At 33.9% G+C, this 52,997-nt stretch overlaps 2 protein-coding genes, 1 non-coding gene and 4 pseudogenes across 3 annotated transcripts; 4 read left to right on the top strand and 3 right to left on the bottom strand.

The window, feature by feature from the left end:
• Positions 1-3,415: 3,415 nt before the first annotated feature.
• On the bottom strand, positions 3,416-5,599 carry LOC120211461 (elongation factor 1-beta 2-like). The gene is made up of 6 exons (XM_039209997.1): positions 5,462-5,599; positions 5,239-5,355; positions 5,019-5,088; positions 4,354-4,462; positions 4,127-4,240; positions 3,416-3,901 (listed from the first exon to the last, which is right to left on the bottom strand). The coding sequence occupies exons 1-6, from the start codon at positions 5,545-5,547 to the stop codon at positions 3,738-3,740; spliced, it is 660 nt and encodes a 219-aa protein (XP_039065928.1). The 5' UTR covers positions 5,548-5,599; the 3' UTR covers positions 3,416-3,737.
• A 3,069-nt stretch (positions 5,600-8,668) lies between these two features.
• Positions 8,669-13,067, top strand: LOC120211471 (annotated as a pseudogene).
• A 3,832-nt stretch (positions 13,068-16,899) lies between these two features.
• Positions 16,900-21,490, top strand: LOC120211451 (annotated as a pseudogene).
• A 150-nt stretch (positions 21,491-21,640) lies between these two features.
• Positions 21,641-23,749, bottom strand: LOC120211442 (blue copper protein 1b-like). The gene is made up of 2 exons (XM_039209975.1): positions 23,475-23,749; positions 21,641-22,288 (listed from the first exon to the last, which is right to left on the bottom strand). Exons 1-2 carry the CDS (start codon positions 23,686-23,688, stop codon positions 21,798-21,800), a joined length of 705 nt encoding a protein of 234 aa, XP_039065906.1. The 5' UTR covers positions 23,689-23,749; the 3' UTR covers positions 21,641-21,797.
• Positions 23,750-26,464: 2,715 nt separating this feature from the next.
• TRNAW-CCA lies at positions 26,465-26,536 on the top strand. Its single transcript has one exon. It is a non-coding gene; the product is annotated as a tRNA-Trp (tRNA).
• A 220-nt stretch (positions 26,537-26,756) lies between these two features.
• Positions 26,757-29,843, top strand: LOC120211431 (annotated as a pseudogene).
• Positions 29,844-30,473: 630 nt separating this feature from the next.
• LOC120211422 lies at positions 30,474-33,473 on the bottom strand (annotated as a pseudogene).
• Between the last annotated feature and the right edge of the window lie 19,524 nt (positions 33,474-52,997).

The raw sequence follows: 52,997 nt of genomic DNA, 5'->3' as shown, positions 1-52,997 counted from the left end.
CATGAGATGATGTATATCATGTGATGAATCCATGTTTGAATATATTTCAAAACAATGTGTGTATTGATATATGTCAAAGTAGATCACTTATGATGGTGTCAGATACATAATCCTAATGTAACAAAGCATGTTAAATGATAAAGAATGTCAATAGTGTGATATTTAATAATTTATATTAAGAGGTACAAAAATGAAAACTTATTAAATTATTAAAATGAAATTTAACTTTAGTGTTTAGGTGTTAAGTGAATTGTATGATCTTGGAATGAAGTGATAACTTTAACTTATTGTATGTAATTTATATTTTGGGATATTGATGCATGATGAATGTACTTTTAGGTTGAAATATGTTTAGATGTATTGCTTAATAAAGAATTTAACTTATTGTATCAATAACGTGATTTCGATACGAGGAATCCAATAGGTTTTCGAGTTTTACAACTACACATTGAGTTTCTACACTCAAATGGTAAGTTTCGAAATTGGTAAATTCTAATTCATAAATTTTGCTATTTAAACCCCTTTTTGATTATTTTAAATATTTGTACTTGACATGATTAATAATTTAGTCCCTAGATCGGTGTTTGATAATTGTTTGAGAGTTTGATCATTCGGTTTAATAATTTGACATCATTTAAATTCTTATAATTAATATAACATTTTCAGTTTAATTTTCGACTAAACAATATTGGAGTACTATATTATAATCTAATGTGAACCATTTTTATCCTCATCTCTACTGTTTATTTGAATTGCCAAAATTAAGCTTAGAATAAAACCAAGAGTGGCGTTCAATACATTAACTAGTAAATTACCAAAACTAAGCTATTTATCTGAATTACTTGCTAATCCATCTTTCTTTAAATTTTACTTAGAATAAAATTATACTTTTATTAATATTTTGCACATATTTATTATTAAATTTAAATATGACCTAATTATTCAATAGTAAATTATTGATTTAGGCATAACACTTTTTAAAAAAAAATAGTAGCGTTTATATATATTTACTCGACTATAAGTTACTTGCTAATCAAGTTATCTTTAAATTTCAGTCGAGATAATTGGTCCTGCAAGACAAGGTGGTTTATCTTCTTGTGCCACTATATATATTTATGGAGAAAGCGAAAGAGTAAACACGTCGCCCACAAAACACAATTGGTTTTTTCTTTCTATCGTCAGTTGTGTTGGTTTGATATTTCATCCTCATTTTAAACTTTTATTATTTTGTTATTTGTGATCCTAAAGAAGTTCACATGTCTGATGGTGATCATGTCGTTGATTCCTTAGCTGTCTCCGCCCCTGACTACTTGAAATCCCTCAAAACTTGTGATCATGATTCAACAATTATATTCTGTAAATATTGCAACAAAGGGTTCAAGTCCAGAAACGCCATTCATTGCCATATTCAGATCCATAGTCAGTATCAGGCTAGGTCGAAACCTGGAAGAAAACGTTCTCCCCAAGAATATGAAGAAGATGGTTTTGGTTGTTTAGTTAGCAATGAAACTTTCTCATCGATGCAGTTGTTGTGCCTGCATGTGAGAATCCACCAGGGCATCGGTGTTCACCACCCTCCTGCTTCAACGTCTCAAGAAGCCGAGACCACTCTGAAACTAGGGATTGGGAGTATAGTCTCTCCACGTAATGACCAAAACCTAAATTTGTTGAAAGACATGCCTAGGTGCTCTAAAACTGAAAAAAGAGGTTTGAAGAGAACGGCTAGTGACGGTGATATAATCTACGATGCAGTGTCGTTGAGATTCTGTCACGGACCTGACCATCCTCAGATGCAAAGGAGGAAGATGAAGACTGAAGAGAGCACTAGCTATCAAAATATGGATGGAGCTGCTGATAGTGAGAGCATGTTGCTTGCCAGTCCATAGAGCTTGATACCCTATTGCGATACGATGAAGTTGGAAACCCAAAATTCTAACAAGTCCAACCAATCCAGGCACTGCCAGAAAGAAGATCAATGAAGAAGGCTAAATAGAGAAAAATTGTGCTCCAATGTGAGATATGTGGCAAGACTTTTGCAACAGGTCAAGCACTCGGTGGCCACAAAACAGCCCATCGGATATAGGATCCATTAATTGAAGGTGCAGTTAGCACAGGCAAAAAACAAACAAGGAGGGTGTGGTGAAGCGAAAGAGTGTCACCAGCAACTATTGCATGAGGAAGTTCATCCTAAGAAAATGTTGGAATTGATCTCAATATCCCTTATCAGGAGTAATTGTTTCTGTCTTAATTTCTTCTACATCTGAACTTGGGGTTGAATAAATCTTCTTTGTCTAAGTTATAACTTCTTGTTACGAATAAAAATAAATATCATTTTAAAATTTATCTGTCAAGCGAAATCAAAAGTATTGCATAATAATCCATTGCATAGTTATCACTTAAACTAAACTAACGATTTTATTTCATCGTTACAATTGTATTTTACTAATGATTATAACGATAACGTTTTATTCAAGAGGTGCTTTAATTGAATATTAGCATAGGAACATATATTCTTTCAAGACTAAAAATAAAGGGTTGGATTTCTTTCAAAACAAATCACTATCAAACCAAATTTAATTGGTTGATGCAATGATAATAAAAGTGACATTTAAGAAATTAAAAAAAACTTGAATTCTCATACTAATTTTATACAAGAAAAAATCCCATCAAACTTAAAATTTTAAAATTAAAGGAAAAAAAAAACCATGGCCATGTCCTAACTGTCATGGTATCCTCCCCAATTTTCCCTTGGTATTGAACAGAAAGTAACAAGAATTTATATTAATTTTTCTCGTTCTTCTTCGATATAAATGGATAATTCGCGCCGTTTCTTAGTGTGTGCTAAATCATCAATTAGCAGAGGCAAAAGACAAGCAAGGAGGGTGTGGTGATGCTAGAGAGTGCTACCAAGTTCATCCTAAGAAGATGCACGATTTAGATCTTAATATCCTTTGTTTGGAGTCTCTCTTCTCTGTTTCAATTTCAACTTCTTCCTTTAAACTTGTGGTTAAACTACACTTTTCTTTGCATGAATTTCAACGTCTTGATATGAGTAAAAATTGATGTGTATGTATGCAGTTCAACATGTTTCTACTCATCTGTCAATTTCATGTTGCTTTTTGATTAAGTAGGACATTTCCACAGCAATTTTAACCCTTTTAAATCATTATATTAACATCTATCACATACCATGAATTATTTCAAGTGTTTGAATTCTCATTATTTTATTTAAATAAAATTGGCTTAGAATAAGAAGCAAGAGTTGATTTCAATACATTCACAACGAAAAACCCTAATTTAAAAGTTAATTGTTCATCAATCTTTCTAAAAGTTTCACTTAAAACTAAACAATACTGAATAAACTAAATTAAATATTTAATTATCATTATTGCAACAACAATAAAAGCGTAATCAATTGACGAAATATAACGACCAAGCAAAATCCTTTTCAGTTAAGATCCAAAACAGAGATGAATGACTTCCATTTCCATCTGTAAAGTTTAAACAGCGCGTGCAATCTGCAATGTCATTAAACCTGTTTTGGACAAAAATTAAATCAAAGCATACAACATCGTTAAAAATTCAAAATCTTTTTCATCTATGCTCAATCTAGAGCAGAAGCAGTATCTAGCACAGCTCAAGCAAAAAATATATATTATGGCGGGGAAAGCAGGCAAAAAGGTTTATAACATTTCCATGACAGGCTCTTTAACAGCTGTGGGACAAAACAGTGTTGTCTAAATTTTGTTGAATGCAACGATGTCACAGCTCTGAATGTATTCGTTGCGTGGCTCCACTGTGAGGTGCTCCTCTATAAGGGTATCAACCGAAACAAGATCGTCCACAATAGTAAGCATGATCTGTAGTTTCTTAATGCCGTAACCAACAGCAACCAGCTTAGCTGCAAGAAAAGCAAAAAAATATGATCATTAGGATAGGCACTGAATATGATAAATCCAAATTACGATGACTCTTCATGTCATCTAGAATACCCAAGTCTAGAATATTTGAACATGAATATGAAGATACAAATATACTTGTATCAGACATAAACACGTCTGACAGTCACCTTAGAGTCACAGTAACAGATGCAACGGATTAATAGAAATTATAAACCAAACCATACATGCTCCCCACAAAAGCCCAGGCATCTCAACAGATCGAACAGCTTCTTCCAACTTCTTCATGTCAGTCTCATCATCCCATGGTTTCACATCCAAAAGTACAGAAGATTTTCCGCCTTCAAGAATCAACCAATGTCAAAAGATTACTATAATCAAACGGCGAAAATGAATCCTTCATATGAAATAAAAATGGAAGGATCAAATTCCTTTCATTACCACAAATACTTACTTTCTTTCTTCTTAGCTGACTTCTTAGAGGCTTCCCTCTCCTCTGCAGCCTTCTTTTCCTCCTCTGTCTCATCACCAAATAGATCCAAGTCGTCATCATCATCTGCAGCCTGTCAGCATATAACAGGCAAAAACAATTAACTACTAAGCCATTAAAATAATAAAGCTGATAATGAGAGTAAGAATGCTTGAGCATTTTGAAATCAAAAGGCTTCGAAGTTACTAGGACTGTGTTAAAGGCAATTGCTTTTCCTTTCCTTAAGATACATTTGAGGAAGCCAAGGGGAAAAAACAGAGAATTTAAACTATAACAACTTAAAATATTGAGTCGAGAGAAAACCTACATAGGGTTATCCAGATAACTATAAAAAGTTCACAATTCATAGAAATCAAATCATAACTAAAACTGATAGAGCTTGTTGAATAGATTACATAAATAGAATAATTTTCTCAAACGAAATTCATTGTTTAACTGAATATTAGGAAAAATCCCACTGCTCTTTAACTAATTATTCAATCATCCCATAGATACTCCTCTGTTCAACAAAATATTTGCATGTCATTGATACACTATCAATTAAATATTCAGCGGATGGATTCACTCTACCAAACTAGATCTCAAAACAGAACTATGAATTGGGTCCAATAAATCAACTTGAAACACACCTCAGCTTTGGCAGATTCAGCTGGAGCAGCAATGCCGCCAAATCCAACCCCAACAGCTTTCCCAGGGAAGCTAAAAACCATTGAAAACAAAATGGATTTTTCTGAGACATAATCTTCAGATTCAATAAAATTCCCAGAGACACATCTTAACAAGTAAAGAAAAAAATCGTCATCCTTAAAAGGGTATCATGAACACAACAAAATAAATAAGAAACATTACCTGGTGGCAAGTTGCGATGAAACAAAATTATACCACTTGCTAACATTGGGAAACGCATCACCAGGATTCTTCAAAACAGCAGCATAAACTTTTATGTCATCCTTGCTCAGCTTATTCCTGGAAAATAAAATTAAAAAAAGCATAAAGATCTCATTGTTAGTGCTTTAAAATTTGAGAAACAACTATTGAGCTCTGGGAAAATAGTAAGATAATAGGGGTTTACCCAGAGATGTAAGATTTGCCAGAGAGGAAGTCATTAAGGGATTGAAGGCCAGACTCAGCGTGGAAGTTAGAGAAAGTGACGGCCATTTTTTGTGAATTTGAAAGGGGAAAAAGACGTACAAAAGAAGAAAAAGATCTGAGTAAAAATGAATCAAAGCCGGAAAAACGAGCATACAATGAAATGAGTGGTATATATATGGCGGATTCGCATTGTGAGGGTACTAAAACCCTAGATATTATGCAATGTCATATTCCCATTTTAATTAAGAGAAAATAACTTTAGTAGCAAAAAATGTTTTATAATATGTTATTTTAACTAATTTTTTTTGAATTTGTCAAAATGATCAACTAAATCGCAATGCGATCGATAATTCACAACGCGGTTTCCGGTATCGCAAATCAGTTTCCAAATTCGCAACGCGAACATCGACTATCGCAATGCGATTTTCCAAATTCGTTGCGATAGTCCAAGTTCGCGTTGCGATTTATTCCAAATTCGTTGCGATAGTCCAAGTTCGTTGTGATAGTCGAAGTTCGCGTTGCAATTTATTCCAAGTTCGTTGCGATAGTCGAAGTTCGCGTTGCGATTTATTCCAAGTTCGTTGCGATTTATTCCAAATTCATTGCGATAGTCCAAAATCGTAAAGACCGGTGGTATTGCATTTGTTTCTTAAGAATTTTCTCTAAAAGGATAGTATTCGCGCGTACGTGTCGAAGACACGTATTACCACGACCACGACCACGAGACGGACGGCGGCAGCGGCGGCGCGCGAGAGTTCCCCTTGTTCTCTATCACTCAACAAGGAAGTGGGAAAGCCAAGCCTTAAATACCATTTCCAATAGTATTTCCAATACTATGTGGGATTAAGCATTACCAACACTTGTTCCCAATACTATGTGGGATTGAGCCTTAAATAGTGATATTATTTGTGAATTATAGTTAATGACTTTAGTATTTGTATGAAAGTATTTGTGGTTCCTTTAGTTTTCATGCAATTCTAATTTATTTTCAATTGATTGTAATTGCACAATAACAATTTTTTTTATTCTCGCGAGTGATGCAATTTTTTTGAATGTTTTGCTTAAAATTGCAATAATCGCGATTGATTGTAGATTGACTTTTAATTATGACATATTTAGTCGTATAATACTAATGCAATTGGTTGCTGATTCAGTTGTTTTAAGGTGCATAATTGTTAATTGTTTCCTGAATAATCACATAGTATTGAAAACAAGTGTTGGTAATGCTCAATCCCACATAGTATTGGAAACACTATTGAGAATTGTATTTAAGGCTTGGCTTTCCCACTTCCTTGTTGAGTGATAGAGAACAAGGGGGACTCTCGCGCGCCGCCTCCGCCGCCGTCCGTCTCATCTCGTCTCGTGGTCGTGGTCGTGGTAATACGTGTCTTCGACACGTCCGCGCGAATACTATATTTTTAGAAAAAATTCTTAAGAAACAAATGCAATACCACCAGTCGTTGCGAATTTGGAATAAATCGCAACGCGAACTTCGACTATCGCAACGAATTTGGAATAAATCGCAACGCGAACTTGGACTATTGCAACGAATTTAGAAAATCGCAACGTAAACTTGGACTATCGCAACGCGAACTTGGATTATCGCAATGTGAATATGTAAATCGCAATGCGATAGTCGAAGTTCGAGTTGCGAATCTGGAAACTGATTTGCGATACCGGAGATCGCGTTGCGAATTATCGATCGCATTGCGATTTAGTTGGTCATTTTGGCAAATCCAAAAAAAGTTGGTTAAAATTGTATATTATAAGGTATTTTTTGTCATTGATGTTATTTTCTCTTTAATTAAAGCCTTAATACCTCTTTTGGTCCCTTTATTATAGTTAAACAATTAGTTTAACACTTGTATAATTTTTTTATTTCAATTTAAACTTTATATTATTATTTCTTCTATCAATTTAACTCTTGTACTATCAGTTTATTTTTTTCTCTTCTTTTTCTTTTGCATTCTAAACTGCTAATATAATTGCATTTACGGATTTAAAAAATATAAATGTTCAAAGGTTTATCATTCTAAACTTCTTGATATTTGAAGAAACAACGACTAATTGTCCTTTTTTCCTTTTTTGCAAATGCCAGCGGCCACCGCCCAGAAAGTGGCTTCGTTTACTCACCTTGTTATATGCGGATGATAAAGGAGCAGCAACTGTTTGTGCTCCTTTCTTAGAGTACTGTTCCCCCACCTTTGTTTCCGGCGATGAACCGAACCAACTTTGTGTCCAGAGATGAACCGAATGAGGATGACAGACATGTATTTTAGATTTTTTTTTTATTTTTTATTGATAATTGGTTTGTCTTTAAAATTTTATAAATTTATCTCCTATCATTTTAGAAGCTTGTCTCCTAAAATAAAATCTTTCGTGATCATTCTTGGAGATTTAAATTACGGTTGTGATTGTGTTTACGGTTATGTTACTTTTATTGCATTAACGAATCTAACAGGTACTATTGCTATCATTGTAAGTTTTGCGATTATTTGATAACAATTTTGGACAACATTGCTTTTGCTATACAACGGTCGCTATTTCAACAGCGGACCGATATTCCCTGCCCGTGTGAATTATCCTTAGCATTTTTCTATTGTCGCTTAGGGAAGGGTTTTGCCCACTCCACCAGTGTTTCTTCCGAAAAACCAGCTACCTCATCATCCAGTACCCCGTCGTCCCAATAGTAACTCTAATTGTAAGACACTGGAGCTATACATATTACTCTTTGGACTCAGGTGACCTGTGAGGTTTAGCTAGTTCGTTAGTAGAATTGATACCCCTCGTACGAAAACCAAACAGAAAACAAGTATCATATCAATGTACAAAGATGGTGTTTATTCCCAAAATTTTATCTCTTTCATGAACACTAAATGCTTACAGTCCACAGAATTCTGAGAATATCAGAAAACTAAATTTAAAACAATATTTTAAAACTCAACAGTTTTGGACTATATTTGCACCATTGCGATTTTGAGGCCAGTAGGGCCTGAAGCAAGGACTAGTTAGGTTTGGGCTGATCCAGCAAACTTCATTGGCCGAAGAAGATCGATCAGCATGAAGGTCTTGACTTGAAAATAAAGAAAACTGAGAACACGGGAGAGAGAAATTAGTCATTTGCAGAATTTAACCAAGGCCGAGCAACAAAGAAGAAAGACCGAAGTGTTGGAAGTAGGAGAAAGCAGTGCCGAGAGGAAAGATGAGCTCCATTACAACTTTCTCTCCCGACGGCCGAGTTTTTCAGATCGAGTACGCCGCCAAGGCCGTCGATAACAGCGGGTTCGTTATACTTATTTTTCACCAATGACTATAAATACGTCTTTTATGTCAATTAGATTCCAATTTTTTTTTCTTTTTCCCAGAACTGTAATTGGAATAAAATGCAAAGATGGGATTGTTATGGTATGCTTCTTTTTCTTTGATTGCTTATTTTGAAAATAAGTTGAAGTTTCGATAAAATGGATATTATTTTTTTCAGGGAGTGGAGAAGCTGATAGCGTCAAAGATGATGTTGCCTGGGTCTAATCGTAGAATCCATTCCGCTCATCGTTTTTTCCGGAATGGTATGCTCTAATTTCCCCCTTTTTCCCGTTCTTTAGCCTTAATTAATTGCATCTTCAGACACATCGATATTTGTCAACACTAGATTTGAATTCTTAGTCTCTCGCTTTCTCTTCCATATTATATGTAATACTATATTTTAGGCAGTGGCTGGATTAGCAGCTGACGGCAGACAAATTGTGGCCCGAGCCAAGTCTGAAGCTACTAATTATCAAAGGTTTCTTTTTTCTTTTTCTGTACTATCAACTCCCAAAATCAGCTTTATATGTTCATCTAATTGTAAGTTTATTTTTTTGGTGGTGGTGTAGCGTGTACGGAGAACCCATTCCTGAAAGAGAACTTGCTGAGCGCGTTGCAAGTTATGTCCATTTATGTCATCTTTACTGGTGGCTTAAGCCTTTTGGTTGTGGGGTAATTCTCGGAGGTTATGATAGAGATGGACCCCACTTGTACATGGTTGAACCGTCTGGCATCTCCTATGTAAGTTAATTTCTTGCAAATTGACCTTCAAAATTTTTTTTCTCCAGTTTTGTTGCTAGTTTCATTGGTATATGTATCCTTTTTTTCTAGTCAGCTTTTTTCTAGTCAGCAATGTACAGGGTATCGAATAGTATTCCGAAAACGTGATAGTGTAGTCGCGTCACTGTCCGAAACTGGTTTTTATGATTTTTACGGTGGGTTAGGGATTCACGTCGATCTCGGTCGATTGCGCCCGCAATTTAACGGAAAACGGACGATTGCGCCGATAACATGACTCAACAACCGTAATTCAACTGTGAATTGTCATATCTTCAGAAAAACCCACTGTTGATCTCAACGGAGATTTGCCTCTCCAAGTTCTACTTGAAGAACCATCCTTTTCACGTCTTTCTGCAAAACTCAATTGCCGATTCCGCAACAAAGATATTTCGTTGTCCGGTAAATCGATCGGCACCAAGATGACGGTCACGTCGCGAGGTAACTGCAAGCCTGCAAGACGACTAGCTTCACTGTTGACGAGCTTTGACGTGATTGATGACGTGGTTATGGAAGAAGATAAGCAACACACAAAGCTTAAAGGAAGAAAAAAAGGGAAATAGATGAAACATGCAACCGCTCGATTGAAAGCAAGGAAAGGAAAAAAAAAAGAGTGAAACAACATCCACTCTTGAAGAAATAGGTTTAGAATTCTTGATATAATAAAAAATGGGTAATTCACATAATAAGTCCATGTATTCTCTAGGATTTTTTTAAAATGGCCAACACTTTTGCTTCTTTTACAAAATAGTCGCCAAAATTTATGGAAGTTTCAATCTAGTGACTCAACATGCAGCTTTGCTTTACCTCGATTCCCTGCACTATCGGCCGTGAGATCGACGCCCGCAGAAGTCGAGACAGATAACCCCAACTGCGTGAAAATATTCTGGAGTTGCCGATTCTAGTGTTTTTGTTATACTTATATTTAGGATTCTGCCTTTATATTTTAATTTAATACAATTTAATTCATATATATTTTATAATAAGTAAGTTCAAATAATTAATATAATTCATTATTCAAATTCAAATGTTTACTTAATTTTTTGGATTAGAAAACATTTTAAAGTCTATTTGGTTAAACTATATATATATATATGTCAATTTTGCTTAGAAAACATTTTAAAAATCATTAAAAATGATTCCTTATAATTATAATTATTTTTATTATGTTTTAAGATAAGTTTGCAAAATTTAAAAAAAAAATCACGATTGCGATACCTGCAGTGACCGCGATGACATTCGTTATGTCTGCAACCACGATAAACGCAACGCGATTGAAAACGTGAATGCGAATGCTATTTAAAACCCTGGCAATGTATTACTTCCCCTTTATCTCGTCTCGTGTCAAAATTGATCTAGTGGTACTTTGAAGCTGCAATCGGGAAGGGAAAACAAGCTGCCAAAACGTAAGTTCTCAAAATGTGGAGTGGATGCAGCCTGGTGGATTAAGGAAAATGAAGTACGAGTCATGCACCATCTGTTGTTCCTCACCTACCATTCACCTTTGATTATTCAACTCAAGCCAATGTAGCCATTACATGAAACTAGTTGGGTCTAGCTACATGAATGATTTTCTAAATTCTGTTTGGTTAGGGGTTATGTACATTGAAGGATATAAAGAAGTTCAAACCTTTTTTATAATCACTCCCGCTGTCATCTTTGATTACTTTCCTCTCTCTGCAATTATCTTCTTAACATTCTCATAATCCAATGGCTGAATGGACGACAGAGAAATTGAAGTTGAAGCTGTCTGAAATGACGTGCAGAGAAGGGGTTATTGAAGTTGCCAAAATGTGAGTTTTGCCTATCTTAATTCTTTTTCCTGTTTTTGTTCTGACATATTTATTTGGATTCCATCCCGTTTATTAGTTGTTCTATAATTTTTTGTGCACCCCCCCCTCCCTTGAATTTTCACTCTTTCCCACCTTGCGAAGATTATTGCTTGCGTCATCATTTTAGTCATAAATCCTGTTTTGATAATGGATTGTGGTGTGTGCGTGAGTGGATCCTACTCTATGATCCTACATATTACGACGAACAGAAATCTTGTTTCTCACTTATCCGAAAATTGATAAAAGAAACCTTACTTCTCTGGAAGTAGTAAGGGTATGTTAAATTGTTTGGATTGTGTGTTTGTTGTGTGAGTGCGTTCACTATATGATCCTGCATATTACAACATACTGAAATTTCACTTCTCGAAAACATTTAGGGAATAGTTTAATTAACCTCTCACTGAATTAGCAATGTATACTGCCATTTTATTGCAGTCTGTAAAATTCAAAACAATTAGAAGTGAGCAAGAGGCCTTGAATTTTTAAGATGAAGGAGGTGCACATGGTGTACCTTTTTTATGTTAAATTTCACATTCATCACGCATTGCTACCTGTCGTATTTTATTTGCTTTTCCCTCGGTATGGAAGTATTTATGAACTAGATGTAACCATGTGAGTTATTCTTAAACAGCATCTACAAGGTACATGATGAAGCAAAGGATAAAGCCTTTGAACTTGAGATGAGTTGGGTCTGTGATGAGTCGAAGCAACAACATCAAAAGGTAATTCTTTTGGCCTCTTGTATATGCATCTATTTCAACTTTGCAATCTAGTGAAACGACAACATCGAATGATAATTCATTAGACCCTCTTCTATATATGTATTTGTTTCAACTCTCTAACTAGCTACAACAACAGAATGGAAACGACCCTTCTTGTCCTAGACAAGGTTTGGTTGCATGCGTTAGAACTTGCCAATTTGCTCATTTAAGACCACATACTAAGATTTGAAAACGTTAAGGTGTTTTTTATGCTGTTCCCCATATGTCTCTTAGGCCTCTTCTGACACAGGAATCTTCCATTGAATGACTGATGCAAGTGATACAGGATATCTTAGGGGCTAAGGTTCAAAGTTCAATAACCAGGAAAGCAATGAGCTGGAATTTTAATGCATAATTTTTATAGACCCTTAACTGGAGTCTAAGCCTATGTTTTTTCTTGAAGTACCCAAATCCATCACTCATTTCAGATGCGTAGCTGGATATGAGTATTGATTATGTGCAAATACCATATCCATGGAAAGACCTAGAAATACTTGAACATATCTATGGCGGACGCATTTTCTTAACACTTCTACCTGGCATTAGTAACAAAGCCTTAAGCTAACAAGCTTCTGAAACTTGAGGAGACTGAAACAAACTTGACTAGAAAACAAAAACCTAATAGTTTATAATTTTCCGTGTTCTGTGGCATGAATGTTTGATGATTCTTTGTTTCCATGTGATTTAAATTCCTTTCAGAAATAATATGTTGATGCTACACCTATATATACATTTATTTGTTTGCATTTGTGGAAATGTACTTATGAACAGCTCCTCATGTTGGTCGGATTACAGGTTCCAGATGACCTTTTGGAGGAAGCGAAGGCTGCGGCTATGGCTGCACTTGAAGAGATGGATGCTGATTAAACATTAGAGGAGCCAGAATAGGCTTGTTATGATAGCTTCATATTCACTAATTTTCCATTTGTTATAAACCCGATTGTTTTATGTATGATCCAAGTCATAGGCTGTTTAAACAATGATTTCCCTTAAATTATTTCATATAAGATCTGCTGGTTTTTTTTTTTACTAGGACATTTGATTTCGAACAACTATGAACTTCATGCATGCCTTTGTTTAGACATCAACAATGCTAGGACGTACTATACTTCATTCATATACGTATAATTGGTCAAATTCGATCATTAATTTTAGTATTATACATAATTATGGATTTATTAGATGTATTCTAATTTGATCAGTTATAGTCCTTGTACTTATCAAGTTTTAAAAATATAATCTTGATCTAAATAATACATTGACATTATAATTAAACTGTAAGGATTTAAAGGTCATCAAATCTGAAAATTTGAATTAAATTTGTAATTTATAATTCAAATAATTTCTGAAATCACATTTTAGCCATTGCACTTTTATTTTTCTGTAATTTAATCTTAAAATTACCAAAAGATGTAACATAATCATCTATAACTACCAAAGACTTTATTGTATGTATAATATCCATCATATTTCTTTAAATAATTTTTGTTTGATTAGTCTGGGGTGATTACAATGTCTCAAAATACTCTCAACTATTTAACAATGAAAATTTAAACATTCTTACAAATAATGTGCTTACTCATTCAACTACTAAGATTGCGTAATTCGTGTTATTTCTTTAAATAATTTTATATAAACTATATTTTCGTAAAAAAAATCATTGACGACATACACGTAATCTAGGCAGGCCAATTAATTGCTAACCGGATGGGACGGAAAAGGAATAACCACCACTCACTCGGTCACATGGGGTTACCCCACTGTATTTATTCAGACGAGCTTGATGTACGGACAATCATACACCTTAAAAAATATTTGAAGTCTGTTCCATATATGTATGTCTCGAACAAAACAACAATAGTTTCATATACTATGGATTTTGTTGTAGGCGAAAGAAACAAATATTTTGTGCACATATTGAATTCACATCCAAATCAGTGTTAAAATATTTTAATTTAACCATTTATATATACTATCTTAGTATCTTTGGTCTCTAAGTTATTATAATTTAAATTGTAAATCGAATTCAATTCAATTAATATTAATTTTATTATAATATATAAGAAAACGTAGATAAATTTAATTTACAAATACTTAGATTGCATGTGATTTTTAGTTAGTTTGTCTAATTTTTTCCGTCAAAGTATGTCTTTAACATTTCATTTCATTTTTATGTAAATTTATTATTTCTGTTAAAAAAATTTAACATATCATTTCATTAAGAGACATAGATTAAAATCGAAATATTTGAGACTAATTTTACTTAACTAAAATTTACATAAATGTTTAAAATAATTGTTTTCTTTTCTTTTTCTTTCAGTTTTATAATTTTCATTTCTCTTTGTTTCCGTATCAAACAGAAAGAAGAAAGAAACAGTGAGAAATGAGATAATGAGATAATACGAACGTATGTTACATGTCATGTATTTATAGGATTTTTTTATAAATGTAACAAAAAATAAATATTAAAAATAAAAATATAATTTAAGAAATTATTTATTAATTAAGCTTATGGTTAATATGAACTAATTTATCAACTTTATTTGAAGGGACATTCAACAAGTGATAGCTACCATATGCATGTGTGAAGGAAATTGTTCCAACCAACCGAATATTTCATGAAACCAAGTTTTTTTTATAAAAAAAAAATGAACAAACTTCAATTAAAGGCTCAGTTTAATGCTTGTTGAACTATTTTGTTTACATTCAACTTTCCGTCTCTATTCTTCAACTGCTCCGTTATATTTTCTCTTAAATTTTATTTTCAAAAACAATTTAATTCCACACTTGAAATCAAGTGATTAATTGTAATGATAACAACAGCTATGACTTTACAATAACCTAGTATAATAATAAAAAGGAAATTAATCAATAATTCTATATTTGGGTAAACTATATGTTTAGCATCTCAACTATCATTTTTGTCCCGTTTTAGTCATTTAACCATTATTTTTTTTAAATCATACTTAACGTTATATTTTAGTTTCATTTTGGTCACCCGTATTTAAAAAAGTAACAAAACTAATGATGTGATATTTAAAAAATATAACGAAAATCTGATATTATCTTATGGCGACTCGTCAGCAGTGACCGAAATGAAATCAAAATGTAACGTTATATATGATTTTGAAATAAAAAATAGTTAGATGACTAAAATGGAATACAAATGATAGTTGGGGCACTAAATGTATAGTTTACCTTTCAATTTTTTTGGGTGATATTTGTGGGGTCTCTTTCAGACAGATATACGTTGATTCAGACAGGAGGGTAATCATGTTGTGGACCACAACAATTCCTCTTTCACTTACAATCATTTATGTTTTAACAGTTACCTTTTCAGTTTTCACCACCACCAATAATGTTTCTACGTTTTACTCTCCAGTTTTTACAGTCACTATGATTTGTTAGCCCCACCGGAAGAATCGCCGCCGTACATTAGCTCGTGAAGGTTAGGTGGCAAACACCCGTTCAGGTTTGTATATGTGATATGTTCACTTGATTATACATCAAATATAATATATATACGAATATGCTTCAAGTCACTGTTTACTGTTCATTTTGTTGGGTTTTTTTTCTAAGAGTTTCAGAGTCGTTGAATTATTAATTATCCGAACTTAAAAAAAACAGTAGCAGGTGGCAAAGTTTGTCTGCTTATATAGTCTTGCTTATTCTTCTTCCCTATGATGTTCATCAGAATTTTTTATTTCGGCTGTTTTGCCTTTATATCCGCCTCTTGAACAAACTCAAAAGCCAGTTTTTTTCCATAATTCTTCTCTGCCCTTTCTCTTATATAATCTTTCAAGTATATCCCTTTTCTTTCTCTTCCAATTATTTTATTTCTTTCAATCATATACTTAATTGCTTTGGGAATTGGCAGTATATATATATATTTAGGAAGTCTGTGATTTCTACTTTGTAGTGCCGTCATAGAATTTGCTTTGAAGCATGTACGTTTTTCGTACAAAAAGAGATTAAATATTGACTGCAAGTTGATGATTCTAGACCCTTGTAGCCCTTAGCTCAGCCTTTTTGAAATCAATTCAAGCTCCAATTTTTAATTTACTTTTCTGGGTAATTCTTGAGTTTCTTAAATCAGCAAAAGCTTTAGATTTCGATCTGTCTTCATTGATTTTGTCTCTCGTGTTGGTGATTAGTTTAAAAGTTCATGGCTTTGGGGGCGTAATGCATGCTCTTATCAGCTAAAAAGCTTTAATTGTTTTATATTTTTTTAAATACGGCCAAGAAAATTTGTGGTTTTGAGCTTGGGGAAAAAGATCCGGGGGGGCAATATTTTATGCACCGACTCATTTGTTTATTTCAATTTGCTAGTTGTTGGCTATTTTATTTTATTATCTAAGGTTGAATCAAATGTGTTGTTCGTTTCCCACTTATTTTTGCCGACTTTCCCTGACCTGCTGCCAGGGAATCTGCCATTGAAAGGAATTAAAGGAGATGTATCTGTATTTTTGAGGTTCTTTGCCAAAAACAAATCACTTGAGTTTAATAGTGGGTAGTTCACTACATTTGGTTGTTTTACTTTGCTGGGATTTTACCCTTTTTTTCTGGTTTTCATCATATGTTTTTCTGTATGTCTGATGGCATTTCAATGACAATTGCTTTTCTTCTTTGGATATCAGATTGAATTTCCACCAAGTTTTCAATTCGAATATTCACTTTTCAACGTTCTTTTTCATTCATGTTGGTGTGGGATTTATTATGTCTTGACATTTTTGACAGGAGCAGGCTTTCAAATCTTGCAAGAAGTGAGTGTAAGAGGAATGAATCAAACTAAAATTAAGCGTCGTGTGGGTAAATACGAGATGGGAAGGACTCTTGGGGAAGGGACATTTGCTAAAGTGAAGTTTGCAAGAAATTCTGAGACTGGGGAACCTGTGGCAATTAAGATCCTTGATAAAGAGAAGGTTCTCAAGCACAAGATGGCTGAACAGGTTTCTTTTGAACCCTTCTTTTTCCTCTGCTTGCTTCCTCATCTCTACTATGTTGCTTTTGCGATCTGCTAAGGAACTTTCATTGGCTGTGCTATAACCACGTTTTTAAGAAGGTAAAATCTATGTTTCATGTATTGTACTTGATTTCTTAGGTGTCCTCCTGCTTGCTTTTGCAGATCAAGAGAGAAATAGCAACAATGAAGTTGATAAAGCATCCTAATGTCGTCCGTTTATATGAGGTTTCTCTCTCTCTCTCTCTCTCTCTGCGTGTGTCTTCGTGTTGGCCAGTTGTGTTTGTGGTGGGGTGGGGTTGATTTATGCACCATCTACTCATTCTTCTTCTTCACCTTGGTTCCATTACAGGATTATGTTTTATGCAATAAAATCCATATTCCTCAATAATGGATTGGAGTTTTGGAATCATTTCCAAGAAAAACAAAGCCTCCCTTCTTCATTTTTATCTTTAGCTTTAACAGTAAAATCGGTGGCATCATGATATTTCAATATTGAGATATCAGGCTCTTTTCAATTTTGGCTTTTAGTAGCTTGCATATTTTCATCTCTGAACTGTGTGCACACGTATGCTCTCCCTTTACATGTGCTTCACATATGATTAAGATTAAAAAAAACATAAGAACTCATTTTTTTGTTATTGTTACATGGTTTTATCTTGCCTTCTGTTCTTATACTTTGAGGCTTCAAAGTATAGAATCCTCTTGAATCAGTTAATAATTGTTGGTCAACAACATTAATAAATCTAGAAAAGTATACTTTATAGTTTTCACTCATGCATCTTTAGAAAAATTAATAGATCTCTCGGTGTTTGTCTCAAATTATTTTGTACGCTTCTACTCAGGTGATGGGAAGCAAGACAAAGATATTCATTGTTTTGGAGTTCGTCACCGGGGGAGAGCTCTTCGACAAAATTGTGAGTTGCTGAATCTTGGACATTTGTTTTTTCTTATTTAACTACAAGTTCTGCATATTATGTTAGATTCTCATTTTTGCTCATGGTCTCTTTAATCCTAGAGCTCCACTATTATATTTCCTAGTTTCGGTATTGGTTATATATTTTACTTTGTTTAACAAGTACCTAACTTTACATCTTTGTCATTAACCATTTCTTAATTCTGAAGGTAAACAATGGACGGATGAGAGAAGATGAGGCACGGAGATATTTCCACCAACTCATCAATGCTGTTGATTATTGCCATAGCAGGGGAGTCTACCATAGGGATCTGAAGGTATTTTAACTCGGCATTGTTTAAGGACAATATGTTTATACGTGATATATATATGTCTCCATGCATGCATATTATGCTGTCAGGAAATGATGCTCACTTATACGTTCTCTTCATTTTCTTGCAGCCTGAAAATTTGCTGTTGGATGCTTATGGTAACCTCAAAATTTCAGACTTCGGATTGAGTGCACTATCTAAGCAAGTCAGGGTAATTACGACATCTTTTTCCTTCTACACGATATGCGATGATTAAACTTTGATATCTGAAATCTCGAGCTTCCTTAGTCTTTAACTTTTTTGTCTACTTATTTAAACATTCATTTAAGTTTTTAAATCTCCCAAGTCCTGATGTAACTGATTCTGTAAATGTGTAAGACCAATTCTGTCTCTGTTTGTCTTTGATGGCTTTAGAACATTCCAAAATATGTCTAACCCAAAGTTGAATTTATAGGATGATGGTCTCCTTCACACTACATGTGGAACACCGAATTACGTTGCTCCTGAGGTGCGGACAATCATTTAAGCACACTAATTTTCTTTTCACCATTTGTTTAACCCCTTATAAACCGCAGCTATTAACAATATTTTTCTCTTCTAAACATAGGTCCTCGATGATGGAGGCTATGATGGGGCAACTGCTGACTTGTGGTCGTGCGGAGTGATACTCTTTGTGTTGCTTGCAGGTTACTTACCTTTTGATGATTCTAATCTTATGAACCTGTACAAAAAGGTGTGCATTTCTTTATTGCATGTTGCATTTATCCATTGTTATTTGTGTTGCCTGTTTTGCACTCTGATTTTCGGGATGTACAGATTTCAGCAGCAGAATTCACTTGCCCCCCTTGGCTATCTTTTAGTGCAATGAAGTTGATAACTCGAATCCTGGATCCAAACCCGATGACTGTAAGTTATTATGCATGAATGTTTTTCAGGCTTCGCTACCAAGTTAAAATAAAGCTATACTCATGATAGAAAAGAAATGTTCTACACAAAAGTTGCCTAGTTAAATTCTTGCTGAATGTATAATAATTCTGCTAAATACGGATTTTCCTGAACATTGTTCCTTATGACATAACTATGAGGTTTGAAAATCTATGTTTTTTTTCTTTGGTCTTTTGCCCCTCCATCTTCGATACTATAGTCTAACATGTTTCCTTTGTTAGTGGACATAACCGTGGGAGATGGAGTCCGAGAAATCTGCAGAATGGATATTAAAAATGTATAATCCTATCTGCTCTTTCTCTTTTTGCTCTTTCCCCCTCTGAAAGGTTTCTAATTCTTGGCCTGCATATAATTTATAAGGAGAGATAACTACACTATACCTCTTTGATGTTCTTCTATATCGATCATCTATTCCGAATTTTGAAGTTGGTGTCTTACTGTTTATCACTGTATGACATTGTCAATTACAAGTATTTACAAGAAAACAACTAGTTTCTTTAATTATGACAATGGACAAATAAATAACAAAGCCTTTCCGGCAGGAGGGTTCGGCTTTAAGGTTCATCTCTGCTTGCATGTAATCATGCTTCATGCATATATATTGTTGGCCTTTAATTTTAGGAAATCATCTCCTTCACAAACTTTTGTTTTGATTTTCTGTAATCATTTCCGCTTGGTGTGATGTTATTGCAGCGCATTACGGTTCCTGAAATTTTGAAGGATGAATGGTTTAAAAGGGATTACAAGCCTCCTGTGTTCGAGGAGAAAGACGATACGAATTTAGATGATGTTGAAGCTGCTTTTAAGGATTACGAAGTAAGTTGATGTGGTCTTTCTCTTAAGTTATGGCACAATTGACATCTAATACTGTAGAAGGGGCTGTTATATTTGGTGCTTCTTTAAGTTTGTCTTAATAAATTCGGCGTGTTGGTTATGTAACAGGAGCACCATGTGACGGAAAGGAGAGAAGAACAACCAACAGCCATGAACGCGTTCGAGTTAATTTCTATGTCGAAAGGGTTAAACCTCGGGAATCTGTTTGATGCAGAAGAGGTTTGTATCCATGTCAAAAGAGTTAACCTTGATTTAGATGTTTATAAAGTTGTTTTATGAAAGTATCAAGTGTTTCTAATATCGGGTCAATAGGTTTTTCGAGGTTTCCTATGATGTACTAAAATGAGATAGGTTATCGAAAAATCACAACGAAATCGGAAAATCGAGTTTTGCATTAAAAGTAACCGGTGGTGGTTCTGTTTTCTGCAGGGATTTAAGAAAGAAACAAGGTTTACATCTAAATGTCCTGCTAATGAGATTATCCATAAAATCGAAGAAGCTGCAAAGCCTCTGGGATTTGATGTCCACAAGAAAAACTACAAGGTGAACAAATCTTACGCACGATATAATGAAGGCATTTATCAGAATTTATATATATATTTTTGTAATTACTTATTTTGTATTGTTCCATGTAGATGAGACTAGAGAATCTGAAAGCGGGACGGAAAGGGAACCTTAACGTCGCCACCGAGGTAACTTAGAGTTAAAGCAACATCTCATTTAAAGCTTGGCTTGTATTTTCTACTGATCGATCTGTTTATTTGGTCAATCAGATATTTCAAGTGGCACCTTGTTTACACATGGTTGAGGTTCGAAAAGCAAAGGGGGACACATTGGAGTTCAACAAGGTACCCTGTCGTTCTTTCCATTACAGTTTCTGAATATACCATATCATGTCTTCCGATTTGGACAAACTACCAATGAGAGTTATGTAATGGCATACCGTTGGTTCCTGTTATAATTTTTCGATTAGTCCTTAGATCGTCTCTATGATATTATCCAAGTTGAAGCGTTCTCGAGCACATATGCTCTTTCGTGTTTCTAAATTCGCTCGGTCATCACCGAGATTACATTTTCCGGCGATTAAAGGTTCGAGTTTTTCGTTTTTGTCTCTCTGCAGTTCTACAAAAGCCTCTCAACCTGTCTGGAAGATGTGTTGTGTGGAAAAGTGAAGAGGACATGAAAGAAGTGAAATGAACATGGGAGTCCAAGTTTAACTGTATTTGATGTGTTTTTATTTCATGCTTTGTTTTGAATGTTCCTGTTTTGGTCCAATATCTTCATTCTTTTGTAGGAGGATTAAACAATAAACCGCTATGGTTTCTCCAATTGTTTTCCATGCTCGGAAAGCGTTGATAATTTTCATGGAATGCAGTGCCTTGGTTTACCCTTTAACACGTTAAATTATGATTTTTATTTTATAATACAGATATAATTTAATTGACACCATATGATTCATACAACATTAAGAGAATCGTGACTGTAAAAAAGGGGAAAATAGAAATTTGAGGAGTTGTGGATGATTCTAAAAAAATTATTAAGAGCTAAAATTATATATGATATAAATTATTGTATTGTATTTCATCTTACAAAAACCAAATATACCAATCCTAAACGCTCATATCGCTACTAAAATCGTATAAGGGATAAAAGAAGAAAATAAAAAAAAAAAAAACATCAAAATTTCAAGAATATGCAAACAATTTGTAACAACATTAAGAACCCATTGAATTTGCCGCCAAAAGAAATCGATCCAGAACCAGAAGCTTCATCCTTATCACTGTCCTCTTCAATGGGGTGATTGAAGTTCGCGGGCACGATGGTTTCAGGGGCGGAATCATCGCTCCCAAAATCTGGACTGTTGGGTGCCGGAGCATCATCCGGCGGATCTTGTAAGCTCTTGGGCAACCCTTGGCCGTGGGTCACGTTTACCTTGAAGCGCTGACCATTGTTACATTGCTCGCCGTCGTAATCACCGGAGAAGAAATAGGTCATCCCTTCTTTCAGTAGAGGGACCGCTACTGAGATGGGATGAGGCGCCGTGGACGACGGATCCGCCGCCGACCATTGGATCGTGTCGTTTTGAAGAGCGTCATTGTAATCGCAGAGCTTGTACGTGGTTAAATTGTATGTTTGGATTATTGAATGGTTGTTATCCGTATTGAAGACTGTTAAATGAAAACAAAACTTGTCAGGTTCACACTGTTCTATATACCCAAATATTGCATTAAAAGAATCAAACTCGATTAATATGTTCTTATTATTGTAAGAAAATTTTAAATTATGATTCTATTTTGAATTAAATTTTAAAGATTTTAAGAAAATCTTAAAAAGCAAGTATGTTTTAATTAATAGAATTAGCATCATCTTAACAAAAAATAAATAAAAAAAAAACTGATATTAATATTGTTTTTCAACAATTTCAGGAAAAAAAAGTAACTCTTAATAAGTATTGAATTTACAATTTATGAAAGAAAAAAATGTGTCAATTGAGAATTTTTAACCATCTACTTAAAAAATCATTGACAATGATACTGATGTTTTAAAAACTAGTAAATGTATTAAATTTTATACCTTTCGAGTTCCTTTTTTAATAATTTAAAAATGTATTAAATTTTAACCAACAGAAATCAACATATTAAAGATATGATTAAAATAAAATAATATGTATATTAAAAATAATTTAAAATAAAATTATAATTTAAAAATAAACATAAAATATTATAAATTTAAAGATTAATTTAGAATAAAAGACATGAAGTCAAGTAGTTTGAGAATCTAATGCCCTTTCAGTATGTCAGTGAGCAAACATATTCTAACACCAGAATTTGCAAAGTGCACATGGGAGACTTTCTTGCAATGCAATCTATCATTTTTCTTTTTACACTTCCAATTATTGAATTCTCTTAAAACCATGGGAGATGGGGAAGAAAACAGCTGTCAGTCTGTATTTGATAACTAAATTCATTTTTCTAAAAAAAATATATATAATTTTTGTATATATAAAAACATCATTTTTCATATCTGTATTTTCTATCTTTTAAAAAAATCTAAAAGCATGACTGTTGAAAAATTAAGAAAATGAAATCTATAGTGGAGATGAGGCATGTAGGTATGAGTGTTACACCTTTTACAAAAGGAAAATCTGTAGTTTGCAGCTAAACTAAAAAAAAAAATCCCAGATGTTCGTGCTAATTCATATTGTTAAGAACGGCATAACAGATGAATCCCTCCACTTTTCAAAACATTTCCTTATTTGGGTTGTAATGATTTTGTTCTATTGACGGATATATACTAAAAATCCATAGATTTGCATCATATGATCCAAAGAGGAAATATATAAAAAGGACTTACTAAGGAAATCTCCCAAGCTGAAGTTCTTGGAATCGGCCCATTTCTGGTAATCGACATCAGGCTTTTCAAGGGCGTCGAACCAGCCAAGGGAACCACCGACCGTGTAGTTCTTGTACGCAGTGGCGGATCCCGAAAAGGATAGAACCAGAAGACAAGAAACAATGGCGAAGAATTGCAGAACTGAAGTTGTGTAATAACCAGAGCTCGGTCCCATGTTTCTTGGTTTTCAGTGATGGTTTTTGTGGACTACAGAGGAACTCTTGGACTTTAAAAGCTGTGGAATAAGTTAAAGTTGTGGTTTATATATGGGGCCTTGCCTTTTGCATGGAATTACTATAATGGCTTCTCTTATCGTTTATCTTTTTTTGATGGCCCCAGTTCATTAAATTGTCAGATTCAACTTCTTTTTTCTTTTAACAGCCGAGTGAATGATAAGAAACGAATAATACTGATCAAGCTGTTAATTTTTGAATTATCAGTTCTGTAATAATTTCTTCTTGCACTTATTTTATGTAAAAAAAACTAGACTTTTTTTTTGAAAACAATACGTGGAACACAAATTCATATAAAATTAATTGTGATTTCAAATTCAGAAGCATGGAAAGAGCTTAAGATTTTAAGGGCATTTTCTTTCCTAATTTAATCATTCTCAAATGAACAACAGATTATATATATAGAAATACTGCCACGAAGAAGGTTACTTTCATTCATGGAGATGGGATTTGAGGGGCGACCTATAAATGCTAATACATGAGCATATGGACATTGAAAGGTGCAGATATGCCATTAAACTACTATTACTGCATTACTTTTATTTTACATGTGCAGACTTGAATTATTAAGTCTGTTACGTGTTACTTCCCCGGGGGGGGTTTAACTTACTGAAGTTATAATTATTATAAAAGAGTGGTTTAGATTAAATTTAATCATGACATAGTTTTAAGAGTAGAGTTTGAAATTTAATTGAATAAATTATTTGTTTAAGTGGGAGGGTAACTTAAAATTAATAGAAATAAATCTGAAAGATATTGTGAATGTATTTGTCTTACACAGTAGTTAAAAAGTCATCTAAAATGAGTTGTTGAAAGGAATAACAACCAAATTGATTGGGTTGGCAGCTGGGAATAATTAAACCACCAGTCCACCTCCACACACACACACACAGAAACTATTCACCCTAACACAATTGATTTCACCAAAACATTTCTTTATTTTCTCTCAAAGTTTATTGGGATTTAGTTCCCTATTAATAATAATAATAATAATAATGAAAGTATTGATTCAAGTAATAATAATAAATGTCTGATCAGACTTTAGTTTTTTATGTTGGCTTTTATTTTGAAGTTAAAAAAATACTTTTGTGTTTTTAATATAGTTTACAATTGAAAATTATATAAAGTATTTTAAATTCTTTAAAACCGGTTCGGTCTGTTTTCCATAAGATCTTATTGGGTTAACCCTTTGATAAATCTTGTTTATAAAATGACAGCTGAACAGGGAGATTTGAAACAAAGATTTTAAGCTTGAGTTGTAGCATTGGTAGTTTTTGTTTTTAAAAGGAAATGTTTAATATTATGTTTTTAAAATATTAATTTTAAAATAAAAACCATCAATCAAATAATAACACAACACAAAAGTAAATTTATTTATAGATTATTATTATTAATCAATTATTAATGTTTAATATAAATTTTTAAGAAAAAATTGGACAGCTGGACATCACGTGAAAGTGAATTTAGTGTCGGTGGTGGCATATTCGAATCTGTGCATGTTTCGATGTTTATGCCTTTACCACCTAATCGTTCATTTCATGTTCTTATTTCCAGGGATTGCCACGTTCATCCCTGCTCCAAACAGGTGGATGTCATAATTTATAAAATGATTCGAATTCCAAGAATTTCAAAAATCCTTATAAATTCTCAAGCAATACTTTGAAAAAGTGTGATTAAAATTTTAAATATAATATGTACATAATGACATAATTATATTATTTAAGATATATGGAATTTAATTAAAAAACATATAACGTGATCAAAATAACAAGCCACATATGAGCGCGACTTTTTTTAATCATTTAAATTATATTCTTTCTCTTACGTAAGTATAAGATTTTTTTTCGATTAATATAAATATTTAACGTTATTAATATTATCGTTTTAAGTGTTTCAGACTAAAACCACCTTTAAAGAATTCATTAGATAACATGTATTGCAAACATATTATTTTAAATACATTTAAAATGATAATAATCTCACTCTTCGTCCCTTCCCTTCCCTACCCCACCTCCACCCTTCGTTCCCTTTCCCTCCCTCCCCAAAACCTCAATCATTTCGTTTTTCAATCGGTTAAAACAACAAATAAAACACATGGGTGGCCGACGATTAAGACCAACAACGGCAGCAGACGATTATTAGAGATTAAAAATTTAAGATTTTAAATATTAGAGATTTTAATTTAAGAATTTAAGAATTTTGAAATTTGAGATGATAAATGGTCAACCAATAGGTGATTGACGATGGATGAATGGCTGTTCGATGATGGATAAATGGTTGGAGATTACCGACAACTATGGTAAAGAAATTAAAATAATATATTTTAAGAATTTAAGATTTTTTTTAGATTTTAAAATTTTTAAGGTTTTCTAAATAATAATTTTATGTATTTTTTAAATAAAAATTTCAAAAAATATTAATGCGACACATACAATTTAACATATTTTTTAACGATTGTGATAGACTATAACTTAAAACAATAACACTTGTAACGTTAGATACCTATATTAACTAAAGAAAAATTTTAAACACCTAAATAGAACAATAGAATAATTTAAATATTTTTTTATATTAAACCTGTATTTTCATGATTAGACTTTAAGTTTATGCAACATTATCTCTTTTGTCTCAGTAACTATCTCTAACTGTATTTGGATAATAATCACCGGTAAATATTTATAATGATTATAAAGAAAAAACATTGGATCAAGAGTATCCGGATCCGTGGCGCAATGGTAGCGCGTCTGACTCCAGATCAGAAGGTTGCGTGTTCGATTCACGTCGGGTTCAATACCCTAATTACCGGATATTTCTTTTTTTTTTCTTTCAAAATACCAAGTCTGGACTGCATCTATTTTGGGCTAACCCAAAAGAGCAATTCGAAGTTGCTAAGACCCAAGTTTTATTTCTAAATTTCACACCAGTTTAGAATTACATTTCCAAACATATATTTCAACATTTTTGTACCAATGAGGCAACGTTTAGTGGAAGTCCACCGCCACATGCAATCAACCTCACCGCCGTAATTCCACACCTGCAATCCCCTTCAACTGAGCTTTAACTCTCCGCTTCCCATCCTCCACTCTTGAAAGCTCAAAACACTTTTCGTTTTCGACAGTTCAATACACTATCAGTTTTGTTACAAGTCTTGGATCCTAGATATTTTGACATCCAACGAAAATCCGCCATTGCCACCCCACACGGAGCTTTTTCTAGAGTTGTACAAAGAGAGAGAGATCTATGAATTCAGCAGATCATTTCCCAAAATTCTAACCCCGAAAGATTATGGGCCGTCCAAAGAAACACTTCGTACCTTTCCTCCTCCTCCTCTTAGCCTTCTGCATCCTCCTCCTCCTTTACTCTGCTCACCCAAATTCCATCTGTACCCAAACACTTCCTCTAAATCCCCACTCTATTTCCACCACCAGCGCCGTCTATGCCACCCCAACCTTCTCCCTCACTATCAAAGTCCTCACTCTTAACCGCCTCAACTCCCTCAGCCGCTGCCTCACCTCCCTATCGAGAGCCCACTACGATCCCGACCTCCCGGTCCACCTCCACATCTTCATCGATCATTTCCCAAACCAATCCAAATCTGATATCGATCTCAAACTTCAGGAGTCGCTTGGAATTCTGCGGTTTGTTGATGGGTTTGAGTGGAAATGGGGCAAAAGATAGTGCATTACAGAACCGCCAATGGGGGTCTTCAGGCACAATGGTTAGAAGCCTGGTGGCCTACATCGGATGATGAGTTCGCCTTTGTTGTGGAAGATGATTTGGAGCTTTCTCCTCTATATTTTAAGTATTTGAAAGCTTTGATCTTGAATTATTATTACAATTCTTCCAATTTTAGTCCTTCCGTTTATGGAGCTTCCCTTCAGCGCCCAAGGTTTGTTCCAGGTACCATTTATTTCCTTTTAGGTTTCGTTCTCTTCTTTTATAGTTTAGGTGAACTTTTTCCTTTTTTGCATAATTGGAAATGAATATTTGTTATCGTTTGATGAACAATTTTGAAGTTCACATATATCTGAATTATATTAATCAATGCAGTGATGATTGGGTTTATGTTAAAATTGAAGAAGATAAATCCGACATACTAACTGAAGCTTTGTCATAAGTGTGGCTTCAGTTATGAAAATTTTCATTTGAATTTTGGGCATCTGATTTTATATAAAAGCGTTATTATTAAAATAGTATTATGTAATCCTCTCAGGTCAAAATACACCATTTTATTTCTATTGAGTAATCATACCGTAAATTGATTATGAAAACAACATTTGATTGAGTTATTCCTTATAAGAAGAAATTGTTTATGAAAACAACATTGTTCTCAAATAGAAGCACACATCCCATTCTAACCATCAGAATTGTATTGACCCAACCACCACTAAGCATGATCCATTTCTTCCTTTTCTTTATGAGTTTTCAGTGTTCCTTTATTACTTGTTTGCATCTCCAGGTAACATGGAAACAAGATGCTACTGGAGAGCACCTCAGGACTTTTCTTTTACCAACTGGTAGGCACTTGGGGCCAGCTTCTCTTTCCAAAGCCTTGGAAAGAGTTTAGGTTGTGGTACGATGATCACAAGGCGAAAGACAACAAGCCATTTCTTGATGGGATGGTAAATTTATGTTGTTTAGCTCTTTTCTTCACCTGCCATTGCTCATATATTTGGTGTGTATTTTCAATTTAATAAAATCCAGAAACTATATACAGGTTACCACAGGTTGGTACAAAAAGATGGGAGAAAGAATATGGACTCCTTGGTTCATTAAATTTATTCATTCTCGTGGCTATTTTAATATATACACAAAGTTTCCAGATAAGAAATCACTTAGCGTCTCCCACAGGGATGTTGGTGTCAACTATGGAAAAACAGCAGGGCCAGATTCTCAACTATTGGATGCAAATTCTTTTGATTCCCATTTTCCGGAAATGAAATCTTGGAGGTCTATGAAGTGGTATGATTTATGTTTCAGGGAAGTAGTTCCGGGAAGAATTGTTAGGTACTTAAATGACCTGGGGTCTATTCTTCCCTCTGTGCAGACAAAGGGAACTGTTTTACTTGTCAGCCTATTTGGAGTGCCGGACACAGTTACTAGAAACCTTCTTTGCCACTTTGAGAGCCTAAATATTTGGAATTACATTTTCATCGGTCCTGGAACAGAATTTCTGTTTGATCTTGCTCGAAGGGGATATCCTGTGGTCGATGCAGACCGAGTACTCAACAATATAAGATCATCTGAATCAGGGAGAATTGAAGAGTCAAATGATAGGTTTATGAAAGAGATTCTATTGAAGGCTCATGTTGTCAAAACAAGTTTAGAATTCAGTTATAATACTTGGGTATTGGATGGAAACATGGTTTTTGCCGATGATATATTTCATGAGTCTGTTGACCCGGCAGACAGCTTTTACGCAGGAGAGAGCCTGGACCTTTTCTTTGTCAAGAACTCACCTTCTGTTCACAAAATTTGGACTGATGCTTTTCTGCATGATATTGCAGTTATGGTGGATAAAGATTCACTACCTAGAGGTAGCAGAAATTTTGCATCTGTAATGACGAAACAGATGGAACAAAAGGGAATTAGATATAAGCGATTTGAGGAGAAAAGCCTCGGCATGGAAATCGGTAACGAAAATCTCAATCAAACCTTGAAGACGAACAAAAAGGTGGTTTACTGGGTTAAAGAGTTAGATTTGGATTCCATTCAGAAGCAGCTTCAGGAAATGAGTTTGTGGGTCATAGATAATGACTCGTCCTGCAGAGCTGTTGTTTGTCACAAGTGATTAACAGTTACAGAATGTTCGGAGGCATTGAAAGCAATCAGTAGTTCAAGAACGGCAACACTTTTGATGTATGTGCTAGGAATGAATATGATGATGCTAAATGAGTTTTTTCAGAAATTATGTCTGAGCTAAAGGAGGTGGTCAGATTGAACGCATAAATCTCACTAGATTGGAATATGCATTGATTTTTTGAACCGAGAAACCGGGGCCAAGGCTGTCGGAATCTATTTGTGAGTTCCCTGGATGCTTTAAAGGCAACTGGTTAAATCTGTTTTAAATAAAATAAAAATTTTAATTTCTATTTTATATGAAGAAATGTAAATATAAGTGTTACTGAATTCATCATGTTTTTTGTCCTTCGGTTTTACTACTTCATTTCCTAGCCCCATATAATTAGCAAGTAATCATATTATTGATGTACGTACTTATTATCTTGGAAACTACATCCATCCATCAATTGCAACTTTATAAGAATAACACCAATGATTAGCTCGTCTAAGAGAAGACGTACTAGAATCCTTTTTCTAAGCTGCAAAATGAATAAAATATTGATTTTTAAAGAATTCGGAAGTTATAGGAAACATTGATGCAAGCAGGGTGAGTCAACTTGTAAACTTTGATTTGTAGACAAAATTATGTGCTAAATGTAACTGCAAGCATGCTTGAAAGCTTAGTTAAACCATATATAGCAACTTGTTTTTTCTACCTTCTCTTCTTCCTTTTGGTTTTCCCCTCGCTTTAAAACATCGATAGTTGCAAACTAAAGGCAGAAAGGAGCTCCTTCACCTTCAGCACCAGAGAATGCTGAACAGGGTCGAACCTGGTCCATGATCAGGCTTGGCTGACGGCAAACACGATTATTCGGTAACCGACACTTGATCAAACCATCTCTGCCCCCGATGGGTGCCATTAACTGCTGAAACAACATTTATTCAATGAATAGGGCTGAAGGATAGTGGGATGCTGACCTATCCCCTCTCTTCCATCACCGTCTCCCTGAGAAATACGCAAAAGAATAATGGTGTGATACCTAATAACGCCCATAAGACACACAACAGTAATGAGACCTAAAAATCCCTTGACAAGCAGAGCTGCTGAATAATCTCAAGAGATGAACTGCCAAACTGAATCAAAATGGTCATAACAAAATTTGAACTGTATCAAGCTAGCCATAGAGATGGATCCAATCTCTCCATTCTGTCTCCAGTCACAAAAGCATGAACCTGGTCCTGGATATGAACCCAACTGCACCCAGGTTTCTTACTTGCTCCCCTTGATTTCATCAGTTCCTTAACCCTATTTGCCTCATCCCATTTCCCTGCTTCAGCATACATGTTTGAAAGAACAGTATAATATCCAGCATGCTGGGGCTTTAATTTGAACAAATTCTCAGCAGCCCAACAGCTCAACATTTTCGAAAATTCGGCATGCTCCAAGTAAAGCACCCCAAATATTAGGATCCGGGGTAATCTGCAAGCTTTTAATAAGTTCTTTAGCCTCTTCCAGTAGTCCAGCCCTGCCAAGAAGATCGACCATACAAGCGTAATGCATTTCTGTTGGCTTAATTTTCTGAGCCTTCATTGCTTCACAAAGTATTTCCTCCCTTTATCAAGTAGTCCTTCATGGCTACAAGCCGATAGTATTGCAATGTATGAAACCGAATCATACTCGATACCATCTTCCTTCATTGCTTCAAAAAGACTGATGGCAGGGTTTATTTCACCTAGCATTCCATAACCTAATACCATAGATTCCATGAGGCAACGTCCTTGTGCTTAATCTGGTCAAAGAGCTTCCTAGCTGTGTCAACTTCTCCATATCGACAATAGAAGTCCAATAGGGAATTAGAGACAAAGAGATGAGTGTGAAAATGACTCCTCGCCACTAGTCCATGTATTTCTTTGCCTTGCTTGAGTGCGGCTTGGTTTGAACAAGCTGATATAACACCCATGAATGAAACTACATCATGTTTCATACCAATGAGCCCCATTTCTGAGAACAAACTTACGGATTTTGGCCATTCACTAGTTTGAGAATAGCCTACGATCAAAATATTGTAAGAGACTTCATCCTTAATTGAGGTGCTAAAGACATTTTGAGCAAGATTTAGGTGTCCACAATTTGCATACATGTCTGTCAGGGCATTGGAAACAAACAGATCGTAGTTGGATCCTAGACGAATCGTTCTACCTTGAATTTCTTTTCCATTTCGAAGAAATCCTACCCGTCCACAAGCTGGAAGAACATTTGTTAAGGTGATGGAATCTGGAACCTCACCTTGAGCTTGCATTTTTCTTAGCAGTTCTATAGCCGCTGATTCAAGCCTATTCTGGACAAAATTGGCAACCATAGCATTCCACGAAACAACATTTCTCAAATTCATTTGGTGAAACACATTTGAAGCTGCACTAGGATGACCTGCTTTTGCATACATATCGATCAATGTATTCGAGATAAAAGCATCATGTTCAATACGAAATCTCAAACTAAAACCATGAATCTCCTTCGCTAAATTGAAAATTTCTAACTCAACCAACACTGCTATCATACTTGAAATAGTGATGGAATCAGGTGTCAGCCCAACCTCCATCATCAACCTGAACATATCCAACGCATCCCTATTAAGCCCCATGTGAGCTAGACTAGTAATTATTGCATTCCAAGAAACCCCATTTTTATCCACCATTTCATAAAAAACTCGTTTTGAATCATCTGAACTGAGACATTTCCCATATGCATCAATCAATGCATTCCCAATGGTCACTTCAAAATTTAATCCAACTTTAACAGCACTCCCTTGAATCTGTGCCACCAACCTTATATTTCCAACCCTTCCACAAACGGGCAACAAAGTGACAAAAGTAACCATGTTGGGCTTCATTTCAGAACTAAAATTCATTACGGAGAAAAAAATAAGGGCCTCCAAGTAAAACCCATTAACCGAAAAAACCCCAAGAACTGTATTCCACGATACAACATCTCTCTCACGCATTTCTTCAAACATTTTCCTCGCTTCCCTCAAATCCCCGCAGTTGCCGTAAAAAGACAAGAGGGTATTGCCTAATAAAACATTCGAACCAAACCCAGTTTTAATAACAGTCCCATGAATCTCCAAACCTTTTTGAAAACAAAAGCCATCGGCACAGGCCTTGAGAACGAAAGGGAAAGTATGAGCATCGGGTTTTATTCTGGTTCGAAGCATTGAATTGTAAATATGGAACTGAAATCCGTCATGATTAACTCTAGCGATGGATAAAGCACGGATGAAGATGTTCCATAAGAAAGGTGTTCGAGAATAGGGAAGAGCTTGTTGGAACAGAAGGTGACAAGTTGAAGGGGGAATTAAAAGAGGCATAGCGATAGCGGAGAATAAGGTTGTAAATGAGACGAGACAGATCGTTATTTGCGACTCAAGTTAACGAGTTGAAACGAGCTATTTGATATTTGACTAGAAAAGTATTAAAATTTTATTTTTTAAAAAATAAATTATTAATAATATTAATATTTATGTATTGATTTTTTTTTTAAAAATATATAGTAAGATTTCATGTATTTAAGATTTGAGTTTGAGAGTTGAGTTTAAGAATTTTTTTTCTTCATTTTGAGCATTTTCGATCTGCTCAAGAGTTTTAGTTCAGGATTTTGAGTTCGAGTCGAATTTGAAAATTTTAAAATCGCGAGTTTTTGAATCGAACTTCATTTCAGAATTTTCGAATCGAGTCGAGCTCAACACTACTCGAATTCGACTCGACACGTTTACACTCCTAGCGGAGAATGAGAGAGGCAGAGAGGGAAATGTCGGTGGGGAGGAGGCCATGGAGAATGGCGAAGGCGTGAGTTTGCTTGGTTTGGAGAAAAGATCTGGCTTTGGAGCAGAGGGAAAGCAGAGTTTTGGTTAGAGTATTGTAATTACACATGGCTTTACGTGCATGTTGATGTTGTGATCATGTTTTCAGAATCAGATTGGTTAGCGAATCGGTTATACTATCGATTTACTGGTTCAATCGATCAAATCTGTTCGATCGGTCAAAAGAACCGGACGACGTCATAATTATTTAAAAAATTAAATAAAAATATCAAAAATATTTAATAAAAAATAATTTTTTATATCACAAGTCATATTAAAATCAAGTCATAACATATATAAGTTAAAAACCATAAAATCAAGTGAAACAAAATGATTCAAATTAACTACAACATAATATTTAAGATAAAACATATTAAATAATAAATATAATTATATAACTATAATTAAAAAATAAATTTGAGGTTAAAAAAAGCATAACAAAATGATATTGTTTGGTTTAATTTTTTTTTTAAAAACAATCTCACATGGCTAAGAAACATAGAAGAGCATCCCAAAAGCCTAAAGAGTAAAAATATGAGAACAAAACAATCTCACATTGCTAAGAAACATAGAAGAGCATCACAACTAACTTCTATAAATAACAGAGGTAATTTGTCATTCAAAATCATAGAGACTTTTGATGAGCATTGAGTGAACTATTCTTTCACTTCAATCAAGCTCGAATTTTAGGCTTCAATCGAACTTCTAATTTTTTTTGAGTTCAAGCCTTTTTGAGTTCAAGTTTCAATATTTTATTTCGAGTCTGAGTTGAACTTGATAATTTTTAGCTTGTGAGTTTGAGTTGAGTTGAGCTTACTTTTAAAGTTTTCAAGTTCGAGTCGAGCTCAACAATACTAGAGTTCGACTTGGCTCGTTTAACAAACGACGTTGTTTGGTTTAATTTTTAAAAAAAAAAAAAAACAAAAGTCCCGGTTTTTTCCGGTTTTCAGCCGGTCCGGTTCGAACGATTCAGCGGTTCTGGCCGGTTCCCTAATAGCGATTCAACCGGTTTAGATTGAACCGGACTAAGCAACGATTCCCGATTGAACCGGTCGGTCTGGTTTTCAAAACAGAGGTTGTGATAACATGCAAAATTTCACGGCTTTCTCAAACTCAGATGCTATTCATAATTTATGTTTACAATAGTTCACTGTTTATAATCATATAAATGATATTAAATGTCGTTAAATTTTTAACATTTTTGTTCTTAATCTGTATGAACTCACAACATAAAGAGAAAATTATACTTTTTTTTTCTTTTAATAGACAATAAATTTACAAATTTTAACGGTTCAACTTTCAATCATATTTACTGTTATGGATTAAGTGAGGGCAGGTGGGGACTGTCGTCCCTATAAATTCAAAAGAGAAAATAACTTCAGTGACCGAAAATGTCATATAATATACGATTTTAACCAACTTTTTTTAGATTTGCGAAAATGACCAACAAATTCACAACGCGAATTCTAATTTCGCAACTCAGTTTCCAAATTCGCAATGCGAATATGTAAATCGCATTGCGATTTTCCGAATTCGCGTTGTGATTTTCCAAATTCGCAATACAGAAGTCAAATTCGCAACACGGAAGTCAAATTCGCAATGCAATTTCCAAATTCGCAACTCGATTTTCGAATTCGCAACACGAATTTTAATTTCAACAGGTTTTATTTTCGCAACACAAATATTTTGGGTATATAACTACGCAGCAGCAGCAACTCATAACCTAAATCCCTAAATTACACCTCATTTTATCTCCATCTATCACTCTCTCCAGCGACATCCGTTCCTATATCCAACGACATCCTTCCCCATCTCTAATTTTGTTTTTTTACATAATTTTATTTCTATATAATTTTTCAATGATTTCTCTCCCAAATTATCAACTATCAACTTAATAAAGGAACGTTATTCTCTAAGTTAGTGATTATATGTAGTTTATAGCTCGTTTGTTTAGTAAATTAATTTACAATTTGTAGAATGAAATCATCTAATGTTGATCATGTTTGGATAGATTTGTGTTTTGGAGGGTCATAGGAGAATGTTCATGGTGTTTTACAATATATGTCTTTACCCATGAATCTTCAACTAAAACTGTCATTAAAGAAGTTAACTTATGAAACTCTAATGTTACATGTTGCAAAAAAATTGAATTTAGAGCCTCTAAGTAGATTTAGGCTATCTTATCAGAGAAAATGTAAAGTTTATTTGTTAACCGACAATGAAGATGTTGAACGATTCATTGCTTACATTAGTGTTTCGCAAGAAGGTGATGTTACATTGTATGTTGTTGAACCTATAAGTAGTGAAGTTGGGTCAGTAGCGGGTAGTAATCAATTAAGTTCTTCAACCCAGTTTATGGTTCTCATAATGTACAACGTTGTTATTAACCTCAAAATTTAATGGTTTCACGACAATTTCATCACCAAGAATTTTGTTTCACCACATTTCCAATACCAAACACAATCTCAAAACCCACAACCTTTTCCTAATCCAAATCTCAATCAACTTTCAGCACCAAATTCCGGTTTTTGTATTGACCAGTTAGACGATTATGAGCCAACAGAAAAAATTGTGAGTACTAGCCAGTATTCAAAATTTGATCTTGGTCAATACCCGGACTTTAATCTTGGTCAATACTCGGATTTTGATGATGTTTCAGAAGAAGAAACAGACCCTGCGTGTAATGATTTTCATATAGGTCAATACCCAAATTTTGATGATGAAACAGCCGCTGCCGAGGAAGATGTTGATAATAATGAGGAGGAAGTTACGACTGTGAATGAACATGTTGAACATCCATTCTGTAATTCATATAACCCTGAAGAAGAAAAAGAAGAATAATAAGTTCCCAAATAAAAGAAAAAGAAGAAAATGCCATGGGAGTATAACTGGAATATGCCAGAATTACTTCAGATACCGAAAGAAGAGTTGGTAAAGATGACAGTTGATTGTTACACAAAAGTTATTCATTTCAAGAAAGATGATTGTTTTGATACAAATGAAGACTTGAAGATAACTTTGTATACGAAATGTGTGAAAGATGGCTATCAACTAAAAGTTAACAAATAAAACAAAGATCATTTCGAAAAAAAGTGTATGATTGATAAAAACTGTATGTGGCGTATGATTGCAAAGAGGATAAAAGATTGTGAAATATTTCAAGTTAGGAATTTTATTGATAAATATACATGTTCAAGAACCGAAGTTTTTCCTCACCATAGACAGGCAAACAAAAAGGTGTTGGGTGGTTTTCTGGCTGAGTTAATGTTTTTGAATGGCAGGGTATACTGGGGACATGAAATTATGACTGACAAGAATGCTTGGTTCAAGATTAGTATCTCATATTCTCAAGCTTGGAGAGCCAAATGTTATGCCTTGAAATTGTTGAGGGGGTCTCCAGAAGCATCGTTTGCCTAACTGTCGGCTTATTGTCATAATTTAAAGCTGAAAAATCTCGGGTGGATAACTCATATCAAAATAGATAGAGATGGATGCTTTGAGTTGTTGTTTATCGCCATTGGTGTTGCGGTTAGTAAATCAATATAATTTTGTTGACTCATTTTTATTAGTTACATGCATTTCACATTTAAATGATTATATTTCTTGTGTATATTATTTTGTAGATTCGTTCGTTTATTACTTGCATGTACCCAGTTATTATAGTTGACGGAGCACATTTGAAAGGTTGATACCTTGGAGTAAACTTATTAGCAGTAGCCATGGATGCTAATAATGGGATACTACTAATAGCTTATGGGGTTGGCAAATCTAAAACCTCTGATTCATGGACATGGTTTATGGGGCATCTTAGGGATTGTATATGTAACATCCGCAATACCGGGTTAGTGACCAAATTGTAAAGTTTCAGAATTTGGTGACTAAAGTATAAGAATGAAATAGTTCAATGATTATTGGATATATATGATGAAGGTTAATTAGTAATTATTAAAGGAAATTAAGGGTTAAATGGTCATTTGACCAGAAAGATTTTTATATTCCTTTTTAAGGGTAATATAAACGTGGGATATGTGAGAACCATCCAGAGTGCTCTTCTCCTTTCTTCTTCTTCATACGTGGGAGAGCAAGGCAAAGGTAAGTTTAATTTCAGTTGGTTAATTCTTGAGTTTTAAGCTTAGTTTTGATTCTTTGGGTATTAAATAAGCTTAAGAAAAGCTTATATGGGATTTAAACAATAAGATAAAGGAATTATGAAGGAATTTGCAATATGAGTTTTAAGATGAAATTTTGATATGGTAAGGTTTTTGAAATTCTAAGAATGAATTTGACTTGTCATCAATCTAATTAAGAAGTATGAAGTGTTAGAATTGGAATTAGAACACATTGAAAATTTGGTATGATTCTTGAAACTCATATGGAATATAGGATTTTGAGGTTTAAGATGAAATAAATGAATATAGATTGGTTTAAGTATGTGTACTAGAGTTAAGAATGAAAAGGGGATGATATATGAAGTGTTTGAGAGAAAATGAAGTAATTTTTGGGTTAAAATGTGATTTCTGGGCAAGGGGAATCGGTACCCATTCAAGGGGAACCGATACCCCCTCAAACGAACATGGAATTCTAGAATGCCAGAGGGGAACCGATACCCCCATAGGAGGGAACCGATTCCCCCTAAAGGAAAATGTTAATATTGGTTTAATAAGTTCGTTTAAGTTGCTAGTATCCAATTAAAAGGTGTAGGTATCTAATGATTACCTCAAAATGTACATTTATGTAGATTCTACGCATAAAGCAATTCTGGAACGTTTGGCAAGTAAGATCGATCAAGGGGAAATATAAGAGATTGGAATTGACTAGTGAGGCCAGGTGAGTGCATATTCAATAGTATACGATGTGCGATGGGAATAAGACTAGCGATGAGTCTATTTCCTAAAGTGTTACACATGAATTCATGATTAAAGGCATGAGTGGAATATGCATGTATGTATGCTTGATTATATGGATTGATCTGTTCTTTTATGTGTTAGATGATAAAGTATAAGTAATTACATAAGAAAGGTTATGAAGTTATATGAGAAGATTATAGGAGTTATATGAAATTGATTTAAGTAAACAGATTAGATTATATATAAAGAAGTAATAGAAGTGAGATGTGTGTATAAGTCTGCCATAGATGAATATGAATACGAATTATAAGAGTGCTATATGATTTATATTAGGATAAATCGTGAGGATATATTTATATATCTAAGAGAAGGCATAAGAGTAAGATATAAGCAATGTGACTATAAGTATATGTGCTCTAAGTGATATGACTTATAGGTATTTCTATTATAATGTTACATGATATGTTATGTATGTTAAATGAATTATGTGATGGTATAAGAAATGATATGAAATATATATATTTGAAAACAAGTACATGTTATGAGATAAGACCTACGACTATAAGCTACGTGAAAGTGTTCTAGGTGTTTCTATATATTATATGAAGTATATGATCTTATGTGAATAAGATATGATAAGTATGTTTACATGAATAAATGTGATTGGGTGAGAAATGATAGAATTATATGAAAACATGATATACGTGACATGTGAATTATATGGAAATGATCTATGTGTAAGTGAACTACGTGACTATGTGATAATATGAAAAGAAGCTATGTGATACGTGATATGGGAAAGTGAATTACAAGTTTATGTGAATATTTGAAATGGAATAAATGATAACGCCCATGTTATGTGTCATGAGAGCTAGGGGTATAGTTGGCATGCCAAGAGTCGAGGGTTTACCTATGTTCTACGGAACATATGGACAGTTTTACCTATGCCTTTCGAGACATATGGACAGTATACCTATGTTCTAAGGAACATATGTACAGTTTACCTAGGTTCTTCGGGACCTATGGACAGTTACCGAGGATCTTTATGACCTCTGGACAGTTACCGAGGATCTTTATGACCTCTGGACAGTTACCGAGGATCTTTATGACCTCTGGACAGTTATCGGGGTCTTTGTGACCTCTGGATAGGTCATTCGGGACATTTATATGAGCTGTGGTGACAGCATAGTGGTGCACAATCTCAATAGACTCACATATCTACAGTTCTCACAGGTGCACATGGGCTAATAAGAGATAACATGGAATGTACTGTATATGATATATGTGTGTTAGTGATTATTGTATATGCTATAAGATATATGATATGAGCTTAATTGATTATATGAACAAGAGAATAGAAATATGAAAGGTGATAATATGATAATGATAGGAAAGAAGATAATTATATGTATGCGTGGATATGTATGTATATATATATATATATATATATATATATATATATATATATATATATATGAAAGGTGCATAGTAGGAATCATTACATGTATATGTGGGTATGACGCTTGTATGTGATATGTTAGTAGAAATTGTTCAAGCATGATTACGAGTTAGAGTTTTATTATATGTTTTATGCCTCACTAAGTCAACGACTTAGCGTGTGATTGTTTCACACGTAGGTTACAAAAGTGAGAAGAGTAAAGAGCTAAGAGGAGCAAGACAGGTCAGTTCTCCTTACCCAATTGTCATATCAGAAAATATATGTACGATATATATAGTGTAGTTGGCATGTAGTCTAAAGATATAAATTGTATGAACTCTGATATATTTTGTAAACGTTTTGAATAAGTTAAATGTTATCCAAGTTTTTGAATTACTCACTATTTTATACGAATAAATGGTTGAAAAGTCAATGTGACACTTCGGACTCTTATCCGGGTCGGATACGGGTTGGGGGTGTTACATTTAATGGTATCAGAGTTATGGTTTAGCCGATTCTTGGCATAAACCGAAGTCCAAAGTGTAATAAAAGATGTACATGCCAACATAGATTGAAAAATTTCTGATCTGATGGTGTAAGGAATAGGCTGTCTTGCTAATAGAATAAGAATAGTTTAATACAGTAGAAATCCGATCGTGATAATTTCGAAGTAAGTGAAAGGTGATATTCCTGATTGTGATAGCTATTCACCTGCCCTGGCCAGGCAGGATGAAGAGCGGACACCTCAGGAAATGCCTAGTAAGATCAAAAGTTGATTTCAGAAAGCTGAAATCATATCTGAATAATGATAGAAAGTTTTCATCGTTTGGAATCGAAAACACGATGTAGAGTAGTTTTGCTATTATGTGAATAAGATAGAAGATGGTGAACGGGTGTCACCATAAGAATGTTAAAAAGATCTAATGACGTGATGATTACGTATAGAAGAACTCAAGGATAAGTGCATCAGTGACAAGTGTATAAGATGTATAAAGTCAGTGCTTATGAGTTTGAAACAAAGTGATAGTATAGCGCATAAACAAGAGTATGTTTATGATAAGGGTTTGCAGTAGAGATGGAAAGAGTTAGCATTGGCTAACTAGAGTATGTGATAAAAATGTACTGGAATTATAAGATTATAAGATATTGTCAGGATATGATAACCATATCTGCAATGGATCTGGATACAGTTGCATATTTGGATCATAGTAATGTGGTATAGTAAAGGAAAAGGAAGTAAGAATTGGTATATTTAAGTAAAGCTGAGGATTGATAAGAAGAGTTTGAGAATATGTATATCGATGATCAGATTATAGGACACAGGAAGTCAGAATGTTGAGATAATTTAGATTGGAAAGGATGTATATGATTGGTATAATAGGGCTTGTGCCCTAGATTGAACGAAAGTTATTATATAACTGTCAGAGTAAAGGTGCTAGAGTTATAAGATTGGAGGAAAGATAAAGTGGAGTTAATTGATTATGATGTGAATTTGAATATAGTTGTATATTCTGAGCAGATAGCTATGATGTAGAAACTGGGATAAGTATTTGCATGGAACCTTCAGGAAGGAAAATACAAGTATAAGAAATGATAAAGAATGAAATTATGTATAAGAAATGGGTTATCAGAGTAATGAGGATACAATGAAGATTGGTACATAAAGATGAGTATAAGTGATAAGACAATAGTATGTGAATATGAAAGGAAATATATGATTTATGTATAAGGAGGAAGGAATAAAGAAATGAAAGGGATTGATTTAAAAGAATCAGATACGATAAATATGGAAGTACAGAGGACAATTTTGATATAGAAATAAGACAAGTGTGCAAGGTAATGTGAAAATATTGTTTGACTCCTTAAAGTATATGTTTAATCACATTGAGGAAGATTTAAAGTTGTGTTTTGGTCAAACGATGACGAAATACAAGTTTGGTATGGTTATTGTTGATATGATAAGCAACAGAGGATGATTGTATAAACGAAAAAGATAGTCGGAAAACTAAAGGATTAAAAAAAAATAAGTTTCTGATGATGATAAGAAAGAATAAGTCAGGGAAGCAACATAAGAACATTAGAAGATATGTTATTACTAAGATGTTCAGTGAAAAATTCGAGGACGAATTTTCTTAAAAGGAGGGGAGATTTGTAACATCCGCAATACCGGGTTAGTGACCAAATTGTAAAGTTTCAGAATTTGGTGACTAAAGTATAAGAATGAAATAGTTCAATGATTATTGGATATATGATGAAGGTTAATTAGTAATTATTAAAGGAAATTAAGGGTTAAATGGTCATTTGACCAGAAAGATTTTTATATTCCTTTTTAAGGGTAATATAAACGCGGGATATGTGAGAACCATCCAGAGTGCTCTTCTCCTTTCTTCTTCTTCATACGTGAGAGAGCAAGGCAAAGGTAAGTTTAATTTCAGTTGGTTAATTCTTGAGTTTTAAGCTTAGTTTTGATTCTTTGGGTATTAAATAAGCTTAAGAAAAGCTTATATGGGATTTAAACAATAAGATAAAGGAATTATGAAGGAATTTGCAATATGAGTTTTAAGATAAAATTTTGATATGGTAAGGTTTTTGAAATTCTAAGAATGAATTTGACTTGTCATCAATCTAATTAAGAAGTATGAAGTGTTAGAATTGGAATTAGAACACATTGAAAATTTGGTATGATTCTTGAAACTCATATGGAAGATAGGATTTTGAGGTTTAAGATGAAATAAATGAATATAGATTGGTTTAAGTATGTGTACTAGAGTTAAGAATGAAAAGGGGATGATATATGAAGTGTTTGAGAGAAAATGAAGTAATTTTCGGGTTAAAATGTGATTTCTGGGCAAGGGGAATCGGTACCCATTCAAGGGGAACCGATACCCCCTCAAACGAACATGGAATTCCAGAATGCCAGAGGGGAACCGATACCCCCACAGGAGGGAACCGATTCCCCCTAAAGGAAAATGTTAATATTGGTTTAATAAGTTCGTTTAAGTTGCTAGTATCCAATTAAAAGGTGTAGGTATCTAATGATTGCCTCAAAATGTACATTTATGTAGATTCTACGCATAAAGCAATTTCGGAACGTTTGGCAAGTAAGATCGATCAAGGGGAAATATAAGAGATTGTAATTGACTAGTGAGGCCAGGTGAGTGCATATTCAATAGTATACGATGTGCGATGGGAATAAGACTTGCGATGAGTCTATTTCCTAAAGTGTTACACATGAATTCATGATTAAAGGCATGAGTGGAATATGCATGTATGTATGCTTGATTATATGGATTGATCTGTTCTTTTATGTGTTAGATGATAAAGTATAAGTAATTACATAAGAAAGGTTATGAAGTTATATGAGAAGATTATAAGAGTTATATGAAATTGATTTAAGTAAACAGATTAGATTATATATATAAAGAAGTAATAGAAGTGAGATGTGTGTATAAGTCTGCCATAGATGAATATGAATATGAATTATAAGAGTGCTATATGATTTATATTAGGATAAATCGTGAGAATATATATATATATCTAAGAGAAGGCATAAGAGTAAGATATAAGCAATGTGACTATAAGTATATGTGCTCTAAGTGATATGACTTATAGGTATTTCTATTATAATGTTACATGATATGTTATGTATGTTAAATGAATTATGTGATGGTATAAGAAATGATATGAAATATATATATTTGAAAACAAGTACATGTTATGAGATAAGACCTACGACTATAAGCTACGTGAAAGTGTTCTAGGTGTTTCTATATATTATATGAAGTATATGATCTTATGTGAATAAGATATGATAAGTATGTTTACATGAATAAATGTGATTGGGTGAGAAATGATAGAATTATATGAAAACATGATATATGTGACATGTGAATTATATGGAAATGATCTACGTGTAAGTGAACTACGTGACTATGTGATAATATGAAAAGAAGCTATGTGATACGTGATATGGAAAGTGAATTACAAGTTTATGTGAATATTTGAAATGAAATAAATGATAACGCCCATGTTATGTGTCATGAGAGCTAGGGGTATAGTTGGCATGCCAAGAGTCGAGGGTTTACCTATGTTCTACGGAACATATGGACAGTTTTACCTATGTCTTTCGAGACATATGGACAGTATACCTATGTTCTAAGGAACATATGGACAGTTTACCTAGGTTCTTCGGGACCTATGGACAGTTACCGAGGATCTTTATGACCTCTGGACAGTTACCGAGGATCTTTATGACCTCTGGACAGTTACCGAGGATCTTTATGACCTCTGGACAGTTACCGGGGTCTTTGTGACCTCTGGATAGGTCCTTCGGGACATTTATATGAGCTGTGGTGACAGCATAGTGGTGCACAACCTCAATAGACTCACATATCTACAGTTCTCACAGGTGCACATGGGCTAATAAGAGATAACATGGAATGTACTGTATATGATATATGTGTTAGTGATTATTGTATATGCTATAAGATATATGATATGAGCTTAATTGATTATATGAACAAGAGAATAGAAATATGAAAGGTGATAATATGATAATGATAGGAAAGAAGATAATTATATGTATGCGTGGATATGTATATATATATATATATATATATATATATATATATATATATATATGAAAGGTGCATAGTAGGAATCATTACATGTATATGTGGGTATGACGCTTGTATGTGATATGTTAGTAGAAATTGTTCAAGCATGATTACGAGTTAGAGTTTTATTATATGTTTTATGCCTCACTAAGTCAACGACTTAGCGTGTGATTGTTTCACACGTAGGTTACAGAAGTGAGAAGAGTAAAGAGCTAAGAGGAGCAAGACAGGTCAGTTCTCCTTACCCAATTATCAGATCAGAAAATATATGTACGATATATAGAGTGTAGTTGGCATGTAGTCTAAAGATATAAATTGTATGAACTCTGATATATTTTGTAAACGTTTTGAATAAGTTAAATGTTATCCAAGTTTTTGAATTACTCACTATTTTATACGAATAAATGGTTGAAAAGTCAATGTGACACTTCGGACTCTTATCCGGGTCGGATACGGGTTGGGGGTGTTACAGCATAGGTCCTATTAGCAATCTGACAATCATATCTGATAGGGCAAACTCAATTGACAACGCTGTTAGAAGGTGTTTCCCAGATGCTTTTCATGGACTTTGTAGTGTTCATTTGTACATAAATCTAAAATCAAGGTCTGCTGGTATAAAAAATCACAAATGGACATACTGGAAAGCTGTAAAAGCTTATCGGGAAGTGGATTTTAATAAGCATATAAATTGTTTAAGACGTGTTTTGCCTCAATGTGCTCAAGCACTAGAAGATGTCGGGTTTGAAAGATGGTCAAGAGTACATCAACTTGGAGCAAGATATGGTTTCATGACGTCTAATAGTGCAGAATCAATCAACGCTCTAAGTCGTCATTCCCGGAAATTACCCATTATTATGTTAATGGAGTTTTTTTGAGCCTCTATTCAACAGTGGTACTACAAGAAAAGAAACCATGCATGTATTATTTCTTTAAATTCGTAACTTATCATATTTATATATTTTACTAAGTATTATTTATTTAAATTTACAGGAACATTGGAACGTCGTGTTACACCATGGACTGAAAAAAAGATAACGAAACGTGTTGTGAAGTCAACATCATGGAGAGTTGAACCATATTCAAACACTTTGTTTGAAGTATTGGATAATAACTTAAATGGGCTTATCGATCTAAATGCAAAGATGTGTAGTTGTATGAAATGATAAACATCTGGTTATCCGTGTTGCCATGTTATAAAAGTTTTCCTTTATATAAACCAAGATTATTCAAGCGCATACGCTATGGATTGCTACACTACATAAGTATATCGACAGACTTATGCCGAGATTGTCTACCATATTCCACATCCTTCTGAGTGAGACATACCAGATGACTTACAAACAGTTTTACCACCAGTCATGGACAGCAGACTATCTGGTCGACCAAAAAATCACAATCGTATACCGTTTAAGGGTGAAGAGAAGAGGATATCGACATGTAGTCGGTGCAAGGAAAATGGTCATACAAGGTTGACATGTGGATCACCAGTGCCATCACAATCATCTTTTCCTCTACCAAAATATGGATCCTCATCAAAATCCAAAGTTCATATGGTGTCAAGCAAAAGGAAATCAAAATCAAAATCCCAATCACAACCAGCTTCACCTTTTTGAACTTATTAACTTAGGTGATTTTTAAATACAAACGTTGTTTTATGTGTATTTTATGTGTGAATGCAGACATTTTCAGTTAGACATTCATTAGTAACTTGAGTTTGAACATTGCTATGATCTGTTCAGTTGTTATCACTTATCATATTGTTGTCTGTTATCTTTTTGAAGGTGTTTTCCTTGAATTCGCAACGCAAAAGTCAAATTCACGTTGCGATTTTTTTTTGCGAAAGTCAAATTCGCGTTGAGATTGTTGCGAAAATCAAATTCGAAATGAGAAAGTAAAATTCGCAACACGAAAATCGCAACTTGCATTTGACTTTCGCGTTGTGAATTTGACTTTCGCAACCATCGCAACGCAAATTTGACTCTCGCGTTGTAAAAGTGTACCTTCAAGATGTCTTTTTTGCCTTCAACATAATGCATATTGAAATTTTCTTAAACAACAAATCAACTTTTACAAATCAATTAAACAAGAAAAAAATAATTCTTATCTACACATCTAAAAAAAACAAATCAACAGCTGGTTGTTTATGCACAAATACATCAATTTCACGCAGCTCACTTCAGGATTAACCTGCAGAAACCAAACATTTGCTCAAACAACACTTTCTACACATCTAAAACTAATAAACAACAAATTATCTAGGTACTTAACCAAATATTTTCAAACCAACAAAGAGTATATATGTTAACAACACTTGCTCAAACTTACCAATTTGTGTTGTTTATGCACACTTTCAGCACGTGGATGCATGTAGACAACGTCTCGCATATATCGCTCTAGCCATAAAATGTCGAAACCACAACCCTACTGTACCTCTATCTCTATCTGTGGGAGGTAGAAACTGTTTACTTCCTGTCGTCAAACGTTCCAAGCACATGTATACGAGAGGACCACAATCCCCTTTGGCTCCCTCCATTTGTTGTGGCGCTGTCTCATCTATGATCATTGTAACTTTGAACTTTTTTGGCTTCTTGTTTTCAGAATTAGTCCAATAATCAATCGCATCCAAGTATTTAGCCAAATGAGCGCTCTATCTCTTACAAATAATATCTCTCAGATTAGACAATGATATGTAATTCAACATGCTGTCATATACTATCGACTTCAAGGATGGGAGCTGAAGCTCGACGAGAAGCCAATGACGACGTTCCATAACAGGGATAAACACCTGCAATCATAAATAATAATTCAATTGCGCACATCAAATAAAATTTATGAACACCTTTAAAATATTCAAAAATAAATACTGACCTTATCGACCTCCCACCACGCAGGATAGAGTTTAGCTTTTCCATTACCCAACACATATGAAGCGTCTCTCTGATCCTTCAAGTGAGCTACGTGAAAAGACGAAGACATAATAGTTCATCACGTATTTTTTATTTTCTTCAATTTCCTTATTATCAGAAGACGTGACACCCATGCATCAATATGTTGTTTTATAAAAAAATATACATATATTAGTGAATTTAATAATTTTAAAAAAATCAATCAAAATGCAATATAAGAAGAATATAAGACTTACCCCCTATTCGAAATAGTCATTGTCTTCAACCCCTAATAAAACACCCCACCAAGACCGATCAAGAAACAAATGCATATTATCGTCGAGTTTGCATATGTCAGCGTAACACCCTTGGCTCCGCTTATGTAGATAAAAATCAACTGCGGTCTTAGCCCAAAGGGTATTATCCTTAATTGTGTCCGGTAGTGTTCTCCTCTCTACTTCAGATACCAGAATGGTATTAACCGGTAACTGATACGAAAGCAAACTTAAATCCATCATATCGGGCATGTGAGGGGGTTTATCAGTATGTCGATATAATATGCCATGTGAATCGGTCTCTTGAACGGTGTGAGGGGCCTCTTCAACGGTGATAGGGGCCTCTTGAAAGATAGGGGGCCTCTTGAACGATGATAGGTGGATCGGGCTTCTTCTCACGGAGTCTTGGAAGTATTGGGGTAAAGGAGACGTAATGGCACGTGTACGACGTATGATACGTGAACCCCGTCATGTAAGAAAAACCCTACGTAAAGCATTTACTTTATTGGGCCGCTAAAAATAAATTAATACATAAATCAATAAATAAACAAATAAATAATGCCAGAAAAAAGTTATTTCCATTTTTAGTATAGTATTAAACAAACTTACCTCATTTTGTAAAGTATGAACCTCATTCTGCAACGATGCAACAATCTCACGTATAGCGGCTACCTCATCACGTAAAGTAGATACCTCACCACGTAAAGCACCATTGTCATCGCGTAAAACCTCTACCTCACCACGTAAAGATCGTACCTCATCACGCCATACACAATTGTCGTCACGTTAAGTACCAACCTCCTCACGTAAAACACTGACCTCATCACGTAACTCCCCTAACTCATCCCGTGGAGAACAGAGAGATAAATGTCGTGGCATATTTGCCGGTCGCCTATCATGAGGTGATGGTGGATAAAAGGCTCGATGATGTGATGAAATAGGTGATAGCTCTCATTGTAGAGGTGTATAATCAGCTCGATCAGGTGATGGCTCTGGGTGTCGAGCTGTAGAATCGACTCGATCAGGTGATGGCTCTCGAAGTGGGGGGTGCTCATCATCCGTGCCATCAAAAAAATGCTTACTAGCTTGCCACCAATCAGTGGCACGCTCAGCTTCTGTGGGTGTCAGCCTCTGTAATGGATTGTTGGCCTATTAACAATATAAAAGCTCAAACAAAGTTAAACGTCTACTAGTAATAACTTGTTTATATATGGTAGTATTTGTATTAACTTACATCATTCATCGTCGTATATGGTAGTAACTCTTCCCAATCCAACAGCCGGATCCTCCTCCAGGAAATAGCCCTAGGAATATCATTTGAATTTTTGATTGCATATGTCTGCATGCTGGGAAAAGCCTCAAATAACCAAATTTACAAACAATATAATACACAAACATTAGTAATTTTTAAATAATTAATTATAATTTTGGAAACATTATATAGAAATTCTTACCTTAAAGGCCCAAATAAAGCATGCCAAAGTGTATTTGGAACCATGGCCACACAAACTTTTTCGGTCCTCAAAGGCAGACGACAACTTTTTTCAGGTAGTTTTCCATATATGTGAACCCCACGGAAACACGTTCCATGTATTTAGGTCCTCTACCAAGTAATAAAAGGCATACTCGGACAACATCGAGGTCATCCATCCGAGTAAAACCATCTTTAATAAGTAATCTTTTCAAGTCGTCGACGTGTAAACTGGGCTTCGCCTTTGCCAGCTTAGGAAAAACCCGAGATAACCATGATAGGCGGGCAATATGACTAGTGTACTGACCTACTTCATTGTGTCCGAAGCGTAGACCAGTGATTAAGCAAAACTCCTCCCGCCCAAAACAAGTATACGCCGGTGGAAAATGAAACCATATCTCTTCATCACCACGTTGTATCCTCTCGGGTAGATCATTAGTCATAGTCAGAAGAAACAAATGGGTCAACATAGCATCTCCACCTGGATGTTGTACTTTTAGCCATGGCCCGAAGCAAGTATCCTCAAACAATTTTCTTTGTACATGTGTATGTGTCGACACAATTATAGTGGCTAGGCTTAATTTATTCCTTAGAGTCAATGAAGCCGAAAAAAAATTTCTAACAAAAACAATAAACATACCAAGTTAGATATACCAAAAACTACAAATTATACACTATAAACAGACATGATATTAAACAGTGAAAACAAAGCCAAATATGTTTCAAACTAGCACAGTATTCACCCAAGTCATTATTCTATCATAGTTCACAAAATGCATCAGATAACATTCCAGAAGTAAGCACTTATATAAACATTTAAAAGGACAACATATATGTTTAGTGCATGTTCAAGGACAACATAAAGAGTAGTAATTTATTCTTGAAACTTAAATTCGCAACACTGTGAAGTTATTATTTATCTTTATTTTTTTGGTTGTAGTAATATAATTCATTCAAGTTTCAATTTGCAGAAGAAGAGTAATTTCTGAAACTTAAAATCGCAACTCGAAAATGAAAATCGCAACGAGAAAATCGCAACAAAAAATGAAAATCGCAATTTAAGTTTCAAAAACTATTCTTCTGCAAATTGAAACTTGAATGAATTGCATTACTTCAACCAAAAGACAAAACAAAGACAAATACTAACTTCACAGGGTTAAAGACTAAATAGTTTAGCAGTATTGACAGCAACCAAATGAATTTACTAAGCAATCTAAGTGAAATGGTTAATCTATTATTGAAATTACCAGTAAATTTATCATCAATTTAAATATGAAAAATCTAATAATAATACAAAATTTTCAAAATAAAAATAATTAAAAAAAACTAACCATCGGTGGTTGATTTTCCATTTGTAACAGTGAATGGTTGTGAGTGTGGCTCTGAGAGATGGAGATAGACGGATTTCGTCGGAGACGGGGACGGATTTCGTCGGAGACGGGGATGGATTTCGCTGTAGAGAGTGAGAGACGGAGATGGGACTGAGTTGTGATTTAGGGTTTTAGGTTATGATTTGCGATTATATTGTTTACATTTGTGTTGCGAAATTAATATTGTGTTTCGAATTCGAAAATAAAATTCGCGTTGCGAAAATAAACGCGCTTTGCAAATTTGACTTTTGTGTTGCGAATTTGGAAACTGAGTTGCAAAATTGGAGTTCGCGTTGTGAATTTATTGGTTATTTTCGCAAATCCAAAAAAAGTTGGTTAAAATCGTATATTATAAGGCATTTTCGGTCACTGAAGTTATTTTTCTCAATTCAAAATTACCGTATATTTTCAATTTTTTATATGTATTTGTATTAAAAATCTATTTTTTGTTCATGAAATGTTATAAGTTTGTCACTTTCTAAAATTTTAGAAGTTCGTATGTTAACTTAAAATTTTGTGAGTGTCTCTGATCACATTAATTATAATATTAAAATTTAGGGTAAAGTACACAAATGGCATCCTGACTATAGGGACTTGTTTTGTTGAGTCAACGATTATTAAAAGTTACAAAATGATCCTCCGACTATAGAGAGTTGATTTGTTGAGTCCCTCAACTATTAAAAGTTACAAAATGGTCTCCCGATTATTCATTATGTTCCAAACTCGTCATTTTTTGTTGAAAATTAACAGTAATTTGACATGGATGTTAACCTGATGACTAAGATATGATAAAATATGATCTCATAATCTCTAACGACTATCATATCTCAGTTATCATGTTAACATTCATCTTAGATTGTTGTCAAATTTTTGACAAAAAATGACGAGTTTGAAACATAATGAATAATCGGGTGACCATTTTGTAACTTGTAATAGTCGAGGGACATTTTCTTCAAATATATAATAGTCGAGGGACATTTTCTTCAAAAATATAATAGTCAAGGGACATAACAAAGCAACTCTCTACAGTAAGGGGATCATTTTATAACTTTTAATAATCAGATGACTCAACAAAACAACTCTCTATAGTCAGAGGACAATTTGTGTACTTTACCCTAAAATTTAATTATATTAGTTAAGGTACTAATAGTTTAGGTATATTATATGTGTATGTACTAATTTAATTAGCATCAAATAAAGTAAAAATAATAATTTATATATTAAATGTGTAGTTTACTCTAAATATTATATGTAACAGTAAGATACATTAGATTCCTAAATAAAAAAGCACATATTGAATCATAAAAAAACCCATTACTGAAAAAAACAATTATATCTTTTACAGTTATAAAGTAAAGGGTAAACTACATTAGTATCAATTATCACATTTATTTTGTTTTAGTTACCTGATTATTATTTTTTTTAAAGTTATATCTAATAGTACATTTTCATTTCATTTGGGTCACTTATCGTTAAAAACTAATAGAATTGTTGACGTGATATTTTTTAAAAAAAATTCAATGACAACATGACATTATTTTATGGTGGTACATTAACAAAACCATTAATTTTTCTAATGGTGGCTGATTAAAAGAAAACTAAAACGTATCGTTAGGTATGCTTGAAATAAAATAGATGATTGACCAAAATGAGACAAAAGTTATAATTGAGATATTAAATATGTAATTACCGTAAAATAAATGTAAAATATAAAAAATAAAATCGAACCAAATGGGTCCAAAGCCCAACAAACCCGTTAAGTGTAATTAATTATTGATGCACTTTAGTTGAAATTAAAAAAAATTGAGTTGACCCTTATTCCCATATGTAATGGGGTAAGGAGAGGTAAGATAATAGACTACCCACTTTTGTTGAAATTGGTTACTATTTTTGTTTTTGTAAATTATTGATAATTTTAAAACAAAGATCCAAACATATAAACACAAACATCAATGATGTGTCCACGCTTGGCTTTGACCAACTTCCCATCAAAACTCTCCTATAATTTTTCTAATCCCCGTGACCCTTACTTGAAATTTAATGAATAAACAAATTTCCAAGTCAAATATACGACATCGTATAAAGATTTTTTTTTCATTTAGTTCTGGTCGGTGCTTCTTTTACACGTATATAAATAAATTTAAGATTTTAAAAACAGCAAAATGTTTGGTTTATATGCAATAATTTTATTTTATACACTGGAATTTATTTATATACTAATAACAAAAATTGTCTCGAAAAAAGGAAAATATATTATATTTTTAAAATAAAATTTTAGAAAATATGTGTAATTTTATTTTATTTATATTATTTAATAAATTGGGGATGGCCATCGTCAATTTGGATTATGTAGGCAGGCAGTCATTCTCAAACATCTCCTCCGGCCAAGCATTTTTAATATGTTCCTTTTAAGTACTAAAGCCACCCGATACAGCACACATTATGTAAATCTCAGCTGACCCACACGTTTACGTTTATATACTAAAACGTTGAATTTAGTTAAAAGTTTTATGTTTTCAACTTTGATTTAAATTTAATAATTTATCATTGTTTTTAAAATTTTGAATTTAATTCAAGATAAAAAAATTATTTGTGCTCGTTTTATTAGAGGATTTTTTTATATTAAATTTGGTTATAGAATTTCAAACATTGCAAATTTATTATAGGTAAAATTTGACACGTCTGCATAACTGAATATTGTTTTCATGCCA

The sequence above is a fragment of the Hibiscus syriacus genome, unplaced genomic scaffold, assembly GCF_006381635.1.
Source record: "Hibiscus syriacus cultivar Baekdansim isolate YM2019G1 unplaced genomic scaffold, ASM638163v2 tig00000715_pilon, whole genome shotgun sequence".
NCBI classification, from domain to species: domain Eukaryota; kingdom Viridiplantae; phylum Streptophyta; class Magnoliopsida; order Malvales; family Malvaceae; genus Hibiscus; species Hibiscus syriacus.
The sequence above is the reverse complement of the archived record's forward strand: the minus strand, read 5'-3'. Positions and strand labels throughout refer to the sequence as shown.

Coding starts and splice junctions, on each gene's coding strand:
- LOC120211461 (XM_039209997.1), bottom strand. CDS start 5,547: ATGGCCGTCACTTTCTCTAACTTCCACGCTGAGTCTGGCCTTCAATCC. Junction 5,089..5,238: donor TCATCGCAACTTGCCACCAG/GTAATGTTTCTT, acceptor AATGGTTTTTAG/CTTCCCTGGGAAAGCTGTTG. Junction 4,241..4,353: donor GTCAGCTAAGAAGAAAGAAA/GTAAGTATTTGT, acceptor TGATTCTTGAAG/GCGGAAAATCTTCTGTACTT.
- LOC120211442 (XM_039209975.1), bottom strand. CDS start 23,688: ATGGGACCGAGCTCTGGTTATTACACAACTTCAGTTCTGCAATTCTTC. Junction 22,289..23,474: donor CAGCTTGGGAGATTTCCTTA/GTAAGTCCTTTT, acceptor TTCATTTAACAG/TCTTCAATACGGATAACAAC.